This window comes from Meleagris gallopavo, chromosome 1 (assembly GCF_905368555.1).
Source record: "Meleagris gallopavo chromosome 1, MGAL_WU_HG_1.1, whole genome shotgun sequence".
Classification (NCBI taxonomy): Eukaryota; Metazoa; Chordata; class Aves; order Galliformes; family Phasianidae; genus Meleagris; species Meleagris gallopavo.
In genome coordinates this window covers 57,964,166-58,036,254 of record NC_139404.1, presented here as the reverse complement: position 1 = coordinate 58,036,254, position 72,089 = coordinate 57,964,166, and the positions used below count along the sequence as shown (strand labels likewise).

General features: G+C 37.1%; 1 protein-coding gene across 1 annotated transcript; it reads right to left on the bottom strand.

Moving 5' to 3' along the window:
• Positions 1–31,042: 31,042 nt before the first annotated feature.
• SYT10 (synaptotagmin 10) lies at positions 31,043–68,725 on the bottom strand. Its single transcript, XM_085229181.1, has 7 exons — positions 68,430–68,725; positions 56,407–56,764; positions 50,859–51,423; positions 39,461–39,581; positions 38,374–38,545; positions 36,864–36,993; positions 31,043–35,760 (listed from the first exon to the last, which is right to left on the bottom strand). The coding sequence occupies exons 1-7, from the start codon at positions 68,578–68,580 to the stop codon at positions 35,689–35,691; spliced, it is 1,569 nt and encodes a 522-aa protein (XP_085085307.1). The 5' UTR covers positions 68,581–68,725; the 3' UTR covers positions 31,043–35,688.
• Positions 68,726–72,089: the final 3,364 nt, after the last annotated feature.

The window sequence follows — 72,089 nt, the reverse complement described above, 5'->3', positions numbered from 1 at the left end:
TTTTTCTTTTCTTACTAAGTAGTGATTCAAACCATCATATCCAATACATACTTGCTGAACATTTTTTTTATTTTCTAAAATGCCTAGCCATTCTCTTGTTTTATTCTTTAGTTTATCTAATGTTTAATGGTAAGTTTTTTGTTATTTATTGCTTACTTATTTGTTTTCTAGCTTGGAGAAACGGAGCAATGTGATCAAAGTCAGACTACTTACAGTCATCAAAGAAGACCATTATGCAATTATCTGTGTTAACAAAGCTTTGTCTTACGTAAGAGTGGAGGAACACATCAAGTTCACTCAAGTATGATTACTGCAATAGAGAGTGAGTTGACTTTGAGGACTTTTCTCACGGTAAGTATGTAGCAAGAATTAAAAAGGAATTAGAAGAAAATAAAACATTTTGGAGATACCTTGAAAACATTGCACTTAGCCAGTGGTCAGAAAAGCACAGTGCAATGGCAGAAGAGTTGTACACTGTTTTCAGAAAATATTTTCTCTGTGTGTGTTCTGTGAACAGTACCCAGTGGTTGTGTTCTGTCTTTGAAGTCATCTGTTTCTCTGGTTTCTGTGAGATGAGACCCATTACCACAATTACTTTCACTTAGATTTTGTTGCTGATGGCAACTAGCAGTTTGGGTACCCAAACCAGGAAATCATAAAAGCAGAAGAATGGCATTGAAGACCTCCAGTTTCCAAAAAATGGAACCAAGCAGTGGGGAAATGAGAGGATACAACAAGAAGAAAATGTCTGCTATGTCTGGAGGACCCTTTTTAGCATTTAGATATTATTATATTGGTTAATGGGCCAATTTGAGCTTTGTTATGTAGCTCAACTAATGGTCCTTTGACATCAAGAAAATATATAATCTTAATATTATCCTACAAGATTTGCGAGTCCAAGGGCTGCTCTTGCTCTGAAACTAATGCAGGCTCTTGTTCACTGCTGATGAAAATACACAGCCAATCAAAGTGACTGTGTTGAAAAATAGTGCTTTGTACCTGAGAATTTGCCCCATCAGGTATTGTTATTATGCTCTTTGTTGTAGATTCTATGGAAATAAATAGACGACATTACTTCTGGAGAGACCTATGTATTTATACGGAACAGTCTGAGTAGTGAAGTTACACACCAAATAAGATGCCATCTTTTTGTAGTAATTCTCCCTTGAACAGTGTTCTCCAGTTTCTTATGCATGTTATACACTTCATGGTGTTGGCCACTGTCGAAAACAGCTTACATTTTCATGATATGTGCACAAGAAAGTGCTCACATATGGTTCAAGCAAAAGAAAAATATTAAATATTTATTTCAGAAATAATTAGGTAATACACTCCCAAAATATATGCCTTTCATGAAACAAGGAAACTACAAATGCTACAAGAATTGCTGCTATTTCCAGATTTTATTAAGACTGTTAAAGCACTGGGTAGTTTATCACAACAGTACAAATATTTCTTCCTCCAGTGTGAAGGCAGCAACACCCTCCTGGGTGGATCTCTCACTTGCTCTTTCTCAATGACTTTGTCTTCCAGGCTATCATGGTAAACTTGGGACTTGTCTTACGTGGCTTACTGAAATGAAAAATCAATCCTTAACAGCAGGCAATTTTTTTGTAGGGCAGATGAATATAAAATGTCCTACTGAGAGGGAGAAAGTTATATTTCAAAGTCTGTTCTTTAAAAACTGCTTATTAGTGCTAAAGAAATCAATTTAACAGAAGAAACTTCATAAAAGCCTTTTCACTCTGAAGAAAAGAAATCTGTAATTCCATAGGGAAGCAAAAGAGAAATAAAAAAGTATATATCCAGTCAGCTTCTACAAGATTTTTGTTCCCTAAAGGGTCTTTCTGTGTGTAAATTAAACCACTATACTTAAAAGTGGTTGACTTGAGAAAAGATTTCTTTGTTTTAACAGCTGACTTGCTGCTATGTGTACACCTCTGTGTCTTCCGTTTTAAAGTTTATTTTATATTGTATATGTGTGTTTAATATATTATACATACAGTTGAGGAACTCACCCTAACATTTCTGTCTGGCTTAAAAAATAAGATAAAATTACAAACGAAAAACCAAGTTACATCTGTCTTGGGGAAAGCCTTCAACTTTAGATGGAAAACAACACAATTCAATATTAATACATCCCAAAAGAATGCCAAGAATTTCCCAAGTGTTATGATAAGAATGCAATATTAGAGCCCACAATTGCTTTAGAACTATATTTCCAGTCTGCATTTAAAATAACTTAAGAAAGAAGTTTGGACTTAGGTATTAAGGCTACTGTTTTACAAAATTCCTATTTCCAATGCTAGAAAAGTGCAAGATTAACTCAGAATGTGTTGTTGTTGTTTTTTAATGAACTATCCAACATTTTAAGAAAACTACTGCTTTGTTTATTTGTTATTAATATATTTTGTGACTCTTCTACCATGTTGATATCTGAATTTGAAAATAAAGTAATACTGAAACCAAAACACTGGACAAAATTTAATATCTGGTAATTTGAATTTAAACACCATCTCTCCATATTTTGAAGACTCAAGGTTTGGGTTGTCTCGGAGTACATTTCAGTAGATATCACTACATGTTTCAATACATTTTCTCTAGGCAAGATTTTTATTTTTATTTCCATCGTAGAAAATACTGTAAAAGTTCATGGAATTATGATTTTTATATATATTCAAGGTTCAGATTATTCTTCACCTTTGGAGAGAGAGAAGCAGGAATTCTGGGAATAAATTGGGACCACAAACATGGGTATATCCACAAACTTGAATATATATGCATATATACATTTCCTACACTTACGTGCATCTAAAAATTGACTTTGAAGACAGAAATAAAGGAGTAAATTCTTCAGAAGGGAACAGAGTGACTGATACCTGAATTCTGCCCTGTTTTCCACCCCTTTACCCTGACAACTGAGAAAACTGAAGAAATCTATTACAGGCATTGTCAAATCATGCTCTGAGCAAGGAATGCTCTAGGTCACATCCAGAAGTCCATCCCAACCTTTTTTTTTCTGTTTTGTTTTCATATGATTATAATGGTTACTACTTCTTTGAATATCCTAGATGCATAAGTTACATACTTGAGATGAGGTTTTCTGTTTTATGTGAGTTTTTACTGGACCACATAGTATTTCTGATGGTCTTTAGAAGAGAGGTTGGGACTTTGTCTTCAGTAGTCCCTTTTTAATTCTGAGCTGGCCTTAAATTTCATGCTCACCTTCAGTCTACAGGAAGAAAGACTCTTGCTAGGTATGAGCTTCAAGAGTTAACAGTGAAGTTGGCTCTGAGTTTAAAGTTGACCCTCCTTTGTGTTGCAGTTTATACCAGAAAACTTCTGTGATTTCGTTTTAATCTAACTATTCCACAGTTCCAAAATATGATTAGAGGTGCAGTTCTAAGTTGCTGAGGCTGATGGAACTCAAGTGCAGCTAGACTATAAAAAGGCAAGAAAGGTGAGAAAGGCAAGCCTGCTGCCTTAAACTTGCAGTGCAGGGATGTGCACCTCCAACAAAAGCCTTTCAGGGACTGCATTCTAGAATTAATAATTCAGAGGTGGCATATTTTAGAAAGAACAATATTAGTGATGTACTTTTCTGGTAGTTTCCAGACTAGAAAAGTGAAGGTTTGTAAGAATTGTAATCATTAGTAGATCCAGGCTTTTAATGAGTGAACACTTTTTCCTTAGACATTTCTGCTAATCCTTCTTGGCTACTTGACATTTTGTCATCCTGTCAATTCTCTGTTTTCTAACCGTGAATTAGGCAAATTCATGTCAATTAAAGCTTGTTTTGCTTTTTTTTTTTTTTTTAATTAGACGTTAACCATTATTTTTAATGTGTCCAAAGTGCTAATTATGCATGGAATGTTCAGATCCATTGTTTACCCTCTATATACTACTGCAATCTGTCCTCTAGCTAGGAAAGGTTCTGCAGGAGCTGCCAAATAGACATATTTCAGCTAGGAAACATAGTATGTGGTCTTCATCTTTGCAGATTAAATTTTGTCATGATTTGTGGTCTACTGTTCATTCTAGTCAGTGGATATGAGTTGCCTCTGGATGTGAGCTTGGTCTCATGATGCTATTAAATAAGAAAAAGTTTTACCCCAAAAGTCCCGATTGTTTTTAGGCTCACAACAGCAAAGATAAACTAACAACATAGTAGCCAATAGAAACTGATATAATAAGACTTGTACTGAGTCTTTATTTTTTCATTGCCACTACTATCTGATTTTTAAACAAAAAGATAATAAACACCACAAAAGGAACCTACAACAATCCAACAGGAAGAATGCTAAAATGTTCCTTATCAATCTGTCTGAGGAACAGAATTGGATTGGTACTGTTACAACTTAAAATTTTACTGAAGTCTTTATAGCTATAATTTTTGTGTTGAGAAGTAGTAAGTAAATTGGACATGTTACATGAAGAATAACATTGATCTCTGATCATAAGTTTAGGAAGAGTCATTTTAAAGGTGATCTTCTGCCAATGGAGCGACCTAATTGCTCGTAAGCACTTCTTCATCCCTGATAAAAATTTGTTTAGCAACATTATCTGTTTTCTTTTTTTAAACTGCTCAGAATAGTAGTAAACTCTGGACTATCTAGAAGAGTCCTATGACTGAAACAGACTCCTCTGTCTAGTATCTTGCTGATGTTCTGCAGGGAGATAGATATCCTGATAGATACACCTGTTATAATGAGAGAATCAGGTTCATCTGATTCAAATACCTGTTTCACATGATGGAAGCCTTCCTATATGATATAGCTGCACTTCCCTATCTATTTTTCTAGGTACCTTATTTCTTACCAACTTTCTGTGCTGATTCACATCATTTTTCTTTCTATTTCCTTGATCTTTTCTGTCCTCATTCATTATCACTGGAAATGTGACACCCATCTTCAAAAAGGGCCAGAAAGATGATCCTGGTAGATACAGACCTATCAGTCTCACCTTGGTGCAGGGGAGATTATGGAATGGATAATCTTGTGAGCCATCATGGATCAGTTAAAGGTCAACCAGAGGATCAGGCCTAGTCAACATGGATTTATGAATGGTAGATCCTGCTTGACAAAACTGATTTCGTTCTATGACACGGCAACCCACTTAGTGAATGAAGGTAAGGCTGTGGTCTACCTGGACTTCTACACTAGCCTTTGACACTGTTTCTCACAACATCCTCATGGAGAAGCTGAGTGCCCATGGTTTGGATGAGTGTACGCTCTGCTGGTTGAAACACTGGCTGGATGGCTGGCCCTGAAGAGTTGTGGTCAATGGAGTTAAATCCAGCTGGCAGCCGATCACAAGTGGTATTCCCCAGGGCTCGGTACTGGGGCTGCTTCTATTTAGTATCTTTATTAATGATCTTGGTTGAGTGCACCCTCAGTAAGTTTGCAGATGACATGAAGTTGGGAAAGAGTGTTTATCTGCCTGAGGGGAGAAGGGCACTGCGGAGGGACCTGGATAGACTGGATCGATGGGCCAAAGTTAACAGACTGAGTTTCAATAAAGTCAAGTGGTGGGTCCTGCATTTTGGTCACCACAACCCCAGATGACCCTACAGGCTTGGGGAGGAATGGCTGGAAACTGCCTGATGGAAAGGGACCTTGGTGTACTGATGGACAGTCAGTTGAATATGAGCCAACAGGCTGGATATCAGGAAAAACTTCTTTACAGAAAGGGTGGTTAAGCACTGTAATAGTCTCCTCAAGGAGGTGGTTGAGTCACCATCCCTGAATTTGTTTAAAAACCATTCAGAAGTGGTGCCTGGACATGATTTAGCAAAGAGTTGTTAGAGTTAGGGTAGTATGGTTAGGTTGCAGTTGGACTTTATGATCTTTAAGGTCTTTTCCAGGCTGAGCAATTCTGTCATTCTACGATTCTATGGTTATCACAATTGCTCCTCTCCTTCAATCAGTTCTATACCACATTCTCCTCATGTATGAGGGAGGTGATTCCCTCTTCTCTACTCTGGTGAGGCCACATGTGGAGTACTGTCTCTAGTTCCAAGCTCCCCAGTTCAAGAAAGACAGGGATCTCCTAGAAAGAGTCCAGTGAAGGGGCACAAAGATGACTGGGGCCTGGAGCATCTTCCTTAAAAGGAAAGGCTGAGAGCCCTAGTGAAGAAGTGGTTGCAAGAAAGACATGCCTCATCTATTCCAATACTTCTGGCTTCTCTAACATCACTGTCCAACAAGCGTAGAAGAGAATTGATTCCCAGAGGTTTATATTTAAGGAGTACTTGGTTACACTGGAAGTTTTTCTTTGACATACCTGGCAACCATCCCGCAAGTGTTATTACTGACTCACTGATGCAGTGCCTGGCTTTTTCTGTGACATACCACTTAATGTTAACAGAAAACTTCAATCTACATAGATCAAACTTCTGCACAACTTTAAAAAAAAATTGAGTTATTTTTTCCCTACCTCTTCCCTTTGATTATAATGAAAACTATTGTTTGGTGGTGTGAACAACAAAAGCCTTTTCTTTGTTCTTCTATGTCTGACAATCTTCTATTTGAAAATACACAATAGGAAATTTCCACGGATGACACTGTAACAAACAAAGGTGTCAAATGTGAAATTCCTCTAGTGAGTCATACCTCCAGTGTTGAATGCATGAGGCTCATGCTTTGCATTTTTTTTTTTTTTTTTGGCATAACTTAACAATAGCAGAAGTAGGAATAATAATTGTCTCTTGTTCTGACTGACATGTGTTAATTTCCAACACAGAATGCATCAGTAAAACCATATTGGTATATCTTTTCTCTCCCTTCTTCTTCGTTTTGGCCTTTGGTAATTATTTTTCCCCTATTAGCCTACCATTTTGTCTTTGGAATTCAGCTGCACTAGAGAGACTTTCTATAAACCCAAAATCTAATTGTTACAAGCAAGTAAGAAACATATCCTGTATCCTTTTTAAGGCTGGTGCCATTATTGGATCTTTTATAATTTTGAATGAAATAAAAGTTTTGAGGTGAAACTGGAAAATTTTAAAATGTGAGGGTTCTGTGTTGAGTACAGGCTTCGTATACCTAGCTTTGCTATAATGCTGCACATCATTAAATGGCATGATGTACCATTGAGCTGTTTGCTAGATGAAGGCAATGGCAAATACCTGACAAAATTGCATACGGTGTTTTTTCTGTTCCTATGTGAGCATACATGAGAACAACCTAGTGCATATTTTGTGATTTTCCAACTTTGCCACCGTTGTTTGCAATGCACTGAACCCAATATTCAGTTCCATACACAGTTCCCTGGTAATCAGCTGACTTGTGTGGATAAGCTGATGGAGACACTCATTGTATGGTGTGCTATACATGACCATCTGGAAGGTGGCTTGTCTTTCACATTGCTGTCGTCACTGCGGGAACGCATCACCCACCATCTTACTGTGCTCACATCCACTGTTTTTTCTCCATAAAAGTTCAGAAATTATCACTGAATGTCAATGGTGTATTTTTTTCTGCACAAAGGAATTGAACTTCAGACTTTTGCCTCATTTATATTTCCATGTCAGAAGTCATTTTGTCAGAATGCCCCTCTATTGCTGTCTGCTGCACAGCAGAAAATGTAACAGAATATTGGTGAGAAGGTTCAACTTCTACTGCCATGCCAACATTCACCTCTGACATTGTGGGCAAACATCATAAAGGGGGCATTGCTTTTGGAGCAGCCCATGTACTTAAGCGTAAGGAATGGGAAACACTAAAAAAGATGCACTGAAAAGCAACTGCTGGACTGCAAAATGCCACTGGAATAATATAAATAAATAAATAAGTAAATTTTGAAACTGTGCGTTTGCTGTATTTTATTTTGGATTGCTGTGAGAAATTTGTCCGGGTTTTTCACAGTGCACACTAGTTTACAGGTACAAATTAGCTTTTAATAGAAAACACTGGGATACTGACTTGTTTTTAATAGGAAAAGCTGTGGTTTCTATTCTATGTGTTCTTTCAGCCGTGCTAATTGTCTTTCAATTTTCTCTTTCAGTGAGCTATATGAAGAATAGTGTTTTCTTCTAAATTTCTGTAAAATACACACAAATCTCTGTTTCCTTAAAAAAATGTTTCTACAAGAAGAAAAAAATTACAAACAGAATATGAACTTTGAAGGCCTCAAATCATAGGCAAAGAAAAAATTGCCAACACAGATAACAACCACCTCATTGACATGTCTTGGTCTATTCTCTCTTCTAGCATCTCCACACCTCCTTTTAAAAATAACAAGATATTTAAGGTGCTGTCATGACTTCTAAATAGTAGGTTTGGTTATGGTAGTTCTGCCTAACAGGAAAGGGCCATTTTTCAGAGGTTATTGAGGAAAAATTTCAGTGTTGTTCACCTCCTGCTGTCAGCTGGAATAGAAGTCCCTGCACTCCTTCTGGACTCAGTTCTGTCTGCTGATTGGTAGGTTTACATGCACAGTGGTAAGTCATAGTCTTCTCTCCAGTTCTTGGTGCTTTCTTACATTACTGTTATTCCAGGCATTTTCGCAGGCATGAAAGGACTGTTTATAGACAGTAATTATGATACATGATTTTTATAATTCTCTTCCAAGATTTAGTTCAAATTAAGACCAAGAGTCTAACTTCAGGCTGTATTTTTCCACGTTAAATGTTCAAGGCTGGGATCTCTGTTTTGGCGTCACAGACCAGAATGTCACAGGCTAGGACATGACTACACAGAAACTAGAGAATGCTGTTGTCCTATTTTGAGAAGAAATTTTAAGTAATTCTAGGTATTAGTTGCACTAATGTGAAGCATTAGAGCATAAAAGAACATCAATCCTTAAAATACAGATTTAATGTCTGACTGATTGTTGTCATATTACTGATTTACAGTAAAGTATTTTTTAATATTTTTAAAATTTTATCAGGATGTTCAGAATATCTTTGATGAGTTTGAAATGCTGATACTCTTTCAAACTTCAAAAAAATATGGTACGTACAGTAAACTCTCAAAAAGTACAGCATTGATAATGACAACACCAATCAAAATCTTTTTAGATATTTGAATGTTTTACACTGAATATCTGAATTCCACAGTGTACCTCACAGCGGTAATGAGAAACAACTGAGAGTATTCAGTGTACCTGTCTAGATAATAGTCTTAAGAAATAAAGTTCAATGCTCCTGCTGCCTCAGTGTAGAATTAGAGTCAAATGAAGAAAATGATATAATCTGAAATATTTTTTTCTTGTGGCAGAAGGACTTTCTTGGCCTTCGTATGTGTCAACAAAATAGAGAAGGTGCATTGTCTGTGATTGCATTATAACTGATGGAACAATCTCAACACCCAGCATAGTCTGGATATTTGGCATCTCATGTCCCTGCTTACTGATGCTCAGTTTGAATTTAGGTAGATTACAGGTTCCATCTGTCTTTCTACCCTGCACCAATGAGCTTTTCTAGCAGGAAGGCATGGCAGACTGCCTTATCCACCTGGAGATGGTTACATTGCAGCAGCACACAAAGAGGTTAGACAGAGACTGTTGGGCAAGACAAAGAGTAAAAATATCCATAGTAGGTATTTTGCACATGGAACATATTTTTAAGTGGATGAGGAGTGCTTCTGTGGGTAAATAAACTGGATGAAGATTTTGGCCTTGGTCTTGATCATTTTGAACACAGAGATACAGAAGGATGCAGTAACTCAATAATAGGCAGAATTCTGAAGACTTCATATTTTTATGTGAAGGAGCAAAGGAGGTGCAGAGGAGAGGAAAGGCTGTTTTGTAAAGATGAAATAGAATTTATCTTAAACCAAAATTAACTCCAATATTGAACAAGTACAATGTAAACAAAGTAAAATTACACTTAGTATCAAAAATTAGAAAGTACTGAAAATTAGAACAGGTAGATAGAAAGATTATATTAATTGCATCTATAAAAACAGCATTATTTTATATGATTATACCCTGTCAGTACTCAGCATCTGCCTTTGGCCTTCCCTGATCTACTTTCCTGATCTAGCCTCTGTAATGTTTCTTGATGATCTTTGAACTGCCTTTCAGTTAACCTCCATCCCTACCTTATTGCAAATAGGTCTTAGATACAATGGAAGGCCTTTAAACAATTTCTATGTAGGCAGATCTTACATTTCTGTCAGGGTAAAGATTCCCTTTTGTGTCAGTGACTTTTCTATGGCTCAATAGAATGGCCATGATAACAGTTTTCATAGAATTTTGACTTGGCTTTTTTGACATTTTTTACTTTTCCTGAAGACATACATTATGCATATTTATAAATGTGTTCAGAATACCACATGTGATTTTGTAAGGTGCATATTTTTTTTTCTTCTCTTTTTTTTTTTTTGGCTACTTAACAATTGCAAGCATACTACACAAAGACAGACTAGGGCATGAAAGATAAGGAAGCAAAAGATGTTTGCTGTGATCCAGCTGACAGTATTGCAATTAAACTGCCAGGAAAAAAAATACATGCTTTAGTTGTCTAAAGAATGGTTTCAAGCTGAGCACATTTTGTACTGCACATTCAAGGAAGTAATTAGCATATCAGGCATTGTAATAGCTTAGGTGATGGGCAACAAGATATTAGTCATTGCAAATGGCTGCAATACGGGACTAAAGTACGTTGCATGGATGGCTGTTTGACACCATTTATCTGAAAAGAAATAACATATAAATGCATCTAAATAAATTAGAATGCAAAGTTACATTTCCCTGCTCCTTTGAAAACAGAATTAACTTTATTGAAATAATTTTGCATGCTTGCTTAACATTGTCTTTCTTTTTTTCTAACCTGCAGATTAGTCCATCCTCCCTAGGAACAGCAGAGATGGAGATTTCTGTAGTTGAACTATACTTTGCAGTGATGATACAGACAAATCCACTGACATCTCATACTTGTTTTGTTCGTGTAAGATCTCATGTTCCTCAGGTTAGTTAAGAAACAATTCCTCTAAAATAGTTACTCAACAAAATACAGGGATAATCCAAGACTTAGTGCTGTATAATAGCAAGACAAGGAGACAAAGAATTCCTCTTAGGTCCCAAATATTGGGCAGCCAAGAGGCAAGTCAGCCTCTGTACTTCTACTGGACAGCCTGCAAACAAGGACAGTCACATTATATTCATCTGATAGAAACAAGCAACTCTAAAAAAAAGAAGAAAAAAGAGAAAAAAGAGAAAAAATACCAAGAGCATTCTTTAAACTGTCAAAAGGAAATTCTTGCCTGGGGTCCAGTCTTCTTTCCAAGTACTGCTTTCCATAAAATTTCCACTGTGGGTAATTACGTGAATCTTCAAAAAGACTGAATGTACTTGTGTACTGAAGGACAGCACATCCTCACCCAGTGTAATTTGAATGGCAGATCTGACACTGAATTAATTAAATGTCATCCCAGATGCAACAGCAAGTTTAGAATTAAATTATCCGTGAACATTTTCACTAGACGTCTCTCTGTAAAAGTAAGGTCACAAGTGGATAATAGATCTTTGTGCAAAAGGAATATATAAGAAAAAAGTTTACTGCTAAAACAGCACTATTGATTTAGAGGACTTGACGTTGGCTCATGACTGTAAAATATGTGTGTCACCTTTTATAGGATGTTAAATCTTAGGTAGAACTGGCCATAAACTAAGTGACAGAAATGACCTATCAAATAACTCTACATAGAAGAAAGCAGATTTTTTTTTTCCAGCTACAAAGAAGCCCATCTGATTTCAGACACACAATTAAATATCAATTGTGATTATCAAGGAAGTTATCAAAAAGTTAACTGTAGATAATAGCTGAAATCACATATTGGTTGTACCTATTATAAATTACATGGAGAAACTGGGTGCGTCTGGGGGTCTGAAGAAAGTGTGTAAAGGGGATACACTTACTTTTCCTGAGTCTCTCAAAAGGCATCAGATCACTACAGCTGTTTGTCAGAAGGTTCATTTTCATTTTGTTGACCAAATCAAACTACATTACAGTGAACTTCAGTAGTCTTAGATATAATGTTCTTGGACTAGCCATACATTGGGAATCTCTCCACAACATCAAGTAGTACTTACTTTGGCATACATAGTAGTATCTTTTATGGAGAAACACAGAAGTGAAGACTTGCAGATGGAATTACATTTTCTGTGTAAGTAGGAACCACGGGGAAATGTAAATCTCTTTGGGGGAAATATTATCTTCAGAAAGGATTTCATTCTTTTTTATTTCTCAAGAACTTCTCCTGCTGTTTATATTTTTTATTTTTTTTATTTTTTGGCTCTGTACTACAGTCTGTATTTTATAAATTGGCAGTAGCAGTGAGCATGTTTCCAGATTCTCACTGCTGCAAATGTTCTCATTTTTCATTCAAGAATTAATCCTCTATCTGGAATACAGTTATGCTCCTATTCCTAGCTCAGGTAGCTAATGTGAACTGTGCTATTCAGCTTTTCACTACTGACATGTTCAAAACTCTGATTTTCTCTGAATATTAGGAATTTTTCAATTCTATGTAGTCCTTGTGTCCTTTGATCTCTCCTTGAAGAACCTGATATGACTGAAAGATAAGAGCTGATCTCCTAAAGTACTGATTTTGATGGTGTCTTTGGAGTCTGCTCACTTTCAAACCAATTGCCCCACTTCTGTGTCCCATGATGACATGAAGATGACACATTATATTGAGAGATGGGAAGGCATTTTGCACAGATATAAACATCAATACAAGCTTTAAAACAAGAGAAAAGGAGTCCAAATTAGTCAACAAGTTCTTCTATTTCTCTCTACTTTTTCTTCTTCTTTTCTTTTTTTCTTTTTTTCTTTTTTTCTTCTTTTGGAGTCCATGGAACTACTTTTAAATGATTTCAAATAAGACATGGGCAAATTTCAAATTTTTTATGGTGCCACATTGCCAAACTATATATTACTCATGGCTAGTTGTATTTTCTTCTTTCTTTCTTGTCATCAGAAATGAGAATCTTGTAATTGGCAGCACTCCCATATATAGATTTGAAGTTACTTAGAAGGTGAAATTTGTCACTGTACTGTTCGAGTTGGTGGAGACATCAAAAGGTATACTTTATTTTCAAACTAAATTTGAAATCAATACTTTTGCAGGATACCTTTGTGGTGAAAAAAAAAATAGTGAAAATAAAAGACTAAGAAGATAATCGATGTGAAGAAGTATTCAAAATGTGTTGGATGACTGAAATATGCACATGTACATGAGTACAGGAGTTGAAATGAATTAAGCTTAGTCAATAACAAAGTCAGCTTCAATAGATGAGCTTAACTTACCTCCTCAGAATCAGGGAGTGGATTAGTCATAGGAATAGAGGAGTAACTTAAGAATAAACAATATATTATTCACTGTGAAAGCTGCAAAGAGGTCAAGATCCTTTGAGAAAAGGAAATGGTGTAGTAGTGGCAGCCAACTGTGGGATGCCAAGTGCAAGAAAGAGCCAAGAACAGGATATTCCAACCTAGCCCTATAGCACCTGGTGCCTGAAGTCATTGAGGGAGGCAAGGAGAAATGCAGAAGAAAGGTGATGAGAAAGTAACGTTTGTACTAATGCAGTCTACAATTTTCATGTTCAGACTTCTGAGATTTGCTTTACAGGAAGCTTTATAGAATTGCTTTAATGGAAACAAACAGATGTTCTAAGTGTGTATGTGTGAAAGGAACAAAATGTTTTCTCTTTCTTTTTTTACTAGCAAAAAGAAGTGTGTCATTATGCTAAATGAGACAGAAAAATGGAGTTTGAAAGAGTTTGTTCAGCTGTGGCACTTGTTTGGATTTGACAAAATGAGCAACCTTTGGAACAGTGAAGGGTTTGAACCCTTCACAGGTTTAAATAGTGATAGAATATAAGTATTGCACACTTAGAAGTCAACATACAATGCCCAGTGTTATCAGGATGTGAAGACAAGTAAAGGAAAACCAAATCACTAGTCATTGTAATGATTTGATTTTACATGAATACATTGATAAAATGAAATAATAATCATTCATCTTAATTATAGCACAGTGAGGGTTATATTCATCTACATATGCCTGTTTAGGCGATGGAACAGCCAACCTTTTCCTTGCTTTTGGATGAAAGAAAAGATGAAGCGAAGCAAAACAAGAGAGGATTTTCTTTTTTCAGTGACACAAGGGAAAGATGGTACTTCTACATTTGCAAGATAAGTGCTCAGCAGGTCGAGGACTGTGAGTTGATGCAGCTGAGGAGAAATAGATTCAGACTCTCAGGGGTGAGCAAAACAGGAACTATTTCTCCATTCAGATGTGTAGGACAGGGAATGAATGAGATAACCTTGATTCTACTTCCACTTTTTACAGCTCAAGAAAATCAATCTGTCTTTCATATAGAAGGAGAAATCCTGCAAACTCTTGCACATTATCTCTTTATTAATCCACTTGGCAAATCCTTGTCTTTAGCTGATATATTACTTCAAAAGAGAAGGTATCACAGAATCACAAAATCACAGAATGGCCTGGGTTGGAAGGGATCTCAAGGATCATGAATCTCCAACCCCCTCGCCACAGGCAGAGCCACCAACTTCCACATTTAGTACTAGACCAGGCTGCCCAGTGCCCCATACAACCTGGCCTTGAACACCTCCAGGGATGGGGCATCCACAACCTCTCTGGGCAGTCTGTTCCAGCACCTTACCACTCTCTCTGTAAAGAACTTCCCCCTGACATCCAACCTAAATCTTCCCTCCCTCAACTTAAAATCATTTCCCCTTGTCCTGCTGTTATTTACCCTTTCAAAGAGTTAACTCCCCTCCTGTTTGTAGACTCCTTTTACGTACTGAAAGGCTGCAATGAGGTCACCCCACAGCCTTCTTTTCTCCAGGCTGAACAAGCCCAGCTCCCTCAGCCTGTCTTTGTAGGGGAGGTGCTCCAGCCCTCTGATCATCTTCATGGCCCTCTTCTGGACCCTCTCCAATAGACCTCTGTCTGTCTTGTATTGGAGGCTCCAGACCTAGACACCGTACTCCAGATGGGGCCTCACAAGGGCAAAGTAGAGAGGGACAATCACCTCCCTGTCCCTGCTGGCCACCCCTCTTCTGATAGAGCCCAGGATACCATTTGCTTTCCGCGCTGCAAGAGCACACAGCTCATGTTATGTTTTTCATCCACCCGGACCCCCAGGTCCTTCTCTGCAGGGCTGCTCTCAAGGACTGCTCCTTCCAGTATGTATATATGCCTGCGATTCCTTTGGCCCAAGTGCAAACCCTTGCACTTTGTTGTGTTGAATCTTATTAGATTCACCTGGGCCAACCTTTCAAGTCTGTTGAGGTCCTTCTGAATGGCATCCCTTCCTTCCACCACGTCAACTGCACCGCTCAGCTTGGTGTCATCTGCAGACTTGCTGAGGGTACACTCAATTCCATCATTGTTGTTATTGATAAAGATAACTACAGTTTTTTCAAGAATACAAATGCAGTAATTCCAATTCAAATAAGTGCCAGATTTGCAAGACTACTTCAACAGGTATGTGGTATGCACTTGTGGGTGAAAGTCAACATTCACAAGTATCTGAATTTGTAGTGTTTCTAGATATATCTCAGTTACACTTTCAACTAAATAATGGCAACATTTGATTTAATTAAAGCTTAAAATCTTACACTTTCTCGTGGGGCCAGATGTGGAGTTTCAAGAATCAAATCCAAAAAAAGCTCCTCAGAACTCAGAATAAATAATGAAGGATTCTGAAGGAATGTGAGAGATATGGTAACTGCAAGTTCAAAATGATCTGGCCTATGTTTTAATTTGTATGTTATACAAATAGAAACCTTACATCAAGGTTAAAACAAAGACTACAGTAAATCTCAAAGAAAATAATCCAGTCTGTCACATTTTGAAAATTCTTTACAATGTATACAATAGATAGTATCGTACCAGGATAGCAGTGTTTCTCAGAAGTGGGAACTGAACAATGTTAACTTGGCCTTACTCATCACAGAGGGCAACAGGATTGTTTTGGAAAGAGGATTATGCACTGTTACAACTCCTCCTTCAAATTCTTTGCAAAGAACAAGATCAGTCCTCTTCTGGGGGAAAATGCACTTTTGTATGTAAAGAGATTTTTTAAATATATATCCTATTTGTTTCTCTGGAAGACATAGTAACCTGAATGAAAATGCTTGCAATTTGAACGTATGGTCTAAAATCAGAAGGGAAAACAGCGGCATTACTTTACTAAATGAAAATAATACAAAATGACAGTAAACACTCAAAGTGATTTGTCTAACTTCTGTCACCAAGCAGTGCCACAGAAGATGGATGATAAAACTCAATGAGTTTTTCTGTTTCCTAGGTAAACAGCCGAAGGAAACGTGTTTGTCTTCCTCTATTCTTGCCCTAGGGTATTTTGATTAATATTGACATCATCAAGACCTATGCTAGTGGACCAGAAGAATAACATATTCTAGTGACTAATCTAATACTGACAGCAGCAGATAGCCTGAATTCAATATAGAAAAATATTTTTAGTGGATTCCTCCTGAGTCCAAAACTGAAGGCAGCACTGGCAAGAGTCATTACTCACCATAAAATCAACTACATAACTCTGAAAACTTTTGAACAGATGTAACAATACATTCTTACTTCAGCATCTCACCATCAGTTTTAAAGATAGCTCCATTTTAAAATTCAACTTCTTTGGGCAAACTCATTCTTCAGAAATAGTAGTCTGTATGTCATATTAAATAAACAAAATCTTATTAATAAAAGCAAGCAGCAACAGCTTTGGTACACTTACAGAATCAAAATCACATGACTTTCACTGGAACTGAGTATACCAAATTTCTTTGCACCGCCTTCCCCCCTTTTTTTTTGGGCAACTCCTCATTCTTCTAGTTGTAGAGGAAGAGTTGTTTTACATCAACAGATACTAATGGGCTAATCAGGTATTCCCCTGCAGCTGAGAATTACATTGGCAGGAAACAGCACGTTTCTGGGCTGTGTTGAAGGGGCTCTACTTTAGCATGGGATACAGGATAGGGTCTTGCTTATGCAGTGGAGAAAGATAGCATCCCATTGTATCTTCTACAACTTCTGTGCATTATAACTGCAATCATTCAGAAGTTTGGGTCATATTCTTCCTTTCCATGCAGGTAGGAAGGCAGAGAACATCAGAGAAGGACCAAATTTTAGCACTTTTCAAAGTATCATTTCAAATTGAAACGATCTGCATTGAGGAAAGAATAATTTGTTGTGAGGAAATCCACCACATACGCTTTCTGTCCTGAATCAAAAAGAAAAGCATGAACTCAGTGAAATGTCACAGATCAGATTTACCTTCCCAGGCTGATCCTGAATTTTGTAAACCTCGCTTATGGGAAGAAAGGTGAGGCTCAATCTGGTCACCTAAATATCAGCATTGAAGGGTGAAGGAACAGAGCTCATTAAGTGATGCAGAGGAAAGGTTTTAGGGTGAATAAGTGACATGACTGAAAGGAAAAAATACAATAGTTCCTTTCTCACAGTTTGATGTGTTAGGGTCTCTTGCTGAAACAGAAATTCATTGGTAAATAGGAAAGAATCTAGAAGTAAGCTTCCTGTACACATGCATTGTACCTGAATTGGGAGAAGGAAAGATAAAGGCTTTGATAGAATTTTGCAATCAGCTTTCACAGTCATTCTTATAGCATGCACTTTTAAAACACTACTTTGAGCATTTCTATTAGATTTCTGGAAGCCATGCTTGATGTCATTTCACATGAGAGTGCAGTCTGTGTTTGTCTGCGTAATACAGCATAGATATCTGAATTCAATCAGAACTTAATGCAAACATTTCAATCCAGTTATTACTACCAAAGAAGCACATGCATAAATATTTCCAGATAGCAATGTCATTCAAAATTACACATAATTCATTGCACTTGGAAGAAAATCGCAGTTTATATAAGCTCGTGAGTTCTTCATGCAATAAAATGGATATCAACATCAGTTTGTATTAGCACACAGTAGGCAGGTTATCATAATCAGCTGGCTAAGACCCCACGTGGCCACATGGACGGGTAATGTCAGACAGATGTCATTCTCTCATTTTAGAGAATTAAAACACAAGATCTACTTCTATTCAGATAAATAGCTCTATCTGCTTGACTGACATTTGCTATTCTGCTGCAGATATTTATGTAAAGTCGCATTAAAATCTGGCCAAGGAACCTAAGGGGAGCCAACTGAGAGCAACTAAGTATTTTCTAATTTGACAATACATTTTGTTTATTTTCTCTTATCCATCCTAGATTTCTTCCTTCTGTCTCACTCAGTGACTGCCTCTGTGCAACATCCTGAACAGTGGTTAAATCTCTGGTTATGCTGATCTCGTTAAAGAGCATTTTTGCCACAGACAAAGTGTGTGGATCTGTCTCTGCTGACAACCAAAATGTTCGAGAGACAGTGAGTTTTTTTATTTCAGTGGATGACCATTTTGAATACATAAGTGGTTCTACGCAGCTGGGGAAGAAAAGAAAGGAATATGTTTTTCTAATGCATGTCACTGCTTATGGTTGTATGATAGGTCCACCTCCCAGACCTTAGTGAATAAATTCTATCAGGTTTTGGGAATCTCTCCTGATCACTCAGCAGAAAAGCATTTCCCAAAATATCTATATTTACCATTTGCCCAGCAGCCCAAGCCCAAATCAAAATCCCACTACTACTTCTTCTTGTGAGACACCTCCGCTTCTATGTGTAGGCAGGGCAAAACTATCTACGTGCCAATTTCCTGATGCTAGTGAGCTATGTGGAGGTGATGCTCTTCAGCCAGGTGCTTCCCATGTATACCTCACTGGTTAGAAGATCTGACATTTGTAGCAAAAATCCTGACATATTTATGTCAGAAGCACAGTCTACAAAGGAAAATCAGTGAATAGTTTGATGTTGTCGCTCTGGATAGATTCTTAGGTCAGAAGACTGACAGCTCTTGCATTAAGGATCTTTGGGCACAGATAGTTTTCTGTTTGGCTGTAATTTTTTAATGATGAACATTACAGGAGATAACAATATCAGTCAAAATTACTTATAATTCACTGTACTTGGATGACAATCACTTTATATGGGCTTTATATGAGGTGGTGGATGACAAGCTAAGATGATTAACTTGCTTAATTCAAATTGTCTTGGTAGAAAAGAGATTTTAACAGGATATTTCATGAATTTTAATAGAGTAATATCTGAAAGTGATACTTGTCTCTTTGTTTTAACAAGATACTTTTAACAAACGTATCTTAAAAAACAAGTCTAAAGGGCAGAGAATCTTATTAGACATATTTGTTTGCAGGCTTAATGGACACAGAGCTCAGAAATGAAGAGCTCAAACGTCAACAGTTCCCAAATGCAAATTCTAAGTAACATAAAATCTCAGAATAGGGAAGCCATCCTTCTGTTTTGCTACTTTCATTTATTTTTAAGTACAAAACCATTAGTACATTCCAATATTTTAAGAAAAGGGCTGCCTTTTGTTTGTTTGTTTGTTTCATTTTTGTACTGTTAGCAATAATTAGTATATAACATACCAACCCAATCCCACTATTGCAAAGGATTTACTAACAGTTTAATTTTATACAACCACACCTATGGTATTTAATATGTAAAGTCTCAGGTTCTGACTTGATTCTTGAATTTCAGCAAGTGCTTCATGATAGCCAAATGTACAAAAAATGTTCTTCAGACACTCCTTTTTATTTATTTGTTTGAAAGTGTCTCAGAGTTGATGGAGCCAACAAGTTGTTGTGCTTCTCACCTATTCCTTTGAGTTTCTAAAGAAAGGTAACTTGGGACACATGAAAATTAGCCTTTATAAGACTTTTTTTTTTTCCAACACAGCCACAAGTCAGAATGGAGCAGTATTTTTCCTCACTATTTTCCTTAAGAAAAATTGAAAAATTTCACAGTGAAAATAATTTACCTCGAAAAGTTATGAAAAAGAAAAAAAATTGGAAACTAGCTGGTCAACTTATGTAGAAATGCAGAACTCCTTGGGATGTATGACACTGACATAAAGAGAACTCTTGTTTTTGAAGGGGTGTGGTGTGAAGACCCAATAGATAAAAAAAGCACCTAAATGGGAGTGAATGAGCTCACCAATTCAGCAGCAGAGTTTAGACTGTGGTTGCTACCTTTTACAGTTCCAAAGGGGAGAGTAATTGGGCAATTTAAGCACAGTTTGCATGCTAGGCAAAATCCATGCATGTGAAAATCAGAGTATATGTGCTTCTCCCAAAATACTGCCTTCAGAATATGACAAATGATAAATATTTCTGTCTTTGTAGTGCCAGAGACTTACAGCTTTTAAAACAACCTCTTTGATTCAAATATAAGCAGCACCGTGATCAAATGAGCTGCAAAGAAGCAGCACAGAGAATGGAGCTCATGCAGGAACTTTTGTTCCAAAAACATATACATTTGTCATTTGACTTAAACAACAGACTCTGTTGTCTACAACAGTAGCAGCAGGGCTTTTTTTTCAACTTCCAGAATGACATAGTATGCAGTATTATGAGAAAGCAGTATGTCTGTTTCTTTATCTGAACTAATGTGCTTTAGCAGGATAAGAGGGCATTATACGCACATATACGAAGGCTGCTCTGAAAGTGCCTCCTAGGATGTTGGCCCATGACACCAGAGGCAGCTGTTGGTTGTTTGGCCGTAGAGGTTGAGCATTCCTGACAGTAATTCATTACATTTTATTGCTGTGTTACAGTTGGCAGCAAAGGGGTTGTCTCACGCAGTGGAGACTGACATAAAAGGGCAGGTGAAGCAGAAGTTTGTGTGTCTATTTTTCAATGGTTTACAGAACTAGAGTGTGAACATTCACAAGAGCCATTTCTCTCTCCTTAAGTCAATAGGATGTAATTGCTTCAGTGTGAGGGAAGCTGGAAAAGGAGTCAACAGCCACCAAAAGTACTGAGAGTTTTCTCCAATCCATAGCATTTGAAAATGCACGAATGCATGAAAAATTCACTGTGCACCATGATATCTTCCATTTGCATGTATAAGTGCAGTCCTGCCCTGTAAGGCTGAGGGAAAAAGAAGCCTCACCTTGCACCATGGCCTAAGATTTGTGTGATCCTGTAGAGTGGGGAGAGATCCGTGATTGTCAGCAGGACAGCCCACATTTGCTCAGGTGATCCAGAGAACTATAGCACTTGTGCATGCTTGCTTCTTGCTCCTTATGTGAAGCAGAACTGGTAAAGGCTGAATACCTTAAGGATTTATCTGCCATCCTATCCTCCACTTCTACTGACAAATCTGCTCCTGATTTCTTCTCTAGTTCTTCCTCTGTTTTAAGCTGCACGTTCTCTAGCACCTCTGTGGGCTAGTAAATCTGGTTATTATAAGAAATGCAGAAGCACTCCAGAGTGATTTAAATACAGAGATTAGGAATTTAAGAGGAAGCTATATTGCACAGGTTACAATGAAATCTTACAGAAGGTGACATTGCTTCTACACTAGTTGCATCTGAATTTTTCAAAATAAACTATGCTACTAAGAACATCAGAACATATCTCTCCAATGAAAATGAGTACTTTATACATGAAAGAGGGAATATTAAGATTAAAGGTAGTAGCAAAAGAGAATGACATTACTCCTGCTAGATAACAGCAAGCAGTTCTTCAAAGAAAACCAAATCTTTCCATCACAGATGCAAGCCAAGCCCCTGAATTGAAACTGAGAACTGAATTGCATTTAGTATCATAAGCAGACATCTGAATCAGGATAGATTAATGTTCTGCCAGCAGATATCAGAAACAGGATTGGAACCTCGATACTACATATCTAATTTCACTTCAACAGAATTACAAAAGCATGCCAAAGGGCAATTACTTGTATGTTGAACTTGGATACTATTTTTCTTCAGTCTATATTCTTCATTGCTGCAGAAATAACATTATGGTGATTCTCTCTCCTTCTCTCCCCCCCCTTCTTGCATTTTATAAGATGGTATTTAACAACAAATAAAAGAGAAAAAAAAAAAAAAAAAAAGATCTCACTCAACTAAAACTCAATAATTGCAATTTAGATTTCCTCTTTACGAAGTACTTTAATGCTAAAAAGCAACAAAATATCTGACAGACTTGAACCTATCTACCCTGGATCATCATCGCTACATAACGTTGCCATTAACACCAGTTCAGTTTAAGTGCTAACTAAGCCCTGACTATATCTGTTTTTCTCCTTTGCATCATGGTAAAGTTATCCTCTGTTTGATTTAAAGAATTAGGCAAGTATGTGCAAGGTAGCTGGAAATTTGGCCTGTGTCTCTAAGTGAAATATTTAAATAAACTTGAATACTTCAATAATCTTAGTTGATCATGGTGCTGCTTATATTCGAATCAAAGAGGTTGTTTTAAAAGCTTTAAGTCTCTGGCTCTACAAAGGCAGAAATATTTATCATTTGTCATATTCTGAAGACAGTATTTTGAGAGAAGAACAATAATCAATAATCTCTTCAATAAAAAGTGAGTAACTGAATCACTACTTAAAACATGCTCTAATGATTTTAAAGCTTACAGTAAATAATATCATAGCAAGATATGGGAGATAATGTGAAAAACGTTTCACAAAGCATTAGTTAATGTACTGAAGCTGTTTTGTTTAACTGAACCTACATTCAGAAACGTTCTGTCCTCAGTACGGCAGAACTGGTGGCAAAAATGTCTACTTCATGTTATAGGATTTTAAAATAACTGATTCATTAGAAGAAAGCATTTTGTAATAATACTTCGGCATGAGCAGAGGTTCTCAATGGAATCAAAATGTTACAAAGGCTGCTCTTCCTGCCATGGAAATGAAAATGAGTTGATTTTTTGGGTTTAGAGTTAATCTTAAGGCATCGAGCCCCTGGATGTATATTGCAGGAACACAAAGAATTCTGGCATGTAAGAGAGAAAGAACAAATGAGAAAAGATGGTCTGTAAATGTTTTTACTTATAGCTCCAATTGTAGAGCAGGCAGCAATTTTTTTCCTATTGTAGTCCATTGTTTTCTTGTAAATTAAAATGCAGTTAACAATTGTAACCCACTAAACTCTATTTACTACAAAAGCTTTGCTTTTGTACAAAAGACAAAAGAAGAATAATTTTAATCACTTTATTTCTTGTTCAAAATACATATGAAACAATTAGAATAAAATTCTTTCAAATATGTTCTTTTTATTTTCTTTTTTTTTAATATAAAATTATCACAAACTGTACACTTCATAACATCTTTTGAGGTTTCATTGTTACATAATTTTTTCAGAACTGACAAATAATTTCACACTTTCTAGAGAATACATTGTAAAAATACTGAAATGTGTTACAGTTATTAAAGTCTAGTGCAAAAAATAACACTTACTATCAGTAGTACAATTATATGCTGTCAAGTTTCACAAGTGGCCATTTAGCGCATACAAAAAGCCAGTAACACAAGTCTGGAAAGTTGTTGTTTTTTTTTTTTTCTTCTTGTCTCTATAATGCAGAAGCCAAGGATATTGACTTGAACAATGGCTAAGTATCAAATCACAGACTTCATTTAAAAAGTCACATCATGAACACTGAATAAAGGGTACTAAAACAGTCAGGTATTTAATATTAGGTCTTGGTCAGCCAACACCACATAGCAAGAAGAGACAAAATCTTAGAAGAACTCTGCAGCTACATAGACTTGGCAACATTTCTGATCTAATCATAGTGATTATTTTAAAGGTAGGGAGTTCTGTTAGAGTTTGGGCCAGTTGGGACCTAATCTCAATGTACCCCACAATGTCACAGCAAAGATGCTTATTCTGATGGGCATTATATTAGGTGCTTCCTTTTCATATTTTAAAATATTTAGCATTTCAATATTGAGTAATATTGAATATTTATTAACATTTCCTATGGCCAGGACTCCAATTTAACTTCCTACCTTTTGTAGCATAAACTCCGGAGAATGCCTTCCCCGAAAATAAGCGTGTACTAGAAGAACATAATGATCTCTGCTGAAGGAAAGGTGTGGCTAACTTCTGTATTCCACACCCTCTGCTTTAGTTCCCATGATTAGTCCACTGAAGCCAGTTGGCTAAAACAGAGTGAACTGCAACAGAGGTTACTTGGGCTCCCTTTGAAGTGATTCAAAGGGCACCTGGCTGGCGAACAGAGGAGCCAGTGCTGCAGATCTGCTGTACAAGGTGATGAGGACTGGACAGGGCAGGAAAATGAGGAAATACAACTTGGCTTTGCCCTCCCCTGTCCCACCTAGTACAGCTAATCTGGCATGGAGGGTGCGGAGATGTGCTCTTAGCACAGACTACCCATGAGATTCCTGATTAGTCCATTCCTTGACAGCAAGGAATCTGAGCAGGTGCTCAGATCAGAGTGCAAGCCCAAGCCAGAGTGACTTCAACTAGTGGCTCTCTTTCAAAAAAGAATCCAGTTTGCTGGAAAATGGCCCCCATTGCGATCTCCGCCACAAAGAGGAGACAGCACATAAGGCAGTTCAGAAGTGCCTCTTCAAATCAGAGCACAAACAGTGGCTACTTTTAGAGTAGAGAACTAGCCATATGCTGTCAGTGCATTTGAATCTAATGTACCCTAATGAGACTACTCATGGGAATAAAGAATTGGGAAGAATTTAGACTCACACTTTGAAGAAAAAGAAACAAGAAACAATATGAAATATATATCTATGCTTTCTACTTTCTTGAGAAATATTTTCTGCTTATTTAACAAAAGTAAATTTTGCTTTTCCGTAGAAATATAGAGCAAAAAAAATTGCTAGATGTGCAACAGGACTGTCTAAATGTTACATACTAAATATTTTTACCTTAGACACTCTCTAAGCTTCAATAGCACAACGGTATACTGTGGAAAACTATAAGCCACTATTAAAAAGGAAAAATCCAGTAAAAATATATCTGATCTCTGCCTGACTACAGAGACTAGACATTTTTATTTAGGAAATCAGGCAGCTGAGGCTCATATTTCTTACCAGTATTAGTAAAATCAGCATTTGCAATAGTAGTTCATACCCTAGGGATGCACTGAAGACTTTTAGCGTAATCTAAATTGTCAGCAAGCCACAAACAGCCATGGTGGATACAGGAGAATTCATTCTGCTTGTCTTGAGATTTCTAGCTGAGTTCACTTCTTTAGTTGCTATCATATATCATCACATGCAACCTAAGGCAAAGGCATCTGAAATCAACAGTGGTGTTGATGCTTGATTTCAGTGGGGTACTGGGCAAGCATGTAATACTACGCTTCAGAATGCAATGATCTAAGGAATTAAAAATACCTACAGAACAACTTTGCTGGACTGATTTACTGGTCTATTGTCATGATATTAAAAAATGAAGACAACCATTTAAATTAACACAAAAAACAACTGCTGTATAAAACAGCAGTGATAGAACTAAAAGAAAGATAGTTTTGAAAGTATATTTCACTTGTACACTAGAAATAGATTAGTAATGAATAGATTTTGGTAAACTTTTTATTAAAGCAAAATGTACAAATGTTAAAATTTGTATTGTTAAAATTGCACCTTAAGAGGATAAACTGAATAACTTTTTGTGCTATTTATTTCAATAAATATTGAAGCTACAGTAGATACTTCTGGTTTTTTTTTTTGTTTTTTTTTTTTAGATAGCTCAAAAAAGGGGATGGAGTATTCTATTTTAAAAAGGAAAAAAAATCACACACAGAAAAAAAACTTTTTATTTTTTTTCCTCAGCATCTTTAAATTTTGCTGCCACAGTTATTTTTGCTAAAAAGGCTTTTTAGTTTAATTTTTTTCTTTTTTTTTGCGTCAATATTATTTTCAGTGCATGAGTAAATTGGTACTAAATTACCACTCTTTGCCCTGCTAGAGATTAAATTATGAAGTCTTGTTATAAGAAAAAGTTTGTATTTAGCAACAGTACAGAAAACAAGGCAAACATTTTTAGAAGATGCCTTAGAATTATTTGAATGAAATCTCTTTCCTCAGCACGGACTTCTCATTATCCTGCCCTTTCTAGGAATGCTTGCCAATTTATGGGTTCCCCAGTTTCTGGAGGGTTTGCAGAATCAGGTTCAAAATTTTAGAAGCTGATCCTCAGAGCTTCTCTGAAACCTAGCTATGACCTACAGGTTTGTCTGCTACTGGCAAGTAGCTAAAGTGCAATAGTGCCAGATTCCCTTTCAGAATAACATGGAATGAGGTGTTCAGATTGAGTTGCTGGCTAAGATAACCCTATATTTGTAGTTAGTGATCTTGATTCTCTGGCCCAAATTTACCTCGGTAAAAGATAAAGCATGATTTGGTGGGCCCAGAAGTGGAAAGGCTGTATGTTTAAATAAATGTATTAAGTTCTTGTGCTGTAAGGATAATTAAGATCATTAAACACTTATACCACAGAAAGCTTGAAAGGAATAAATGTAATGTAGTGCAAAGTGCCCTTTTGAGAGTCTAGTAAATCCTATTTTTTCATTTTCTGTGGTAGCCAAATCTCCACTTACATAAGGAAGAAAGACACACCCATTTAGCAAGAATAATTGCAACTGGCAATTTTATGTATTGTCCAGCTAGACAGTCCTCTCCCTCTTAACTATTATTATGCAATTAAGCCTCAGAAAAGCATGATGAGGGAGGTAATGGTCATGTATTGATCACTCTGACTTTCAGCAAGAGGCAACCACTCCCAGGGTGGAGAAATCACAATGCACCCAGTACTTGTGACAATTTAGGACAAAGGAATAAGAATTCATTATTCAGCTTAACTGCATGAAAAGAAAAAAAAGGAGGAGACGAGATTTGTCTGGAACAACTGTGCAAGTATCCTATTCATACATAAAGACTTGTGATATATTAACTGAGAAATCCACTATAAGTACAACATTGGTTTTGTGAGTCATCAGGGAATTAGCACCAGCAACAGCCCAGTGGCTCTTCCACTATTGTGTGACATTAATTTAGTCCTGACTCAAAACCAAAGTCAGTACCTTTTGTACCACAGTAGCATTTTCAAAGGTGTATTGGTTTTTAATTCAAGTGTTGATTGCCTGAAGCTTTGAAAATGTGAACATCACATAAAATGATTTTTCGTCTATCAGAAATTTTCCATTGTATGCCATGTGCCAAAGAACAGGAGGCCATTATAGAGAGGAATGTGTCTGAGCACACCTTGGTGATATCTCTTTTTTGTCTCATTAATGCTGCAAGAGATGGACCAAAAACGGATGATGTGTTATGGGCCACTACCAGTAGTCTTTGCACATCTTCTAGGATCAGGATCTGTGGGGTGGAGAGCTATTTTTATTTTAAGAACAGACCCAGGGTCTGTAACAAGGCTCCCACTACCCCTGTAAGCTCACAGACTTTTGTATAAGAGAAAAAGTAGGGAAACTACATCAGAAATCTCTTTTTTCTTTTTTTCTGTGTTTGCTGCATGTGTATTTTTGCCTATGGAAAATGCTCTCAATTCACCTCCCTTTTGAATTATCCACATTAACATCTTTTTTTTCTTTTTTTTCTTGAAAGCTCTTGACATGCTCAACAGGAATTTTCTACTCCTCTCTTCTCTCATGTTCATGACTCAAATACAACCAAAGATTTAACTACTATCTTGTTCAGTACTCTTCAATTCTGATACAATCATCAGTCTCAACCCATAGCACGTTAAACAAACCAGTTCCACCCTGTATCTTTCTCCTCTTGGAGTCTCTACTTATATAGGCAGATCTGCTTCATAAAACTGGCAAATAGCTGTTTACCAGCAAGCCAAAATCTGCAAAATATCCCACAATGCAGATTCCTTTCTGGTGGTAGTCATGTTAAATGCCTAAAATGTCTGTTACACTGGCAAGCCTCTGTTAGAACATCACTGATGTTAAGAATTACAAACAATTACACAAGTGGGAATTTTGCACTTACAGAAGAAGCCTGTTTTATATTGAGAAGTGCAGCCTTTCCTTTTAATACTAACAGGTCTCCAACTATCTGGTCCTAAAACCATGCCATTTTTTTTACAAAGAAAATCGACTCCAGGCACTTTCTAGAGCTTAACATTTTTATTGGAGGTTTGATATTCCCACTCTTTTTTTATTCTTCTTTTTTTTTTTTTTTTTCTTTTAAAACAAATGCATATTTGTTTTAATTTGAATTTCCAAAGCACAAGAAGATCCCAAACCATTTTTAACAAGTAACCTCTCCAAAACATTTCTATGCTTGCATTTTGAGGAACAGTAAAATCGTATATACAGGGCAGGTTGCTGTCATTCTATTGCTGTGCTCTGTGTAATGAGCGAGTGGCAAATTTGTGGGAGCTCTGAGGATGTCATGAAATAGCTGTATCCCCACACTTTCCTTTGTCTCCCTTCAGCTATCTTTTTAAGTCAGGCTTCCTGACCTTACCTCTCCATGGGAGAAGCAGGATTTCACAATTCTCCTTCAATTTTACTGGGCTGCAGGACACTGTCTCTATAGTAACTGTGCTAACCTGGACAGTCTGAATGGATTTGCAGCTTTTCTTTCAGAGAGGTAATGAGTACTCCACTTAATTAAAAATGGAATGTTATTTAAAGATTTAAATACTCAATTTTTAATATTTGAAACAAAGGGATTTGAAAAGAATAGTCTATATGCGTATAGAGTGTAATCTAGCCAAATTTTTCTGTAAACTTTAACAGTATCTTCCATCAGCCTGCTCAGACACAAATCTTGACTGTTCTGAAACAGATCTCTTAATCTCTCCTGTGTAGTCTTTTATTTGTTTGTTTGTTAATTTCTTCCTCTGCCTGCTTGAACTTCCACCATTTTATGTGAGTTGCATTTCCAGACTGAGTAGGGCATCAAATGAATCTCCTAGGCCATTACAACAGATATTAACTGTTTCTAAATCCCACATTCTTCTAATAAGCACCCCACTTAAAAATATTCTCTGTCTTTTCCCCTTCTTTTTCCTGAATCCTACCTGATGAACTCACTTATTTGGAAACCAGTAGCCAAGCCAACATACTGTATTCATAAATTATTACAGAGAACTCCACTTTCATCACAGCAGCTGCGGGACTTCCTGCAGACCCAGCTTTGAGAGCACAGTTATGAATTATGTATTAGAGAGTCTTTATGTCTTCCCCTCTAGATAGTGCTTTGGGGTTCTGATAACCTATTTAACCTGTATTTATATTCGTTTGTTGCATTTTGCCAGTGTTGATACTGAGGGTCATCAACAGTTCTAACGTGGGTCACCAACAGAAGCTTAGCTCTACAGAGCATCAAGGAAATGCTCTCTTGGATCAGTAAGGCACCAAAACTTGTTGCTACTATCATCAAAGTGAGTCGTCCTCATGATGGTACAGTTTTAATTGATTTTTCATGTTTTGCAAATTTAACATGCTTTGTGATTTTCTGGAATGCCATTTTACAGAAGATCCGTTGTCTATTCTGGAGAGGAAAATTTTTACATGGCATTAGCAGAGGCATTCTCTTTGAGTCAGTAAAGAGGTTTCCCAGCAACAGTAACATTGTAGAGGTGCTATCAGATAAAATATAAAATCACAGACCTGAGCACTTGCTATCACCAAGCATCCCCTTGCACTTAGCACAAGATTGAAGGTGTTAGTTCCATTTTCCTGGCCAGATTTCCCTGTGATATTTAAATGCCACATGCAGCTTCATCCTTTCTTAGAGTTCCAGCTCCTGGATTGCCAGTTTCCAGCCAGGACTATGGAAAAGTGAAATTGTGTTTGAGATATTCATTCATCTGGACTAGTAAACAAAAGACAGTCTTGAAATTAAAGTATTGTGATGCTCTGGACATCACAAATGGCTGTGATAAGCCCCTCATTTAGTTCCTACCCTTAATGCTAGCTCTTCATGCATTTCCCTTTTCTTGCTTGCTTAACTGTACATAAAGAAAGAATAGGTGATATGAATACTGGAACAATTATCAGTTTCCAAGGGAAGATCTTCATTTTGGAGAGTTTGCAGTTGCACTGAATAACTGCGTGTCTGCTGCCACATTTTTCTTTGTCTTTCTCAGCTCTGCAGTCTGCTCTCTGGCACAATCTGTTTTTTGACACCAGATAGCTCAGTTTAGACTGACAAGCCTCAGAAGCCATGCAAAAGTGAATTCTGAGCAGAGGCTTAAACTGAGTCTCAGCTGTGGTGTGAATGAGAGAGACATTTTCTATCAAAACTTGCATCAATATTCCTGTCATACACACTGTATTTTATCTGCATTTTGGATGGTCTGACAGATATTATATGAACTTTGTCTAAAAGTTACCTCATTGTTTAATTAACACTTATGTCATATTTTAACACCTACAGATATTTCAAGCATATTCATTTGTAGAAATAAAGTCATATGAACTTCTCAGATCAAGGAATTGTGTCATTATAGCTATGTCCGGCATATATTATGGATTGAAATCCATTCTGATTAGGTGTGGGTGTTCTGTTTTGATAGCAGTGCTGAACAGCACCAATTTCACATTTTTGCAAGTGCAAATGCTTGTATGTGCAAATTAAGTTTTTGTGTTCTCTAATAAAGCTTTACAAATTTTGCAGGCACAATTATGGGTCTCTTAAAAATATCTTAAAAAAAATTTTCTCAGCAGGAGAACTCTGTTACCGAGTTCTAAAATAGTTACCTTTACTTAAAACTCTTACATGCTTAAAATATAGTCAAATGGTTTCAGAAGTCACTGTACAAATCTTGTGAGGCCACTAATCAAATTAACATGATGGCGTGTGAAAAAATCAGCACATATAAAAGTTTATTGGATGTAATCAGTTAATTGATTAAAAAGACATAGCAAAATAATCTAGTAATTAGAGCATCATGTATAATCTGTGCAACATCATGGTAAGAACTTTCAAAATGATTAAATAGAAGCCAGTAAAAAACCCTGAAAATTAGGTGAAATGGATGGATTGATAATGTGTTTTTTTTGAAAATTAGTTCTCCTACTATTGCTCAAAAAATGCATCAATAGAAAGAAGATCAGAAATAACTGTTTCTTCCTTTTGAAAAAAATACCTTAATGACTTTGAAAAAAATAACCTAATGAAAACACTTTGTGCTTGCTCAAAATAATGAAGAAGTTTGTCATTCTTTAAAGAAAAAGTTTTGTTACTTAAAAATAGTGAGTGAAAACATTTCCATATACTGAAAAAGAAATGTTCCAGGGGAAATTTTGTCCTGATATACTAAGTTTTGTTTTCTTATTGGTCCTGGCCACTTTCTTTGTACATGTCCCTGAGACATGTATATTGCCCTCAGTGCTTCCTAGAAGCCAAAAACCAGCCAGTGTTACTGATTCTATAACCTCTGGTAATCATAAGGAACTGTGGAGGAGGAAAGTTCTTTGACAGCTCTTTATAGAATGACAATGAGAAATACAGTAATCCTAGACCTTTTGGTCAGGACCCCACAGGTTTCATATAACTGCATTTTAAGGCCAGGAGTCATCTTTAGGCAATGCAGACAAAATTAAGGGTCAAGAATCTACTGCTTGAACATATAGAAGCCAGTCTATTCTGAAGCCCAAGATAGAAAGAAAGATAATGGGAAAACAGTTAGTCACTTGCTAAGAGTGTGATGGTGATAGTTTCATCATCAGATGGATACTCTACAGCCAACCAAAGTTGAGAACACAGAGCACAGTCTATCCTATGCTACTGTCTGCAGGGTCGGTGGAACTCTAAATCTACCTGTGTTCTAGGGTCCTAGTTAACATTTTGCATAGACCTAATAATAATTTTACGGTTGCTCAGAGCAAATCTAATGGTCCCTGAAAACTTATTTAATATGAGGAAGGGAAGCAATTGTATGAAAACAGTATTTACCCAAAAGACTAGAATGACTCATTAGATACATTTATATGTGGGTTTTTTTTCACTTTACAGTGCATTATTGAAAATAAATATAAACTTTAACAGCTCTCCTGAAACCACTTAATCCATCATATACTTTCTCTGTACAGTTCTGTGGTTTACTGTTGTGAAAGTACAAAAAAAGCTATGCAGTGCAAAATACAATTCTTATTAACTACAGTTACTGTTTCCAGTAAAACATTTTGATAAAAATATCTCAGGCTTTTGAGTTAGCCTCAGGATTATGAGCTTTTCAAATTCTTTTAAAATTACTACTATATATTTTACACCAACCATTTGCCGAATTTGATTTCTCTCAAATCAGACTAATGTTTGTGATACAGCAGAAAAGTGAAGAAGTAAAAAATGCACATTCAGTACAGGAGTAGGAAGTTTACAACAGTTTTGCAAATTAAACCTTTTATATCTCTTAATAAAGAGTTAGAAAAAGCAATATATTAATTGACTAACTGTGCTAAGTTTTTATTAAGAGGATACTTCTGTGAGTGCACTCACAGAGTAATTTGTGCACTGGGCCCTAAAGCCAATGGGCTGGTTCTGCTAAATATGTACTCTACCTTGAGATAACTAAGAAAGCAGTAAAAAAAAAAAAAAAAAAGTAGAATTATAATATTTTGCATTATTTATATTTATCACAGACAAGCAACTAATTGAGGATTGTTTTTGAAATTAGATATTTTGATAATTTTGCAGCCTGATTTTTCATAGATGCAGAGCATCCATAAACCTAATTTAGACACAGTAGTCATATGGTATTGTTATTAGCCATACAGAAAACAAAGCAATAACGCAACAACAACAAAACAATAAAAAAATTCTCTGCACCACCCCCCCCTCCAAAAAAAACAAGCACCCAAAAGCAAAGAAACAAAAACAACAGGGAAAAAATTGAGCAATTATTCCTTTGGTGTTTGACAACAATTTAAATTTAAGGAAATGAAAATTGAAATATCTAACTACTTAGGATGAAACATACAGGATACTCATAGATAACAGTGAAATAGTTAAAAAGATGTTGCTCATTGCTGAACACTTATGCTACATTTGTGAAATTGTTAGCTTTTTGGATATTAGGTGCAAGAAAGTGCAAAGAATATTTAGTCAACTGTTACAGTACCACATTACAAAAAGTATTTCTAGACCACAAAGGCCACAGCTGTTATAATTTGTATTAAGATAAATGTATACACAAAATAGCTTTTCAATCTCCGTATACATATCTACGTATCTATATCAGCATCACAAAACCACTGGGAAAATGATCTAGGCCATATTGTATTTTAAATATTAGACAACTAGAGAGAATAGAGAAATGAAATTCTGAAAGGTAGCTCTGTATTTATGGTGATGAAAATACAACCTTGAAAAGGAAGGATCAGTATTTAGCATTACCAACCCTCCCTGGGAAATGCATTTCTCTCTAGAGGCAATGGATAATAACTTTGAACAGATGTGAAAAAACTTCAGTTGGAAGTTTTTTTTAACCATTATCGTTAGTGCTTTTAATAATAAAAAAGGAATATCTGAAAGCTCTATTTGCTTATTTGGCTTTCCTTTTTATGTGTATGAAATCATTTTGAATTACTCCTTTTTGTTGCCTTAAAAAAAATCTAAAATGTTAAGAACAGCCTTCTCAGCATCTCCAGAGCAGTCGAAATGTTTTAAGGCATAACTGACTGCTGTAGGGATCAGTTAAAGGAATGGAGATGGCCGGATCTTTATTAACTCATTTTGTGTCAATCCGGCCAAACTAACAAATGCCAAGGTGTTCTTTGCTCCAAAGACCCTTTTCCCCTTCGTAATCAGATTGATTTCCACAAATTTTTCCATTTGCATAAAACAATCTTTCATTTTTCTCATGTATGACAATTCCATAAAAACACTGTTTTGAAAAAAATACTATTCTCACATGCATCTCTAAATCTTACAAAGAAAAAGCCACCACTCCAACATTTTCCTAGTTGCAGTTCAGCTTCCAAAATCTAAGGTCCAACCATTCAGTCTTTTCTATGCTCTTAGTAATAAATAAATAAATAAATAAACAAATAAATAAATAGTCTGAGGTTAGAATGTTAAAAAAAGTTAAATCTACAAAATAATATTCAGTTCTCTTCCAGTTTTTATATCAGCTCACTCAGCAGATGATTTGTTGTAGTTTCTCTCAGTGTGTATTCCAATAAATGAATTGTATTGTTTATAAAATTATTACATTTCAATTTCTTTTTCCGTATATTTATACAAAGCACAACTCAAATTCATTTTGGACATCTAATTTGAGGTAACAAGTGAGGGACCAGAGACACGAGCTACGTATTCAGTTAAAAGTACTTCAAACAATCTAACGGTCTCATACTAAATAAAGAAAGATAAAGACGTTTTTTTGTAACCACAGCTTTTGTTCATGTTTTTGAATACCTAAAATTCATAAAATAGTTTATGTCACATCAGAGCATATTCACACCTACAGTTTGGCCTGATTAAAGACTGAATACGGGATGCAAAATGCACACAGCAAACAGGCTCTACTGAAGTGCTAGATGCATCGGCTTGGGAGACCTTTACATTTCTGTGGAGCTACAGCGACCTCCACAGAAATCCACATAGACACATTTACTGTCCATAATGACACACTCACATCTGTTGTTCAATGTCATGCAGAGCTAGTGGTTAACTGAAGAAAAACTGCTATCAAATACAACTGCTGGCCTTGGTGCACATGGTAGCTATGCCAGACAGTTTAATGAGTTCCTGTAGGTGCAGCAGGCATCCTGATTGCTGGAATATTATAACTGCATAGATCCAGTCACGGGACCTCTTCCATAAAGGCTGAACTATAACCCAGTGAAGCCTGTAGGTCCTACTCAGACAATGTGGCTTCAGAGGACATTTGATCAGTTTCCACCCTGTTCAAAGAAAGAACTTCAAATAGTCAAAATGTGACAGTAATTACTGTTGTTGTTTTTCTTCTTCTTTTTCTTTGTCTTTGTCTTTCTTCACCTTCTTCTTCCCCTTTCTTTTTCTTTTTGTTTTTCTTTTTCTTTGTCTTTTTCATTTTCTTTTTCTTCTTCACCTTCTTCTTCCCCTTCTTCTTTTTCGTTTTTCTTTTTCTTTGTCTTTTTCATTTTCTTTATCTTTTTCTTTCTTCACCTTCTTCTTCCCCTTCTTCTTCTTCTTTTCCTTTTTGTCTTTCTTTCTTTCTTTCTTTCTTTCTTTCTTTCTTTCTTTCTTTCTTTCTTTCTTTCTTTCTTTCTTTCTTTTCTTTTCTTTCTTTTCTTTTCTTTTCTTTTCTTTTCTTTTCTTTTCTTTTCTTTTCTTTTCTTTTCTTTTTTCCTTTCTTCCTTTCTATTTCTTTGTTTCTATCTCTTTCTCTATTTCTCTCTCACTTCCTTTCTTCCTTTATTTCTTTCTTTTTCATGCAATGTTCATCTTGAAGTGTTATCTTGAGAAGTCATATAAAATTTAGTTCAATTTAGATGAGATTTACTACAAGAGCCATATATGACTATTTGCTCTCTCTCAGAAGAATTAAGCATCAAAATCTGCAGTGGTTTTGAATTGCTTTAGGGAGTGTTCTTTTTGATTTCTATATCTATTTGAATATATTGGATATGATACCGGATATATACCAGAGAGAAAACAGGTGAGTGAATTTTTATGAGAAAGGATTATATTTGGCTCAAGTCAACTTCATTCATATGGTAAGAAATTATTATAAACTGTAATATAGGACTTAGAATAGGAAAAAATGTATTTTAATACAAAAATATGGATGCAGTTCATTTGTGGAATCCAAACCTGTTTATGTAGATGTGAGTTACATGGGAGCACTGGACACTGAACATGATGAATCCACTCTTATTCCCTAGGGTGTAAGCGGTGGTTTTGGTGATGAACAAGATCCCTGGCTATCAAAACTGGTTGCTCGGCCAGGTAACTGCAAGAAAAACATTAATTTTATGAATGTCATTAATCTGGCCATGACTGATACTCATTGCAGAGGATAAGGGAATCCCTCAAAGAAGAACCTGAGTCACAACCAGACCCTTTCTGGGTCAAAGTCTTCATGTGAACTAACAATGAAAAGAAATTTCCTGGAGACCTAAAAATTCCTCTGACTCCTTCACAGGAGTGAAAGATAGGTACCAGGATAGGTAGCTCCTTTACCAAACATATATAATTCAGAGAAAACCAGGAACATCTCAGAAGAGGCTTCAGTTTTGCATTGACTCAGTTTCCCCATCCTCATACTCTTCAAATATTCTACTGAAGGCTTGATTTTTTTTCTATCACTGGAGATACTGTGCAGCAAAGCAATACACAGTAGGGAAGCCAAATGTATTATGCTGCCTAAAACAGCAAATAATTTTTCTACGGAGAGTAATCTGAAGAAGGTCTCAATGGTATCCTCTGTATCCTAAAGCAGGGCCTGCTGCTTGTTGAGTCTTCAATACAAATCTTTTCAAACTCAAAGCTGATTAGCATTTTGTATATAGAAAACCAATAAGATATGGTCACACCAGGCTGAAGATGGAGTCCAAGCCTGGGGAGTTGTAGATACAACCATCAATCCATATGAATAATCTTCCAATAAAAGTCTACTTGAGTAAATCTAGAGGTAGTTGCTATTTTTCTTTTTTTGCCTCTACTTAGCATAATTAGCCAGTTTCAGATTACTGTTTTAGCATCATAACTGTTAATGTTGAAGATTTTTTAATAGAAAAAGATTGCTTTTGAACTGCTTACAAATGATCTCTTAAAAATGTATGTAAGATCAAAATCTCAGGAATTTTAAAGGATTTAATGTTACAGTGCTGTAATGTGTAGTATCCTCATGAAAATGTTTGAAATGGCATGTTTGAAATAAACCTAAGCAACTAGACATAGGTTGTGCAGAGAATATTATAGCAATGTGATAGATGGGAAGTTGCAACCATGATGTGCTGATCTTCATGATTCACAGAAGCACATAAATAGGAGAGAGAAAATAACCCTAAACATGCAATACACTCCGGAGGAAAAAATTGTGCTACTTCTTACCTCTACCAATGGATGCCAGTGGGTTATTGGTTTACGTGGGTAAGCCAACATTTCATTCCAGTGATCTCTTCCAAGCCCTTCAGCATCTATTCCTGTCCGACATACTCCGATGACCTCATTGTGCCCTACGCTGAGAATTGTAAAGAAAGAGAATTATTTTTTAATGCAGTTTTAATAACATTTGTTGTATAATTCAGGTTACTAGTTTCATCAACATAGAATATATGTCCAAGATTTTCCTGGTATTTATTACAGATATTAGTTTTAGTGGATGTGTGGCAATAAGAAATTCTGTAATACCATCCAAAACCTCCAGCCACTCCCAGACTGTTTCTAGGAGCTATAAAAATAGCAATGAAGACTTAACCTTTGCCACTGAAATTTTACAGATCAAAACACTCAAGAAGAGCACGCTTAAGTTTTGTTGTAGGGGAAGGTGATGGAAGATGCCAGGGAATAAATTCCTGCTCCAGATGTTTCAGATGTAATTCACACTACATATCCTAGATCTAATTAATGTCATTGGAATTTCTGCTAAAAATGTGAAAGACAAGGTGTTATAGCAGTGAGGGTTTACCTTCAGAATTCCCAGCAGTGTCATAGACTTGTTGAGGGAACCCGGAAAGTCCTTTTCTTTACTTCCCTACAAATACTTGAGACTAACATTTCCTACTTTCCATTTAGTTAACATTTTGAAGGGAGCAGCTGGAGAGGACTGAAGGTGCATAAGCTGCTCTACATTTCTCCCCTCATTGGTGTTGCAGTATCCCTTTCACATCTTAATGTCTTCCTAACAGAATTTATAGAAGCAAAATCAAATCTGATGGTGAGGAAAGATAATCTGACATTTTGTATTAGTAAACTAGACTTTCACTGTTTGTTTGCCCTGCAATCTCAAGAGCTCGTTACTAATAGCCCTGGAAAGAAGCAGACTTGGATCAGACACAGTACTGTCAAATATAGTCCAATTCACCTTGCAATATTTGAGCTGCTTTGAGCAGGAGTCTCCTCAATTCTCAGTAAGGATACAGATTAGTTGAAGCTAATATGTGTAATCAGTGAGGGATGAACTGAATGATTCATCCAAATAATTAATTGTGGCTTAATTCAATGAGGCAATTAGGCACCTAATTTTTTCTTAGGCATCTAAATTTCCATTGATTTCAAATACCTCACATTTAAATAGAAACTGGAGGCACAAGTGTCTTTTAAACCAGGAGCCATAACTGACAAACTTTTACATTGAATAGCATCTAGATGGGGACAGAAATGCATGTCACTGCTAGAGGCCAGTAAGGAGTTCTATCCAAGTTTCTTCCTTACCACAGACAAAATGGACCGAATTCTAAAAGTAGTGGAGGCTTTAAAACTCTTCAGGAAAGGCACAAAAACTTTATTTTTTGTGACACTGTGACTTACTTGAAAGTTCAGGGAGGTAGAAGTCAGTTGCTTGCAACGATTAGATAATGTCTAACTGAAGATTAATGTTCAGAGAGAAAACAGTGCTTACCGATCATAATCCATCACTGCAATGGAGAGGCTGACCTGGTCCACATTCTCTGGAGGGATATCAAAGATGATGGCCTCGTTATAAACTGGATTGAGCGTATTCTTCTTTGTGGTTGTTTTCCGCTTTTTCAGTCTTCGACCCTCACACATCAGTGACACTTTGACATATGGATCTAAGTAACAGACAATAAGTGTGTACTTGGACTCAAAGCCATTCATACATGTAGCATATATACAATATTTCTGTAGGTATGTCATACTTATAAGACATAAAATGCAATATCTTTAGTTACCTTGAGAATCCATGCTTCCAATATGCTGTCAATGCAATGGAAACGCATAAACATTCTGAATGGATTTGCCAAACACCACACTAAAGATAGCAGGTATGAAGGCTGCCCCAAAAGTAATGTCTCCTATTTTATTATGTTGGTCCTTTATGTCAGAGACAGATGTTGGTGGTATGTCAGTAGAGATTGAACCTTCCTGACAATATCCTATTACATTTTGTTGCTGTGCAACTGATAGCAGCAGAGGGGAAGGCTGACAAAGTGGCATCTGACATGGAAGAGTGTATGAAACAACAGTGTTTTATTGTGAATTCCATGCAGAAAAAAACACCCATTGAAATACTTCAGCATTTGCTGAATATTTATGAAGACCGATTCTTCATAACAAGATGTGAGAACAGCGAGGAGGTAAGAGGTGCATTTCAGCAGTGATGCTGTCACAGCAGCTATGAAATTGTGAGTCACTTCTGCTGGTGCAGATATTTATAAGCATGGAATGGAGGCTCTTTTTCATTGCTGACAAAAATGCAAAGCTAATGGTGGAGACTATATTGAAAAATAGCATTTTGTAGCTGAGAATTTCCTCTATCAAATAGTGTTATTGTGATCTTTGTAGCTGTTGTAGTTTCCATGGAAATAAATAGGAGGCAGTACTTTCAGAGTGACATACATAGGTGTTATACTCATTCTGATGCTACTTCCATTCAGAACCATGCTAAACATGCACTAGAAGAAGAGGTTTTTTGTCTTCTTTCTGAGTAAGCTCTGCTATGCTGCTTAAAAAAGAAGTAGATTCACCTGATGCACCAGTTATATCCATTGCTTTGAGATTTCTGCATTTGATGACTGTTAATGTCATTCTCCCAGCAGTAGGCAAATAACAAAGCGAAAACATGATCTCACCCAAATCTATGCTTTCCTGAAAGAGAAAAGCAATTATTAGAAATCTAATCACACTGCCAACAATTCAGTTTATTCCATGCTGAAATTCAGAAATATTTTTACCATGAAGAGAGGCATCTTTTGATATATTTGAAGAGAACCAGAAACAAGAATATTTGGAACATACAGAAAGCGTACCAATAGGATAATATTTTAATTACAGGATCTAGAGTTACTAAATGGAGAATTTAAATCAAAAGCATAGCCAAATTTTTTTGGAAGTGTTCGTGTTGAATTCACAGTTAGAAAAGCTGCTGAATGTAGAATTTCACGCTCTTCTCTTGGAAAAACTCAGACTCCATTATCCCCAGTATAAGAAATCAAGTGGGATATTTAGATCACACAGATTTCCTTGCATTTTAGCCACTGAAATGAATGCAGCAGTTTTATTCCTTCACACATGTATGTATCTGAAAGGTTCATCCTGTCTGGGAGCTTCAAAAAGATGAATGTGCTTCTAAACATTACTAGCCTTATTGATTTTACTCTGTTTAGTGGATTGTTTTGTTCTAGAAGAAAAGCAAAGGAGGTAGCACCTCAAACTTTCCTGCCTCAAGGACAACTTCCAGGAGGATCTTACACTAGGGAAGATAGAAAAGAAAGGATCTTGATAATACTCATGGAGAAATAGTATCTATGCTGTGACAATGTATTGTAAATTAAAAAAAAAAATGCGATGCATTTTGTCAGATGCAACAACATCTGACAAATGGGATCTAAGGAAGAGAGTTCTATTAATTTTTTTTTTCCTTAATTATACACAAGAACATATAATTTCCTAATATCACACAAGTTTAGCTTTTGAGATATTGGTTATATTCTGAATTATTTCTGTTCTTTTAAGATAGTAAATAACTTCCTATTCCTCCTCCTCAAACAAGCAAACATAATTAACCCTCCTACAACACGTTAAGAACAAGTCAGGATTTTTAAATAATAGCTTGTAAAGATCTTGTAAGGCCATCAGCTCAGTGAGGCAGCAATTCTCAAGCATGCTCATATGATCTTGAAGGATTATTTTTAACTTCACTAAAATGCTTATTTTTAATTCACATCTTTAGTATTTTATCTGTCAGACCAGCAACTACCCTGAGATTACAAATTTGAGTTGAGCTGGATTTATGTTGCAGCTGATCTGACATCAGAAGGTGAGCATGATAAATTTTTAAATGATGCATGGTAAAATAATTATTTCTGGGTAGATGACAAACATGTTGCTTATAGCTATGAGTCAGAGTGAGGATTTTTCACATTGTTCAGCTACATATATGAATTCTTACTAGCTTCCCTTGGGTTAATGCTTTAACCTGAAATAGATACTTCAAATCTTTCTTGAATAAAGATGGACTTAATCACATGCATAGGTAGTTTTTATTCTTTTTTTTTTTTTTTTTTCCTTCTAGAGAGAAGAATGTAATTTTAAAATAGCTTTAAAATCTCTGTTGCACTGTTAATAAAAGATTGACTTTTGTGTAGGTTGATCAGTTCACAAGTTCAGTCATTTTGCTGTGATTCTGTTCTAAGTATTAAGAGTGGTGTGCATGTGAACATTCTCCATGGGTAGATTTCATGCTTGTCAGGATTTCTCAGGATTTCAAAATGATTTAGCTCATCCAGTCTACATAATAGAGCCATTTTGTACCCCCCTTTGTCCAGTTTCTTACTTTGCCACACAAACTGCACAATTTTGTACCACAGAATACACACACAGATAGTGAACAAATTCACTTTTTTTTGATTGTGAAAAGATAAAACTTCAACAAATGAAGTGTAATCCTTTTCAATTATTTAATAAGTGATAGTTGTCCTGTGTTATACTTTACAGGTTTGTCATATGTGGAATCTGTGTTTTAAACACAGTTTCTGTTGCTACCATTTCTTTCTGAATTCAGACTGATCACTGGTCCTCATATATGTATATGAAAGACATCTCATCCTTTTCTTTGAAAAGAAAATGCACTTCCCCCACATTCAGCTATCCAAAGTGTGAAGTCTGAGTTGAAGGAGGTGATGAGGATGGTTGGATCATGGAGCACAGTGAGAAGATCATGAAAAAGACTGAGAGGGCATAAATTCTTCCTCCAGGGAGTTGATTTGTGTAGGTGAATAGAGAGAAAATCATTTTTTTGCAAGATGGGAGAATGTACTTGAATCTTCTATTATTACATTCTGAAGATAAATTATATACACTCAGAAGTCTGAGTGAGATTTAATGATAAACAACAGTTCATACAGGACTATTTGCCATAACTTAAATGCGTTTTAAAAAATGCATTGCTCAAAACACTTGCAAAGCTTGTGGTGGTTACTCTATTTTCTAAAGACTTATGAAAACCATCAGTGCTTAACAAAATGACAACAATTTGATACTAATGCTCAGTCCTTTTTCTTTCCTTTCTAAACCCTGCATACTGAATATATATATTATATCAGAAAAGAACTTGTAAAATTCTCTGCAATCAAACCCGGTGTTTTTGACTACAAAATGATAAGCAACATGCCTAATACAAAATAATGCCTGGACAATGAATGAGGGTGAGGTTTTCAGCCCACACATCAGGCCATGAAAAGAGGAGTACTGAAGTTACCAGAGCTCTGTAATCTGTGATACTCTTCAGTTTGAAGTAATAAGGGGTGAGTTTAGGACTTGGAAAAGGCTGTCTACCATTCCACTGTTTATTCAGGCATCCCTTGAGACCTATGATCTACAGCCGGAGAAAAGGTGTCTCACATCACCTTGAAATATCTTCTTTTCATATGGCAGAATAATACTCACGCTACATGTGCTATGAAAATAGGTAAATTCTGCAGTAGGCTAGAATACATACTATTTCAGATAAACACCCTTGTCTATGTCAAAGACACTTATGAGCACCTTTTCCTAAGATCAGAAAGCTAGAAATAAAATCAGTAGCTACACTGCACTGATCTGTAGACACCATATAACTCTTCTGGTAAAGAAAACCTGCTGTGATAGATTATTACCAGAGGTTAGGAGTTCCCATGGTCCTCTGAGGTCAAATACATATTCTTTCAGAATCCTTTGAAACAACTCTGATGCTTTTCTCCTTTTGATTTAATTTGATACTAGTTGCAGCATTTGCTCATTTATTTATTTATTTACTCATTTATTTATTGTGGTGTCTTTTTTGGTTAGCAAGGAATTGAAATTCCTAATATTTTTACTAAATTTCTGTTCTGAATATCTGTCTAGACTGGTAGTCTTTCTTCATACTTGGGTGAATTCTTATGGTTATATGTTATGGTTATAACTGTAAGAGTTACGTTAGGACCTCTAGAAATTATCAGGCAACTGAAAACAAAGATATTAAAAGTAATATAACTAAAATACATATTCTTTGGAACTCATTCACGCAGGGTGAAGCCCAAGGATCATGAACTTTTAAATTTTCTTTTGAAGGGTTAAGGATAAAATTAAGGATGATATATAAAAGCATCAGAGATAGGGCACCACATGAAATGGCTGGGATATCACACATTTTCTTTTCTTTTTCATAACTTGTGTGCTAGAGGGTCATGAATTTGGAGATAAATACACAAGTTCAGACATAGATAATGAACAAAGTAACACTCAACATATAAACCTTTTTTGAAAGTCTTTAACATATAAACTTTTTTTGAAAGTCTTTACCTATCAACCTGACTATCATGAGTAATATTTTTGAACACCTTGGGTACTTAAGTATTATTTCTTTTAATTGAGATATAAAAATAGGATTTAAATTACTTCAGAATCCCATTGCTCTAGAAAATTTGTATTCCTCTCACTGTATAATACACTAGGCAATTAAGTTCACAGACCTCATCTGACATGAACCCTTTAGTATGAGCTAATCTATAAAAGCTGAGGTACAGACAACATCTTTAACTATATCTGCACTGCAATCCACTTCAAAAAACCATGACTCAGGGGACATAGGCCCAAAACCAGCAGCAGCCTCTCATGCAAATCTGAACTATTCTTCAGACTGCTTTACATTTACCACATATTCTCCTATAACTTTTGTTAGAGCAGTATCTTGGTAACTCTCATGACATTTTCTTCCTTTTCTTGGCCTATTTTGATATTTTTTTCTTCTTAAACTATACTCAGATTTTAATTAACAGGTAGTTTTACAGATGCTTGTAATCACTATCCCTCCCCATCAAATTACAATAAGAGGTACAAAACCCAGTAAACAAAGTATAAAAACATCAAGCACAGCTGCACTAATACAGAAAAAAGCAATTGTTGGTACCGCATATCTTTTTTTTCCTTTTTTTTTCTTCCCCATTTATTTTCCTTTTGTGTATGGAAGACATCATAGACAACTAAGGAACTGGAATGGTGGTAAGCACTACACCAGTTTCAGTTATTTTTATGACTCCCAATCTACCACACAATTCAATCCATTTTCTGTTGAATCCATACAGCAATGCTAGAAGAAAACAAAACAGAGGAAACAGACTACAAGCGTGTCTGTTAGCTATACAGATTAATTTGATTTTTTAGATACAGAATGTAGATTCTTTTTTGAATACCATAATTATCATCCTACAAAAGCAACCACCCCATAGTGGATGTGCTAACCAGTTACCAAGTATCTGTACACATTCATTGTTCTATGTCTGTTTGAGATATCGGGATATCAGCCCAGAGGTTGGCAAAGTTGGACAAAAAATCATCCTTATTCTATTACTTTGTCATCAGACCCACCAGAGAGCAGTACTCACACCTTCACATTTAGCTCTGTGCAAGCATTTCTACAGAAATGTTCCCCAGTTATGTCATAGACAGAGTAGAGCATTGTAAGGAGAAGTTTGAAACCTTTGCAGAGGAGCACAAATCAGCCCAATCAAGTTTTCAGTTGTTGCTGGACAAAATTCTGCTATTTCTCATAGAATCATAGAATTGCTCAGGTTGGAAAAGACCTTAAAGATCATTAAGTCCAACCATGATTAATCATTCTGATTAATTTGTCCAGTCTTGACATTAAATTTAATCAAAGATAACATTTAGCTAAGAATACCTACAAATCCAGTGAGAAAGTTAGTAAGAGATGATATCATGTTCAGGGTTGTTTCTTTTCACATATTATCATCCATATCCTAAACTGAATGAGAAAAATTATTTACCAATTATGTTGCCAGTGAGAGAATCTTCATAGCGTCCTGCTGAATGTGAAATAAAGTGTCTTTTTTACAATAATTTTGTAATAATAATAATTGGTCATAAATGTATTCTTGCCATTTGTTTAGGTGGTGCTTGTTCCTTGCCTTTCCCTTTCTTTTTCAAGTTTTGCAATTCAAATAAAATCCTAACAGCAACTCAGTACAGACTATGACAAAGAACAATGTAAATGTTACTGGAACTCAAAATTGCATATACTTGTATTGGTATTAGTGTGTCTTTTATTTCTGTTGTTAAAATAACAGCAATTTGCATAATAACTACTGCTCTAGAAATTGAATTCCCTATAAACCATCCATGTTAATTTCATGGTCATAATCTACAATAATTAATAATTTTAATTTTTAATCTCTATGTTACTATTGAGGACTACTTTCCCAATAGTTCCAATTTAAATGGTGTTTTAATGATTACAAGAGTTGATTACAAGAGAAAATTCTTAGAGTGGTGTTAATTTATTTTACACTTAATTCCTAAAGAAATGATTTACACATTTTTTCTTTCCATTTTCCTGCAGTATGTTGAGTGAGTGCCTGTACTAAGTAGTAATCATTTTTTAGTTGTCATAGAAATTATTCAGATATATACATTTCTGAATTCTTAGCTGTTCATATTAAAAATTTAAAAATCTTTCTGTACAGTATGCAAAAATAATATCAATAGTAATTATAATAATAGTAACAATAATAATAATAAAGCAGTGGCAGAATTAGACCTTTGGACTTTTTGAATACTGTTTTCTCATCTATGCATTTTGAATTTGATGTTATTTATGCCAGCACAGACATTGCCAAAATTGCATGACATCTGAATAGGACAGCTAATTCTATCATCTCTCAATGGGATTTCACTTTGGAAACCTTGTTCTCACGGCTAATATTTACTTCCCTCTCCTGTTATTCTTTGCATACAAAATTCAACTCTTTTTCTTCTTCCCAGCACCACTTATTCATTGAGTGGGTCTCCTGGGAAATGAATCAATGAAATTTGTGTTTGTTCTTGCCTCTGTACAAGACGGTGTAGAGACACTGGGGTCTGTTGCTCCATAATGACTGTGTCTTCCTCTTCAGGAGGCCTAATGTTTGTTTTAGCCCAATGTCCTGATTGCTGAGGGTAAGAGTAGCTTCTGATTGTGATTCTGATCACAGAAGGAGAGATAGTAGTTAGGGTCCTGCAGGTTGAATGCTTCCAGCAGGAGACCAGGAAGCCTCCTGGGTGCTGGTTTTGTCAACCCTTCTGTACTTAACTATCTGCCTTGTGCACGTGGGGGGTAGTTTCATCCTTCTTGCCAGCAAAGAAGCTCATTCATGCCTCAGAACACCTACTAACAGAGATACTTATGTGATCTAAATGTGGCGTCTACTGGCAGGTGAATGGAACAGTAACTAAGTAATTTCAGATATATTCATCTGAAAGAGCAATGCATTGATTGCAAAGAGAAAATCAGTAGCAAGAAATTCAGAGGTCACTTAAGGCCCAGCTACCACCTGGATGCAGAAATATTAATTTCCTCAGGGTAAACCGCCCACTTCATTCATCTAATATCTCTTACATTTAAGGTAGATCAAAAGTAGCAGTTAGCTTTTAGCAAGGCAGAATATTCAAATGATCTGTTGTTTCAAATGAAAAGAAATATTCAACAATTGAAGCTGCTTTCAGGGGCTAGTAAGAATTGTCTTTTCTGGCTATGAACCGGGCTGAAACCAGTCCAAATCTAAATAAGAAACCTAAGCACTTTTCCTATAAAGACTGACCAGAGTATACTCTCATTCACCGAGCAGCAGGTAATTATATGGATCTTTTGTATTATCAGGATTGATCAGAAATGACAAGTGCCAGCTATTCTTGGCTGTAAAGGCACTGTTACCTTTACAGAAGTAATAAATGTTTCTGTGCTTACAAGACTTTACTCTTTCACATGTGTTTAACGTTATTTCACAGCTTTTATGGACATTTCCTGAAATGGTGAGGTAAAACAATTCTGATGAGGATTGCTAATTGCAGGGCGTAGTCCCCTACATTGCCAGTAATAAAACAGCTTCCAATAGTTCTGCTCTTTGAATGTCAGTAAATAAGATAATCCAAATAATGTGGCCTCAAGGTTTGACTACATAAGAGAAATTGTTATTAGCTCAGTACCAATATTGCATTACTCAGTCCAGTGTGCTACTTTTATCCACTTATAAAATTGTAAACTACACAGAAAACTAAGTAAAGCTGCAATAGCTCATGGTGAATGGGCTTCAATTGTGTTTGATTTACTTTCCACCAATATTTTGACATTAGAGGCAAATGTTTCCAAAGCAGTCCATCAATTTTCAAATAAGAACCAGAAGTTGATGAACTTTCACATCCAGAAAATATTAGATCATTTCAAGAATGTCCTTTTTGCCTAAATGATTTTATGATACTAAGTACTGGCACTTAAATTCTTCCTAGCAATTCAAAAAAATGGGTTTTCTTCTTTTTGTTGATTTAAAAAAAGACCAAAAACATACAGTATATATATATTGGTAATAACAAACTTCAGAAATATATGCAAAGCTTGCAAGCACTTTACAAAAAAAGAAGATAGATATGTTGGCTAAACAGTTCATGTGATATTGTTTGCCTTGGATGCTATGAAATAGTTTCCTACAGTGTACTAAGAATTACAGTATACCAGTATACTGCACAACCTTTGCAGGTGGTCCAAAGCTGCCTCTGGTTTGTCTTTTAATTCAATCAATCAAACAAACAAAGTAAATAATGGATTATTTATTGAGAATTCAACCACCCTTGTTGAAGCAAAACTGGGAGGTATTAATATCATCAGATATCTAGGATACTTCTTTTCCAAAGCCAATTTTACACCAAATTTATCTTGGTCATTTAACATTAAAAAATGAAACTGCTTTAGCTCTTACAACAGGTACATGCTACATATTATACAATAGCTGCAGGTTTCCAACAGAACACATAACAGAGAAACAATGATATGAATGAAAAATTAAAGGAACAAAATACAAAATACAAATACAAAAGATGAATAAATATCAACGGTTGAAAACTATAGAACTGAGTATGTGAGGTACCAATCCTGCACTTCATTAAGTCATTTCCAATGACTATTGTGAGGGGGAAAAAAATGATTCAAATTGTGGTTTACCACACAGTCATTGGTTTTACGGCCAAAAGGATTCAATGCATCCACTCAGACTCACCTTCCCCAGGTTGTGTGTTTCCTCTACCAAATAAAAACTCCTTATGGATGTGCAAGCAAAGCCTCTAAAGATGTCTGCCTGACAGTCTTTACACAGTGGAGAATCTCCTGATCTGCTGCAGCAACTTCCTTCACAGTAAAATTTTGTAGTTCATTTCTTTGGTAATTCTGTCTAGTGGATCTTCAACGCCTAGACTGGGTCATAAAAATACATTTTTTCCAAGTAGACAATAAGAATGTTTTTAACTTCATTATATCTTCTGAAGAGAAAATCCTGGATATGAAAGAGATGCAGAAGACTAAAAGCTGAAGAGAAACCACTTCTGCTGTACTTTTTTAAGTTTTGGACCAATTTTCTGATCCATCACTTCTACATTTTCTACTACTTAACATTTAGCAAACGTATGAGCAAACCACTTGTGCAGAAAGCATGTCTGAACAGTAAATCTGGAAACTTCATACAACATACAACAAAAGAGAGCAAAGATGAAGAAAGAAGAAACATGAGAGAAATATATTTGCATGTGGGTATCTTGATTCCTCCTTACAGTGAAAGTGCCTTCCTGTTGAGAACCCCAGTTTTTTTTTTTCTTTTAAATTATAAGTTTTTTTTATGAAAATAGAAGTACGCCTGCCTTGGATATAGTTATTTTTTACTAATTGCAAAACCATCCAGATAACGTTTTTCAAGGCTTGATCCAAGTTCCATTGACTCTGGCAAGTGTTAGTTATTTAATAGCTAGTTAGTGACTCTGGGAAACTTCAGATCTGATATGCAGCACTGTAATTCCCCACTGACTAATATCTTACGTGCTGTTTCTTGCTGTGCAGGATTGGATCCCTCATCTTACAGTTTCTGAAATGTCAGAATTAGTAACCTTTATTACTAACAAAATTTTAATCTACATGAAACAGCAGAAGTAAAACACAAGGCAACACACTGCACATATAGTAACAGGACACCTTATTGGAAGGCTCTGTTTTGACAAGATAAAAAAAAAAAACAACAAAAAACAATTACACCAGTTTATTACATAATTTGCTGAGAATTAGGTGAAGCTTGTGAAAGTGCGTATAGTCACTGAATGCTTGAAAATATTTTGTGTGTATGTCTTTACTGTTAATGATGAAAGGAAAATTTATGCACATGGAGTACTACCAGCTACAGTGACAGAAAGGCTGAAATCCAAATGCTAGATGGTTTCTCTTAAACTTCATACAGAGTAAAATGAGCAGAACAAACTAAGTACTGCATCTGCATGTACTAACTCTTAGTGAAGAAGAAACTTTGATTAGAATTCAGTGCCAAGATTAGCAAATTTTTTCATCCAGATGTATATTAGTCTCTCTATAGTATATCTCTCTCAACAGCATCATCTGCTATGCCATTTCAATCTGCCTAAAATGATGGAACAGTCCAGGGATTCTAAATTAAATCTGAAATCTAGTTATAAGCTAAAGACACACTTGTCTTGCACACTTGCAAAAAAACAGTGAGCATATAAATTATTACTAAGGTGTTAAAGATAATACCAACACTTGAAGAAATATATATGTATATAAATATATATATATACAAATATAAAAATATTAGTACTACATTATCTCAAGGCCTTAAACACAAATTTAACTTAAAGATCGAGAACATCGTTCTTAAGCTGAAATCTGAGTTTGATCAAAAAAGCATACAGAGATGTGGTTTTCTGGAGGTGTGCCAGAGACTGTTCACAGCAATTTGGTAAACCCACAGCTGAAATAAATAATTATTTTCTTGAATTCACAACTGAAAACTGTCCTCATTATGTTCTGCTGTCTGGTCTTCTCCTTTCTCAGGAAATATGTCACTCGTGTTCAAACTAGTGAGCAAATCCAAGTCCTTGTCCTCTTAGTCATGCACACCTGGATTCCACCATCCAGCAGGTATGCACAGCATGAGAATATTTGGAGAAGAGATATGGGAAGTCTCTGGCTCTACTGAAGAAATGGTGTGAAGATTCTGCCTCTGATGCAATGTCTAATATATCTTAAAAATGGGGATGACAGACTATTTTGGTTATCTCCACAGAGCAGTGGAGGTGAAAACTTCTATAAAAATAGCAATTTAGTTGAAAATACCAACCAGTTCACCAAAACAACCAAACCATCTAAAAACAGTGTTTTGCCGTTTCTTCTCAAATTCTAACCAGGGAAGATTTTTAAGTTAATAATGATAATGGTTGGGGACTGGTGAGTTTTCTGATGATAGTTTCTCATCCATTCTATGTGTAAATTGTGCAGGCCTTCTTCTCTTGCAACAATAAACAACAAATAATTTATATTTCCTAACTCTCCTTGCTTGTGTCTCTCGAGTTTTGCTAGTAACCAACAGCAACAGAGACACATCTACTGGGGGACCCTAAGCAAAGGGCAGCAAGCAAAGAATTTCAAGCATTTTTAGCCTCTCTTTTCTCTCACAAGTTTCACAGCTATTGAAAATCTGCTAACAAGAGGAGAATGGGCTCTGTTTCTTAATAGTTGGTCACTTAGAAGGACAAGGTATTTTCCTACCAAAAAAATATTAATAGTTATTCTTGAATGGTGATTTTTTTGTGACATATTATTTAACTAATAAACCTAATTTATATTTGCACAGTGAGCTATAAGAATGACGATATATTCCCAGAAAATTATTTCAATAATTAAATTTTATAGCTTCCTAAGCATCTTTTTCTCTATGCTTAAAGGGAAATATTGACAAGATTTTAGTTATTCATATATTTATTTATTCCTTCTAGCATCTGCTGATAAGCAGGATGCTCTGCTATGAACTGCAAAACGGAAATGAAAATATCACATTAATAGGTTTGGAACACATTACTTACGGTGGTTGCACAGTGGATGTCTTTCCATACATTGGCTTCCCTGGAGAGATCTGAGACTTCAAAAAGGTTATCAAGAATTACTTCCCCAATCATGTCATGTCTAGAAAATCTGTCAAAATCATAAACACTGAAATGCAATTTTCTGTTGCTGAGTTGATCATAGGCTACAGGAAACTGAAAGGTTTCATCAAAGACAGGATTTAATGTCTTTCTGTGAACTCGTGTCTGAAACTTCTTTTTCCTATCTGGAAGCAGATAAATCTTAACGTAGGGGTCAGATGTTCCTGTGAAGTCTTTAGCAGGCAGATCTAAGGCTTTGACAATTGTGACAGCCAAAAGTTCATTCTCGTAATCATACCGGAGAGTGAAATTAAGTTTTCCACATGTTTTCACATCTTCTTCTTGCCCGTCAGAATCCACAGACTTCTGTTTGTAGAGTTCTGGTTTTATTCTCCCAATGCTGGTTGTCGTCTCTCCCCTTTGTAAAATTGGATCTGTCCCCATGTTAAAATCAACACTGGACACTTGCATCTGCCTTGGCAAGTGCCTCCTGAAAGAATTGTGCCTGCACACATACACACACAAAATGAGCCATGGTTATCTCCAGGAAAAGACCTGGCTATTACTAAGTAGAAAATACAAAATACAAGAAGACAAAATTAGTAAGGCTCTGCTCTTTAAAGCAACCAAAAAAACAAGCTCCAAATGTTTTATAAGTACTAAAACAACTTTAAGAGGAAATGATTATTCAGAATGAACTTGGTCTGAGAGATGCTCAGTGTCCTGGCATTATATATATTTCTTACCTTGTTTTCAAGCTATGCAGCTGAAAATGAGCTCAGGTTCTTTCATAGAATTCCAGCATTATTTGATCCTACTCTGCTAGGACATGAACAAAACATAGTAATGCAGAAAAAAGCATCACTTACAGACAACAGACTTCCTGTTGTTTGAAAGCACTCCTTGTCTGCTTTCCAATTAAATGTTTACCATGCTTAACAATGACCACTGTGAAAGCCTCAAGAAAGTCATGGAAAGGCATAGATGTTTTCAGCATAGCATTTACCACCCTGAAACACTTTACATGTACCTATTGGGTATCTGGTGCACTGAGGTACAGGTCACTTTATCCCGTAATATTGGTCTGGCTGCAACACATTTCAGTTTTAGGCAACATTTTACTGTGGCATATTTTTTTTCCTACTGTTCTCACAATCCTCTGTGTAGCATATTAGCAAACTGATTCATGTACTCCTACCAAAAACTGTTATGTTTAAATTCTCGCAATTCTGAGTACTATGTAGTATACCTGTACTTATTTATGAGATTATCTTGACTGATGAACACTAATTGAACTTTCTGCCTTTCCTACAAAGAGTGAAATCAAATATCTGGTATGTCATATAGCTTTAAAATAGTATAAAAACATTGGTCAAAAAGCTTCATAGACATAATCGTCAGCAGATGCCATTATGATTACACTGTTCAGTTTATTTTTTGGACATTTTCACTTTTCCTTGGTACTTCACTACCCTTACAATCTGCACTGGAAAAGCTCACTACCTCCTCCTGTGAGCATACTCAGTTGCCATTAAAAAACAATTTAATTGTCAGAATTTCCTCTGCTTTTTGCAATCAATTGCTTATTAATGCCAAATGCAGCCTTGCCTTATTGCTTGGTTTCCCTGTGGTGTTGTGTTCTGAAAACAAGAGGTGTCACAGCTGTGTGTTTCTTTCTTTAAATCAGAAATGCAAATTGTCTATTTGGAAGCAACTAGGACTCATTTCATAGATATTATTTGTATTTTTGCTTAAGTGAAGTGGTTGCAGAAGGCACCCAGCACAAAACTACTGCAATTTAGCTGAGCAGAGATACAAGAGGGTAATCTGCAGCCATTAAATAATAGACAAGAATGTTTCCCATTTTGGTTGCTTCAGTACTGCTAGGTGTAGTGTGCAGCAAAATTGTGACAAAAGAATAGGGGAGAGAGAACTTCAGGTTTGAAGTAACTCCAGAAAACACAGGTGTTTTGATTTCAAATTTAGATGAACAGTAATACACCTCTCTCATAATTGCAACTTTTCCATACACACACATATTTATTTATCTGTTACAAGCAGACAAGTTCAAAGACTTCCTCTTCTCTTAAAAGGTTAAACTCTTCAAATTCATAGTATATGATATCTATGATGGAATGGAGGGAGCAATGGGAAGGCTCTAACTAGTCGTAAAAGCACAACTATGTTCTTCAAGGAGTTCCATAAATGCCACTGAGCCTTCATCCACTGGGAATTCTGGTCTCATGGATGTGCCGAACACAGGAAAGGAACTCTCCACCCATAACGTAGTGGCAGTAAATTTTCAGCATGCAGTTGATTAGGTGCTAGCTCTCTGGTATCTCTGACTCTGCTTATGCAGGTAAAATAATGAAAATTGCCTGCATGTCATTTCAAGTTTAAATGAAATTTGATACATGACAAACTCTCTTTTCCTGTAATCTCTTGCATTTACGAAGACCTGAGTTAATCCTTGCAAAAGTAGCATATAAAAACATGACTCTATGATTTCTGAGGTACCAACCTCCTTTCAAACTGTCAAACGCTATGTACATAAGATTCTCTGGTGAAGACAGTCATTGTTGCATGGCGTCACTAAGTAGAACTGTGCAGCTGTATGGCTGTGCCCCATGGGAACCAACAGAACTTTTGCTCCAGTAAGCCAATGCCCTAATTACATAGTGCCTTGTATCTGCTCTGAGTCACAGCATTTCACCAAGACAGCTAATTTGTCTGTTAATTATTAAGATGCTTCATTGTTGTCATGGCAACATATTTATCATCCTTTGTTCTGCAATAACAAAGGAATTAATGACATAAAATGAAGTACAAGGATGTCAAGCAACCAGGATAAAAAGGTGTAGGGAAGCTATTGACGTGTAAATTCAGCTACATCCACCATTACTGGCTTTCACATAGCACTCCTATAGACACACTTTCCATAACTTAGAACAAATACATTTTGAGTGACAAAGTCTGGACATAAATCTATAGTATAAAACAAGTTTGCATTGGAATAATGATAGTATGAAGCTGAGTTCTAACACACCAAGAGTAGTATATGATAAAAATATGATAAGATAAAAGTGAAGGATAGGATGGTGATTTATGATATGACTTGAGATTTACAACATGTGGATCTGATCTATCTTCAAGAGATGATACTAGGGTGATGCTTTAGACCATATCCAGGAATGGACACCAGCATTTAAATTGCATTTTGCCAGGATTGAGGCTACTATTTCCTCCTTGCTATCACCAAATTCAGTTGACCTGTTTGCTTTTCTCTAATCTTAACATTCCCACACACCTCACTTTTGCCTTTGTGCCTCATGGGAGCTGACTTACTCTTCTAGAGCTGAATGACAAGCTCCTCTCCTACCTAATGCTAAAGAGCTCAAAGCTCTTTGAAAATACAAATGAACATTTGAAGGAACAAATATTAGAGAATCAATAAACTACACTGCAGCGTACCTTCACAAAGTACAGGGAGAAATGGCGCTCTCTAACACTGAGCAAAAATGCATCTAAATGAACACCACTGATGCAGGAATTCTATTGCAGTTTACTGGCACAAACACCTTACTATTAGTTACTTAAGGTGAGACAAGCAGGGCTTCTGAGGGGAAATGAACTGTCTCTCCAGGAAAGATTTAAAACTTATAATGTAGACAAGATAGAAAGAAAAAGCTTCCCTAGAGTACATACTGAAAGAGCAGGAGAGATGACAGATTTTAATTTTGTAAAAGTGTGCTGGATTTCAATTTTATTTTATGCATTCATATCCCAGTCCAAATCACTCTGGAGGTCTGTGGAAATATTTTGACAGCTTGAAGTAGCTCTGGATTACTCCTTGGAACTTCTTTCTTCCCCTGTGCTGCCATAGAGAGTTTTCAAGCCTATCTGCCAGCTAGTTATTTCTTCTGTCTGTTCAGGAAGTCAGACAGTCTGATCACCTACAGATTTACTTGTTGGCACATAATGCATAAAACTGTTCCAATTAATATCCAATTAGATAGATAGCAGCACAGCAGTTGCAGATAGCAGTTGCATAAGATCCTTGTCATGCAAAGCAGTATCATTTTTTGTCCCTCTGCCTGTCCCTCTTATAGCAGCTACAATGTAAAAGCAGCCTTCCCAGTATTCTGGAAAAGCTCCTCAGAGCAGTTTGGATACCATGCTCCCCATTTCAGCAGGTGGATATAGTAGCTGCAATCAGGCACAGACAGGGCAACGTGGCTTAAAGGCAGCTATACATCTTATCATTCAGGAGATGGTTCAGCTGCTGGAGTCAGCTAGACCACCCTTGGCTGGAGTGCTCTACTTTTTGGTTGCCCATTGGCTGTTCCCTGTTTTTGGAAAAGTGGGAAAAAAAGCACTTCTACACTCGCCAGTTCTATGAATGCACTGAGCTGGCAAAGTGCTGGTCTTAGGGACTCTCAGAAAGCCAGCAAAATATGTGCCCACTAAATGTAAAGTACATGTCTCCTACAATCTTGTGTGTCAATGAAAATGGAGTGGATGTTTTTTTATTATTATTGTTTGGCTTTTGCTTGTTGATTTGTTTCACTCGGTATCATGTGTCCATTTAGCAAAAGGCCCACTGAGTTAAAGCCACTTCCTATACAGGATTTCTACTCTTACAGTGTTACACAATACTTCAAGTGACTCTTTTAACCTCCATTTTCCTATTTTGTGTTAAGAAAACATTCATTTAAAAAAAACTATTATTATTTATTTTTATATAGGAAGTGTTCTTTTTAGCTTGCTGCCTGCTTCCCATGCATTAAACTTGCTGAGAGTATTTGAAGAAAATCATGTTAGATGCTACAGATCACTGCACATCTCTTCTTCAGAACTTTTCAAAATAACTCAGTATCTGCGACAAAATCAAAGATTCTTTCCTTCAATTTAATACAAAAGAAATCATTGCTGCAATAATACATGCTTGACATATATTCCAAAATCTATACAGAATCTGTATTGCTTTGAAATCAATCTTTAAGGGCTACATTCTTAGACTGGGATTTTAATTCCTTTATAAGTGGCAAACATGTCATGAAGAAATGCCATCAACAATAAATCTGTCTTTTATTTAATGAAGAGGAAAACTTTCATCTGTAAAAGCAACTGCTAGGACTACAAAAATACATCTGTGAAAAGACAGACTTGCAGTACTTTGAAAAATCACACTAGGATGGATTTTCCTATACACAAAACCAAAAATGGAAATGTTGTAAATACATATATGTAAAGACATGTATTTACAAAGCAGTAGAAGATAGATTTGATCTTCATAAAACAGTGAGGTAGCTGAAGGTCTGCCATCTTTTTTGGGATATTCTGTTAACAATACAGAGGCTTTATCTTCACACGGCTGCTGTTTTGCCCATAACTGCTAAGAACTTACAAATACCCTAGGATCTTGGAAATTTTCAGCAGAATGCTATGGCTGTACCTTTTCCCAGGAAAAGATGCAAGTATCCCTTACCTTGATGATGACGTGGGCTCTGTGATCTGTCTCTGCATGCGTGCATGTCTGATCAGATGTTCTTTCAGTGCGTTCTGGACCTCTGCTGGTATATCGGGTGAAGTGTGGCTAATTTTCAATGCAGCTTCAAGTACCTTTGTTGTAGGTTTCCCATTTTCTTTAACTTCCTTTTTCTCACTGGTCTCCAAAACCTCTGTAGGAGCACTGGAGGTGCTCTGCGGGACATTACTGGCATTGGAAGTGAGAGGTTTGCTTCTCCAGCAGGGCCAGCACAACTTCCAAAAGACAAAAAGTGAGACTACCAGCAAGGCGAGCCCGCAGAAGCTGACGACTACTGCTAACAAACTGACTGAGATGTCTGCAAGGAATTAGAAACAGAGATCATCATGACAGACAAACATGGAGAGAAAAGAATATGAAACAGGTGAGAAGATAGAAGCATTGCAATCATTATCCCATGATGAGTTGAAGCCTCATTCAAAGCTATTTCGATATCTAAGCCTATGTCTTTAAAATGCTACCATCCTCCACTACCTCTTTTCCAAATTCCCCATTCATTGTTTCAAAGGCTGAGGGCCAGTCCTGAAACCACCGGCAACACACAGACAGTCAAACTTCTTAGGAAGTAAGGGACTTGGTGTTTCTTGGTGTTTGCTTGGGAATACATCTTGCTGAAAAAAATTAAACAGCAATCAACATTTTCTGTAAGCATCTATGAAGATAGGTCAGTTACAAACACCCAGGCAGATAGAGAAATTCCTTAAGACTTATCAAACTTTTGACTTTGTGTGCATAAGCATGTTAAAACAGGACAAACAGGAACAAGTTACAGTCTGCCATGAACAATAAGTCGTAGGGGTTAAATCTCAAACACTGTTAGATCACGACATGAAGTTGCCTTCTTACTACACTATTCAATGCCCTTGGTTGTACAAAGACCATACCATACACTTAGCTACCCTTGCTGCCCTGCATTTGACTTTCTCTGCCATGGTGGATTAACATATCCAATAATGCTGCCAAAGTAAAAAGAACAGATTTCGTACTGACTAAATTCTGCAAACAGACTTGTATTTTAGGAGATGGTGGATCACCAGAAATGCCAATTGGAGCTTAATTAAGACTTTTATTCTGTGTGACACGTTTCACTTTGGTTTTTCCAGGATCATGTAATCTTCTAAAATATAACTAAAATAACCCTTTCCTTTTGAAAAGAGGCTTCTGTATGCTTCTTAAAAAAACCAATAAGCCCTACTTAAATGCCCCTCAAGCAAAGGCTGCTGCTGCTTGTTACAACAAGGTTTGACAGTTTAACAGCTAATATTTTGTATCCATAGCTAGAGGCTACAGGCTATTAAACTGAACCGGTGGAAAAGTGCAACCAGGGTATGAGCATACTTTTTTCTAAAAGATCACAGGATAAAAAAAAAAAAAAGTCCTCTAGATGTGTGTTGGCTCCACAAAACAGTTTGCAGCTCATGAGTCCTCCTGGGAGATTAAGTTTCTGGAAGATAATTTCAGAAGGTTTTCTTTATTAATATTTAATCTCCAAATACAAATTTCAGTAAGAAATAATGGGCTTAAGGCCCATTCAACATGAAAATGGATGAGAGTAGTCAATGTAAATAGATGTTTACAGTCTGAAGACATGCTTCAACTCAACCTTACTTCATGTATGTCCTGGCCAGCTTCATGGAAGAATTGGCAGGAGATGTGCTTTTGCATTTGAAGAGTTTAGTACTAACTACTTCCCTGCCTTGAACAGAAGTATGCCTCCATAAACATTTTTGACAGGCCCGGGCATCGTTTTCTGCCTGCAGTTAAATGTCAAAATGTAGCCCTTGGAATATTCACGTCAGCTTAATGAGAAATTCATACGGCAAATTTCAATTTAAGATGCTCCCATAAAATGAATGGATGCATAATTATACCTAATAGCAATGTAACACAAGAAGCAAGCAATACTTTTGCACACAGTTTTTCTAGAGAATGAATCCTCAGTAGGGGTTATTGGGCTATTTGGTTTGATCTACTGTTTACCCGACTATGCTTTCTGAGTCTCATAATTTCTAATGGGCTTGTCCATGTTTTGCAGCAGTGTCTGATCTTGATGGCAAGAGAAGACATTAAAGGATCTTGATGGAGTTTACAGCTTGGTTCAGTGATTAATCACTTTGTTGCAAATTTGTATTTCTGATTTGTATTTTTGTAGTACTAATTTACAGCCATTGATTCTTTCACGTCTTTGTATGAGAGACTGAAAGATATAACATGCCTCATAAGAGGTGTCTTTGCAAAACACAAGAAAGCTAAAAGTGGTAGGAACAAAGCCAGAGCTTGAAACTCAGTTACCAATAACAGTCTTCGGAATGTTTTTAATCATTTTAGGTCTCTCAGCATAGGTCATTAGGGAAGGCCAACAATCATTCATCATAGGCACTTGGATGTCCTTCTATTTCATTAGATGATGGACAGAGGCTGTGACATGTCAGTTGGCCTCAGTGCCAGAGAATGGTCATATGTTAATTTTATACATGAATACAGAGGTATGCCCTCACTGAAAGAACTTTTTTGATAAAGTAAGCCAGCTGAATTTTCGATATTTTTCCATTCTCAAAGTCTGACAAAACATAAAACTCTTGCAAAAGGTTGATGGTATCTCAGAAAACAACAAAAAAGAAAGTCAAAAAGAAATTCAATTTGGGGTCATTTGCAATATTTCCAGCTCAGTGTGGGTGTTATTAGCATAATTAGCTTATATTTTCAGTTGAAGGCTTCTAGAACTGAAAAGTTACAATTACTCACTTAGAAAATGGTGAAATAGATGAAATTATTTCAAAACCAGAAGTATAAATATCCAACAGTTTCAATTTGAGGAAGGCACTATCAGCTGATTCTATCAAAGCTTTTCTAGCCAGTCTTATTTTAAATTTTTCACTGCAAGACATTTTTCAAGTCTTCTAATGACTTGGTGTCTCTTTTCAACACCTACTCCAGTTCTTCAACTTCCTCTAAGTTTTCTTTCTTTATTTCCATTAAATTATTTCAAATGGTCTCTAATCCTGTCTCAATTCTTTACAGAAAAAGTAAGTTCTATAGCCCTAAAACATAGCATGAAACTTCTTTAGTTTTATGAATAGTGAAAATGTTTGAGAGCTAATTCTGGAAAGAATCATACAAATTATAGTCTCCATATCTGCTGTTTTAGTAGTTTGCTCAACAGCCTCACATATTGTACTCGATAGTGCAACAAATACTTAAACAAAATAATGAAATACAGTAATTGAAAAGGAATTGGACCAAAAAAAAAAAGTTCATTACAATAAAAGTTGTATTTATTTCATTACATTTACTTCCATAATTGCTAGAAAGCAATCAGTATTCCATATCAATTAATGCAAAAATCATATTGTTTGATTTTCTCACTTCTGAAAGTCACTCTATTCAACAATTATTATGCAAGGTTTGCTCTTATGAGAAGATTAGAATCATTTGTAGAACAACAGATAAATGGAGCTTACTTGACACTTTACATGTTACACTGGATATGTCTCGTATATTACCCTCTCATAGCAATTTAAGAATAAAAAACACTAAGAGATGGTTCAGCAGAGCAGGAGTTTCTTCCCATACTCATTGAGGAAATCTGGATAGAGAGGAAAATGGTTACCAAAGGATGGATGTGTCTTTAGGCGGGGATTACACTTCAGTAATGTAAGTATTCTTTAGATGGTGACAAGCTCAAAGCCTTAAGTTTTTAGAGACAGAAGGGGATACACTCACTGGTCTGAGACAATGTTAACTGTCAACATTGTAAACAATATTCTCACACTTCTCTGCTGTGAAGAAACAACAACAACAAAAAAACCCAAAACATTTTCAGCCTCAGGCAAGCATTTGACAACTCTTTTTCCAAACTGATAATTGCAACTTGTCTTCAATGCCATACATTTGCACAGAATAGATATATTTTTGAATGCCTGTCTGGGCATGCTGCACAATGGTTTTGCCATTCCTGTTCACATGATGAGTAATCTTAAGAACACGAAGAAAAACCCTTTCTCACAGTGCCCCTTCTGATTGGTGGGAAATCTGCCATTCATTTCACTGAAATTAACATTTCACTCCTGATGATTTTTCTTTACTGACTTCTCCTTAATGTCATCTTCATAGTTTTGATAGAATTTCATGACTGAAAGAAAGTGGCCTGTTTCTTCATGCTTTCTTATTTAAAATAACTCAATGAAGATGGCCACTATTGGTCAATTTAATCCTTCTCATTTCAGAAAGGCTTATCTACTTGGGAAATGCTTGAGCTATATTTACTTCAACATCTTTCTGCATTTTTTATAAATATTTTTGGAGAGACATCCAGCATAAGAGGCTTCTTGACAGCCGCTGTTTCATATTAGGCAAGTCTGTAGAAACATTCCCACCTTTTTTCTGGATGCTAGGCAACATTTTGAACCATAGTTTCTGTACTGTGGTTTCCAACAATTTACTGCTTTTAACTTGCCTCAGAAAAGTTCTGCACATGAACCCATTCTCAAACATGCATACTGGCAGACTTCCATGTCCAAAGCAAATTAAATTCATTTCCATTACAGTTAGTGCTCTGAAAGCATGTGGCCCTTGAGGCTTAGCCTGGGAAAGAAGGGTACTCCTCAGCCCTTACTGAATGTATACTGAGAAGATCACTCAGTGTGTTAATGTAGCTGCCCATATGGGTAAGCAGCAGGCAGGGCAAGGAGGGACCAGTCAGCTGCAATTGTGTGAAATCGTATTATGTGTTCTCTCCTGCACATCTCACCACATGGCAGAAGGTATACAGAGGTGTGTACTGGCACATTGCTCCTGTCGGAGCTAGAGGATAGAGGCAAGACTGCAGTATAAAGTTCTACCACAGGCTCTTACTTCAGGAATGTTACAGAGCCCAGCAGCTCATTTCTGCCGTTAGAAGAGTGCTGTGAGTGTCCTTGGCAGGCATGAATTGTGCTATGTACATGCAGTAGGCTGAAGAGAACCTACTTTTGCCAGCAAAGCAACAGAAGAAAAGGAACTTTTGTAAAAAAAGGAGTAGAGTTCTCTTTTGACCCCTCTCTTGGTGTACAGTTGATACTGAATCTCTTAAATATTTAAAGTTCAACACCCAATAACTTTTTTCATAACTATTTTTCTTTAACTGTTTTTTTTTTTTTTTTTTTTCCTATTGTTAATCATCCATAAGCAACTCTGCTATTTCCACTCTGAAGGGAGGTCTGGAATATCAGCTCTTATAGAGTAATTAATACATCTCTGGTTTTCTAGAATTTGAAGGATGCAGGAGCTTTATCAATTATAAAACATTTAGGTCCAACAGATGTCCTTTATCCCCATGCATAGGAAGTAGCAGGTCCAACCGAACACTCCTGCTGTTCAGTTTTTTTGGGGGAATTTGAAGAATCAAAAGTTGCTGGTGTTCATGTTTACTTGGCATCAGCAGATCTTCCACAAATACCTCTCTGTCAGGAAAATCCCAAGGATGGGGATATAATACTTTGGTATGCCTCAGACAGCAGCAGGTATAGTCTCTTGTATTTTCTCTCTTTACCTCACTTGGTCACAGCACCTGACTTACCTTTCAAACTACAAAAATAACCTTCACCTTGAAAGTCTGCATATGGTCTCTTCCCATAGCAAAACATACCCTGAAGATCTTCCTCAAATCTTTTGACTCCAGCCCTATTGTGAATGTGTTCTCTCCTACATTGTTAATTCAGTCTGATGTCTGAAACTGTACAAAACAGCCATCAGCCATCATCATCTCCTGCTGGTATATTGCTTCTTAGTGCTAGCAGAACTCAAGGTTAGCATTTTTCTTACTGGTAAGGGAATCCAGTGAAGTCAGGTATCGCTGTGATTTATTACATCTTTACTGCACATAAAATTAGTAATCTCTTGTCAAAATCATTTTATCTAAGTTACACCAATTATCAATGCATCTGATAACCTCTATCTGTCCAGCCACTAATGAAACATCCTCTTTCACCTTTTCAGGTCCCATATATGGGCCTTTCAATTATGCCATGTATATTAGGCATAGGGTATTTGCCAGAAGCTTGTTAACTTTCACCTAGTCCACATCATCTTTAGTTTTACAGAAATCTGAAGGAATTTGTCAAAGTAGTTGAGTATAAATGAATATTGGTACATGTTGTATGTAATGAGAAAAGATGACTCCCACTTTGCCTGTCTGGGTGATTGTGTTTTGCCTACACTGTAGGAAGCAAAAGACGGCGGACTGAACACTGGCTTTTCCATTCTAATTTACTCTAGCAAATGTAAACTGTTTTCCTGCATTTCCAAATCCTTTTCAGGCTTGCCTGCCTACCTGCTTTCTTACCTCTTAGCGATCACTTGTTTCAGAAGGAGGTAAACTCCCTTTTCTGCATAGCCCACACTTCCCATTCAACTTCTATTAAACAAAAACACAGCTTTAGGTTTTGTCCCATGCTGCTCTGACGTTTGCAAGTATGTCTCTAAACACAGAAACACTGGGGTTGAAAAACATCTGCAATAATACATTGCTATCCTCTTTGAGACAAGAAAAAACTGCAAGTACATCACAGACCATTTGGACAGCCAGCAATCATGAGCGTGCCTCACCTACAACCAAGTTCATGCAGCCCAAGTACCATTCTTGAATTGTCATGGTTATGTTTATTCATACCCAGCAGTATATATAACAAACATGTCACACACAGGATAAGACCCAGCTAAACATTTGTCTCTTTATGATCATTACAAATGATTTGTCCCCAAGCTGCTGTAACCATTTCTGTATTTTTCATTTCTTTGCAAAACATGTACAGAGGAAGACTCTTTTATAAAATGCTTTTACAGTACATCACTGCTGCCTCCATGTTGAAGGCTTCTGCACTGTTATGACTGCCTTCCCATTGACTGTAAAGAAATCTGGTTTCTCTGGCATGTTTACCCATCTGTTATACCTTTATATTGCTGAATTACCTGCTTTTCTGTTGTTCTTTTTTCTTCACAGCTTGTTAATAAACATTTCAGAAAATACAGTTTTCTGTAACCCTGTACTTTTTACTTTTTTTCCCCAAATCATATTTCTCTCTGATAATAGTTTTGCTCTGATCAGATGACAAGTAACATCACGAATAATTTGGTCTGTCTTTTAAGTATAACATTTATCACTTTTCTCTGCAATAAAATGCTCTATTGTTTCAAATAACTGAAGAAATATTTTCCTTTCAAGTATACTTGCAACCTATGTTGTGTTTTGTGCAGTGTTTCCTTACTCCTATACTTTTGTAGCAAATTTTCACTCAGGGATAGGGTTAGAAGCTTGTTAGGTTAAAGTAAATAATAATAATGATAATAAAAATAAAATAATTGTGATTAGAATATTTAGGTGAATTACAAACAGACCTGATGCTCTCTGCACGGTCAACTTAAAACACATTCATTGCCTGACAAGCAAATGAGCAAGAGCAAACAACACCCCCTAGAGCTCTCCAGCCACCCTCTAGCTGGCTAAAATATGACCTCCTGGCAGGGAAACAACTGACTTCCCAGCTCTGTTAAAAACACAGTTTTCCCATGAGAACTGATAATGAGATTCTTGAGTTTGCAGGCCTACCAGGCGTAGCAAAGCAAAGACAGCAGTAAGTAAGTGCAGTAAGTGACCAGCATCTGCAGAGGATGTGGGATGGCAGTGAGTTTTAAACATGTCCCCGGAGCAGAGTGCCTATCCTCCTCTTAGTACAGTTCTTGTAACTGCCTTAAGCTTCAGAAATGCTCCCAACTGGGATTTTGATGTGCTTGGTTCCTTAAAACGAGGAGATGCTTAACTGGCAAGAAAATCAACTAGAGTTCCTTATTGCTCATACAACCTTAGTGTAAATACAGGTAAAACCAAGCTGCACATATGAATTTTGGACATTTCTAGAAAATAATTTGCATTAAATTTTGTTGGGTGCAATCCTGCACATTTAGTTCCCACATGTGTTCCACCAAACTCTTCCCATTATTTGAAAAATACTTTTGCCCAAAGCTGTTAGAAGTAAAGGTGTAAAAATAAATCAGTTGCACCTCTAATTCATCATTTTGCCAAAAAACATTACACTCTTCTGAAGAATGCCCACACAGTCATCTAACTATTTAAAGGCACCATAAATGTAAATAGCTCCCTAATCTTTTTTTCTTGAGTACACCCCTTGGGACAAGATAATTAATAGTCCTTGTAATTACCAGGGTAGGAAATATAACGGCAGATGTTGTATCTTCACTAATTGTTCAAAGCTCTGGGAAATTTACGAAATGATTTCTCTCCATAAGATTCGTTACTATGAGTTCCATAGATTAATTATCATTACATGAAATATGATTACCCTTTCTTGACCCAAGTGGTGAGCAGTAACTGAGGGTCCTAACGTTTTGTTGTTGCCACTAAGAGGAAAAGATACTGGAGAATCAGCCATTTCTTTGATGTAGTCCTGTTTGTTTGCAAAGAATGTTCAAATCTTTATTCCTTTGAGAACACAGGGAGTCAAATGCCTGGAGGTTTATTATTATTATTATTATTATTATTATTATTATTGTTGTTGTTGTTGTTGTTGTTGTTAGCATTAAACCAGAGTGGCTTTCCTTCCTGCTTTGTTGTTTCTTTTTGTATCCTGCCTTTCCAAGCAATACTCTCCTTTATTTTCTTTGGTCTGACTGTGTCTCTGGTTTCCTCTTCTTTGTTCATGTTTGATTCTGTTACCCTTGCTGTATGATGCTTCTAGTCATCTATACTGTCAAAACAATAACAACAATAAAGCGGTTCCCAAGCTCTCCACTTGCCAGTGAAACTTGTTGGGTCACAAAGTCAATGTTGTCTCATATTTTTGTTTGAGCCTGGGCTGTGGTTGTGATTCCTCTGAGAAGGTCAACTGTTTTATTCAGCTGAACAGAAAGCAAAGATCACACCCACCAACATAACCTGATCACAGCAGCTCTAGTCGCCAATTTTAATGTTCTAAGTTCCAGAACATCACTGTATCTTTGTATTAAGTAGAAAAGGTTTTATTTCCTTTTTACCATCCACTTTTTTTGCCTTCTGAAATGTTTCTATACTATTCTTTCATTTCCAAATATAGGTCTCCTCATCTTTTAGCCTTCTTTTCTCTGCTGAAATCTCATCAGTGATTCTCATTTATACTACATTTGTGACCCTTTCAGGTAACTCGATTTTTAGGTGAAGAAAACTGAATGAACATGGAGGGAAAATATGCTATTCCTATATAGGCAACTATTGTATTTTCTTTTTGCATTTCTTTTTATGCTGCCTTCCACACTATTTGCTTTTCAAATTTTCAATGAATTTTTAGTTGTGATTCTATAATAACATAGTATAATAAACCATTATTCTGTAATCACTCTCTCACAGCCTCCAGAACTCCTTCTAACAGCTCAACTATCTTCTTATTCTGACTACAGTAGTTTCTTCGCTGCATGCCTCAGTGCTTGCTACAGGAGCTAATGTCCAATGTACTGCACAGAGCTCCAGACCACAAATAACTGCGAAAGAGCTTTCCACATCAGGTTGCTGGAGACGCTAATGCAAAATAAGGCTAAATTAGCTCACGCTCCTCTTTACCATGCAGCTAGTGTTGCATGACACCAGACATGTGCAGAATTTACTAAGCTACAGGAGAATATGTCTACTGGATATAGGCTCTCACAACAACTGCTACCATTCCAGACACCAGTGTTTCAAGACTACACATTTATGACTTCAGTCTCAGAACAGAGAATACTTTAGGTTTCTACCTTTAACGAACTGCAGATGGGGATGTTCAGCACTGTGGACAGTACTTACTTCACCCACAGTGTTGGAAAGATACTCTACGTGCATTTGAAGAGAAGATAAACCTTTCTGTGAGATGACTGGCTTTTCCATGACCAGATTTCTCTCAGCCTAAACACTGTATAAACAACCTTTCACTTTCAGTAAACTCGAGTGAGTAACATTTACATCTTGTCTACTCAAGTGTTTACATACAAAAATACTGTCAGTTATCAACAACTGTGTGCCTGCACTTCCTCTGGAGTCATAAAGTATTAAAATGTGATTGCTAGCATTTTTATTAATTAATGAGGCAATGTTTACTTTAACACATATGCTAATAAAGTTGATACCTTTACTATTTTCCTTTTAAGGAGGAAAAAAATGAGATTTAGGAATTCAGTTGATTTGAGACCCAGTGGTTCAAGTCCAGTATCTGTCAATCACCACTTAGTTTCCAATCTAACAATTCTGTTACTTAGAGTTTTCAAATGTAAAACATAAAGTAGATTGCTGACTTTGAAGAAACATAGACAATTGTTCAAAAATGTAGACAACTCTTCAAAAGCACTGTTTACAGTCCAATATGAAAGCACTTTGTATTGGAGATTTAATTTTTCTAAACAGCAAGTCTTGGTTTACACTGTGGGACATTTTTGTATCCCACCTATCTATGTAAATATATACTTTCTTACTGCATGACACCTAATACTGACTCCCTGTGCAGTATTCTCTACAAATCAGAAAGAGAAGCTAATCTTTTCAGAGCCCAATTTTCAAAGACTCATCATGTTGTTTCAGGCAACATTCTATGATTTGCACCAAGACAACTCACAGAGTGTATGGCTGGACTGTACATGGTAGTTTGTATTTCCAAAGCACAGCAAACCCATGATCTGTGCTGGAGGAAGCACGCTACCCCCTACACTCCACTGCCCTGATGGGTTGGCCCCAGAGCCCTGCAACCCTCACCAGCTGCAAACACAAGCACAAAATCCTGGAAGGAATGCACAGGTACTGGAGTCTGAAAGAAGAACTGCTCCTCCGTAAGGAAAGCAGCAGCAACAGGTGTTTTTTTTTATTTTCTGGGGGGAGGGAGGAGAGGAATTTGCAGAAAAAATCTGTGGGCACTAGAAGAAAAAAAATATATATCAACAACTGCAGTGGTAGCAACAGCATGACTGGGGCACATGCTCAGTACCTGCTGCCTTTCATGACTTGGTGTTCAATTTTATTCAATTTGCACTGTACACTTGGTATTTGTTGGCCACAATGCAAGCTGTCCTGCTCCATTTATGCACTGATGCAATAGATTATGATCACTTCTGACAGAAATAAAGAACTCGGTCTTATTTACAAGCCCTGACCGCAAAATACACACGATGGCCAACAATGGTTCTGGAGCATACTGTATGGAGAAAAGGAGTGGAGCTGCTTCCAGAAGACCCAGACAGCCCCCAAATCAATGACTAAACAACGTTAGGAGTTGAAGTCTTGCCCGGTTTCAACCCTGTCATTTTGTTCCGGCTTCGGAACATTTCAATTAACCCGAACTCTCTCCTCTCTCTCCCCACATTTCCCAGACGAGTCCTGGACCGGCGTTCTGCCCCGACCTTACGGCACCCTGCCGGCAGGCAGAGCTCTCCCTCAGCCTTAAGCCCTTACCGGGTGGATACGGCCATCCCGCACCGCGCTCTCCCGACTCTCAGCGCACGAGGCGCGGAGCTCGGCGGCTACCCCACGCGTGCCGCGTCCCACCCGTGATAGCAGTGGCGAGCACAGCCCCTGCCCCGCCGCACGGAAAACCTCGGGGTAACGGAGCCGCCAGGGGCAGCGGGTGAGTGGCGGCGGCGTGGCTCCAGCTCACCGCGATGCTCGCACGTCGGAGAGGATCTCACCCACTTCGATTCCTCTCTGTGCTCCCCGCGCCCGTCCCCGTCCCCGCGGCGGTGAGCCCACCCCAGGTGCGAGGTGCCCGGCGGCGCTTTCCTCGCTGCGCTCCGGACTCGAAGCCTCCAGGTTGAGAGGATTTTAAAGCAGGCTGGGTGCCTGCAACCCCCGCCCCCCTCCCCCCATCGCCGTCCGCCCCCTCGGCACGCAGGGAAGGCAAAGGAAAAAGTTACGCTCTCCGGCCGCCCACGCGGCGGCTGCAGGACGGGAGCGGCGGGGCCGGAGCCAGTAGCGGTACCTGTGCCGCCGATGCCCTGTCGGGCGGTCTCCAGTGGGAAGATGCCGGCGCACTTCTCGCGCTCCACCTGCCCGCCCAGGCACAGCTCGGAGATGATTTGAAGCGCTTTGTGGCAGAGGCTGCCCACGCCGTCCTCCGCGGAGAAACTCATTTTCGCGCCGGCCGGTCGCTAAGTCATGGCTGGAGAGGGGCGGCTCCGCGCCGGACCCGTACAGTCTCCCGCGGGGAGCCGTGCGAAGCGGACGGGAGCGGAGCGGCGGGCGCGGCGCGAGTGAAACCGCGCTCACATCCGAAGAAGTAGTGAAGGTTGAGGGGGGGGAGGCGGGGGGGAGGGAGAGGGAAAAAAAAGAGGGGGGGGGGGGGAATAAAAAGGGGAGAAAAAAAAAAAGCATCCACTTAGCAACGCCTTTTGTGCCTAGCGGGCTTCGGTAGGCGGCTCGGCCAATGGCAGCAGGGCGAGGGGGGGGGAGCAGGTGGCGGGGGGGTCTCCGCGCGTCCCTCGGGGAAAGTTTTCCGTCCCCGCCCCGCGGTCCCGAGAGCGACGGAGCGGCGCTGTTTGGCGCGGCGCGGTGCGGTGTGGAGGCACCGCTGGTTGAGGCGGTTGGAAGCCCTCAGCACAGCCCCGCGGGACCCCTGAGCCCCGACGGAGCTCCCCTGATCTCCCGCTGCTCCGCGTGGCTCCTCGCGCGCTCATTGCGGCGGGAGGATGGAGGGTTTATCCTGCACCGGTCTGGTCGGTTATCCCGGGACATCGTTTCGTAGATGACCCGAGGAGTGCAATCTTCGGTGCGGTCTACAGAGCAACGTCAGATCATTTTATTAACGACAACAAAAGTCTCCACGACGCAGTTGGAAAATAGTTTACTTTGGTTATTTCTCTAATTTCTAAAGAAGTTAGAGCAACCTGGCAAGTGTCTGGTCTATTTCCTCAAAAAGAGTTTGTGTTTTTTTTTTTTTTTCTAAATTAAATTATTATTATTTTTAATAATCATAAGTTTCTTTATAGATAAAAAGTTCTATTTACTGTGAGTTCTTGAACATGTAATGAGAAATGAGTGCAGGACAGAATGCAGGTGGTTATTCCCGATACTGGCTGCATAGCAGAACAGCATTTCATGCTATCAATTTGTTGATATACTTCCTGACGTTCTGATACATTTTTGTATTTGTGAAGAAAAATGCTTCTACTTTGATGGCGTGTGTATCTTTCAATACTTAACAATTCTGTTTAGGCGTAGAGGAAAAGAAGTCTGCCAGCAGCTTGCTGAACAGAGCTGTCTGTAGCCTCCTCTGTGTTGGTTTCATAAGCATGAGAAGTTCATTTGTGTACCAATGTACTTTTTTTCCCCTCATTTCAATGTTATGTGAATATCATAGTAACTCTCTCTAAGCAAATGCAAAGTTTAATGTCTGAATGTCTGAAAACTTTACAATTTACACCAATAGCTGTAAATTATGAAAGATTAAAGAAATGTTTATTCTAGTGTAAATCTGAAGTTATGTACTTCATATAGCATAGATGCTTGTAAAAATACAAACGGTGTTTCTACAAATGAGCTGTTTGGCATTTTGATGGCTCATACATTTATGCATACTAATTCATATCCAAGTATTTTTCAAGTCTGGAGAAGGCTGCAGGGAGACATCATTACAGCCTTCCAAAATTTAAAGGGAGATAGTAAACAGGAGAGAAATCAACTTTTTAAACAGGTAGGTAGTGATAGCACAAGGAGGAATGGATTTAAACTGAAGGAGGGAAGTTTGGATTAGGTGTTGGGGAATTTTTTCACTCAAAGGGTGGTGAGGCATTGCCCAGAGAAGCTGTGGGTACCCTGTTCCTGGAGGTGCTCAAGGCCATGCTGGATGAGGCCCTGGACAACCTGATCTAGTACTTGATCTAGCAGGGTTGGCAACCCTGCCTGTGGCAGGAGGGTTGGAATATAATGATCCTCGAGGTCCCTTCCAACCCAGGGCATTCTATGACTCTATGAAATGAACTGACTGTATAGTACACAAACAGTAACAACTACAGAAATTATGTTCCTCAAAGCTTTTTTCATACGTATAGCAGGTGTTTCAGAAACATCAGGTGCTACTGAATGTGTTTTTCACTGCTCAGTGCATTTCCTGAGACTAGCATTGTCCAAACTTGGTTACCACAAAATGTTCTGGCAATTCCTAGAATGTTTAGACTCTTGTTACAACAGCTGAGGACACAGCACTGAGTGCTATTTGAACACTCATTTAGCTTTCATTGGGACCTAAATTAATATGATTATCTCATGAATATAGGCTTGCTGGCAAAATAAATAAATAAATATGTACATCTTTTCATTGTAATGAAGGCTACTGGTACCTACTTCCAAACTTCATGATATGAGCATATTTACTGTTCTTGTGACATTAACAACCCTGTTCCCAAAATTCTGTCATGCACCACCAACTAATAATTAAGCAGTCTGTTTATCTTTGAGACATATTCATAACTCTGACAGAAGCTAACAGGAGATAAATATGCAGAGGGATGAAGGAAGTGCCTTGACCAGAAATTGGATTTGAAGAGAATAAGGACTGCATTCAAAACCTGAGACCTAAGCTGTTTTATTTCTGAACTCTTCTACAGACTCTCTTTGCACACATGGATGTATCACACAGTTCATGAATGAAATCTTTAAGGTTACTGTCAGTGTTGCCATTGAATACAGTACAGTCAACATTTCACACATAGATCAGCTTGCAACTCATTGACTTATATAGTGTGAATTTTGTACATTCTTATATTATTTGCCTTTTGTAATTGAGAACTTTGTTTCAGTGGAGAGCGTACTGTCTTATTGTGGTTACCACTGTAGTACTGATAGGTACAAATGTAAGGGAAAGCTCAAACACCTATTCTACAGTGAAAACCATATATTCCATATGTGAAAAATTTGTGAGGACTGAGGTTTTCAGATAGATGTCTGGAGACAAGTACCCAGCTGATGTGGTGCCTCTCATACATATGAATTATAAACAAAACATAAGGTATCTGAATACATAACCAGGCATGGAAGGTTACTGAGATGCTGGAGCATAGACATAGCAGAGAGAACTGAAGCTGATGAAGGGAATAGAAAAAGAGTTATGAGGAGCAGCTGTGGGCACTGGGTTGTTTAGACTGGAGAAGAGGAGGCTGAAGGGAGACCTCACTGTGCTCTACAACTACCTGAAAGGGGGTTGCAGTGTGGAGGGTGTCAATCTCTTTCCTCAAATGACTTGGTGAAATGGTCTCAAGTTGTGACAGGAGAAAGTATACTGGATACTGTGAGGAATTTCTTAATTGAGAAAGTGGTCAAGGTCTTTTCCAACATAGATAATCCTGTGATTCCGTAACAGCTGTTCTAAGTACTTTTAAAAATACTTTGATGTGCACAGAAAGTACCGGTCACAGTCTGCAGTATCACTGCATATTCATCAAATATATCATCGTTCTAGATCCTGTTGAGTAAAAAGTGCTCTCTTTTCTGTGTCTGAAGTTTATCTAGAGAGGCAATGTACAATGCCAAAGATGTCTGCAACAGAAAGTAGACACTGCACTTGTAGCTCTGCTTGCAAACAGAGATTGGCCCTGAGAGTACTGCTGGGCATCCAAACTAGAGGCTTTGTAGATACATTCAGTGA

Bases quoted from the DNA above. Each gene is read 5' to 3' on its own strand.
- SYT10 (XM_085229181.1), bottom strand. From the start codon at position 68,580: ATGAGTTTCTCCGCGGAGGACGGCGTGGGCAGCCTCTGCCACAAAGCG. The intron at 36,994-38,373 runs GTAAGCACTGTT...TACAATTCTCAG, and splicing joins GCAGTGATGGATTATGATCG to CGTAGGGCACAATGAGGTCA. The intron at 35,761-36,863 runs GTAAGAAGTAGC...TTTTTCTTGCAG, and splicing joins ACTGGCATCCATTGGTAGAG to TTACCTGGCCGAGCAACCAG.